This window comes from Dipteris shenzhenensis, chromosome 21 (genome assembly GCF_047967505.1).
Source record: "Dipteris shenzhenensis isolate YYH24624 ecotype China chromosome 21, Dip_SZ_1.0, whole genome shotgun sequence".
In the NCBI taxonomy this organism is placed as follows: Eukaryota; Viridiplantae; Streptophyta; class Polypodiopsida; order Gleicheniales; family Dipteridaceae; genus Dipteris; species Dipteris shenzhenensis.
Genome location: NC_141616.1, coordinates 53,563,038 through 53,635,126, shown reverse-complemented (window position 1 = coordinate 53,635,126; position 72,089 = coordinate 53,563,038). Strand labels below are relative to the sequence as shown.

The following is a 72,089-nucleotide window of genomic DNA, read 5'->3' as shown; positions in this document are numbered from 1 at the left end:
CAAGCTTTGTATAAAGAAAAAATTCTATAGGCACTTCTGGTTATAGATTTCAGAGGAGGGCTTCATTGACCCACTAGGCTATACGTATATCCACCTCCCCCATCTCTTGAGGATATCGATCGAGTAGTCCTGTGCCTACTTGGACCGACTACCAAGTGAGAGTGGCTAGGATGAGGGCATACCTAGAGAGCACCGCATATGTATTCTATGATATCCAGTCATAGACACTTTACTTTCAGGTACCCCATGACCTATGAGATCCGAGGTCATTATCATTATCTCTTCAAGGCCGATTTCAACCCCTTTCCAGTTTCATGTCCTACCTAGATCAATTATGACTACTGCTTTCATTCATGATAGAGAGCATTTGGTCAAGACACATGGATGAGATGAGGAGGATTTTATCCCTCTTAGAGTAGTAGAGTTCAATTTTTGAATGACACTCAAGGCAACATGTGCCTCATTCTAGGATTAATAAAATCATTGGTATTGGATATAGCACCGGCATTGTAAGACAATGAGGAAGTAGTTTGATAGTAGATAAAAGAAGCCCAAAAGAAGATGTAGGAACTGAAAGAAAATAAAGAAGCTCAAACACACCAACAAGAATTGAAAGCATTGATCCAAAGCTACATTAGGGTAGAAGAAGAAAAGACAAACAAAAATGCATGTCCTTGACACTGCTTTTATCGGATGCTTCAAGTGTCAATAACTATAGTCTGGTTTTAGTTTAGTACACTATTTGTCAAGAATGAGGAGTGATCATTGACGAAAGAAGAAATTCATGTGGGAAAAAGGTTGGAGGAGCCACAAGATAATCTTGATCAACATATGAATCATATTGATAACCGACCTTACAAAATGAAATTTTCCTAGTGCCCTAAAGATACACAAAGATATAGGTGACCAAGTCCCCATCACCCTATTCAAAATTTGATCAAGAATATCATTCTCCAACCATCCTGATGTACAACTATTAACACTCCCCTCAAATGCAAATGAGAAGAGTATTGCACTATCATGGGGTGATATAATCTAAGGGAGAATCCTTTATCAGTAAGCTTATTATAAGGTTTTGGGATTTCACAACACACTACATATATAAAGTAGTGGTTGATTAATGTATATGACTATGTAAAGTTGCTTGATCTCGTTGAACTCCATCTACATTATACCTTGGCCATCCTCACATAATGACCAAGTGATTTCCACATGTATATAATCGGCTTCCACAAACATGCTTAGGGTTTCTCTATGTATTGTACCTCTTCTAGTCCAGGAGAAGAGCAACATTTCCTCCAAATGGCAATGAAGGCATTCCTCTTGAGTGATGGAAGATTATAGAAGGAAGGAGGGTTATTACCCCTTGCCTTAAACAAAGGTCAAGGGCAGTATCTACTCAATTACATGTCACATCCGAATGCCCCATAACAATGACGATATAAGCATAAAGGAAGTTAAAAGAAATACATCACTATAATTATGACCTCTCCAAAACATGCAACAAATACTTTGTTGATGAGACCTCACCAAAATAATGGGCTACTCTATGAAGAAAATCATGAATGTGAGCTCCCTGATCTTCCTCTGAAACAAATGCACTCTCAAGAAATGAAAGGTTCTCCCATAAATAGGGGATAAATATATGGCAACAATGAGCTCTTTATTATCAAGAGGTAAAAAAATGTTTATCACCATTGTGAAGCACCTCTTTGACTAGTTAGCAAGGCTTTAGCTTAGTCAACTCATTGATTGACCACCTAATAACCAGGTCAACAATAAGTTTGACAAACCCTATAACTTTGTAAAAGAACATAGCCAAGGTATGCCACAAAAGAAATTTTTTATTTGCCATGTATCTGCCAATAAGGGGGCTTGCAACCTTAGCCCAAAAAGAAGGTTTGTAATAGAGGGGAAATTGTGTAAAATAGTCCGACTAGAATAGAGATAGTTGGCTAGAATAGAGACAAGTGGTTGGAATGAGATACATTATAGAAAGACTTGAGATGAAGCCCCAAATCTTTGCACTAGAGTTATACAAAACAATAAAAATTAATAGAATTCCAAAATGATTTGCTTCTACTGAGAGAAGACAATCGACCGAACAACTCTAGCAACAAAACCCTTGTAGAATATATTGATAAAAGGCAATCAGCTCCAATTTAAATAGCTACATAAAAACCTCTTGGAAATTAAGTCAGTGAACAAAATCAAAGGAAACCTTATGATAACAGAGTAGCAATACAATCACCCTTTCAAGAAAGCCTTCAAATACACGTCACTCTAAACAAAATACTTGTAAACCATTTAAAGCTTTGGTAAGCAAATGCATCTTTAATCAAGCCCTCCAACTACGTTTTTTTTTAATAGTCTTCTATGACTCAACTTCTATGAACCATGACAAAAGATAACTTTTTGTGGATTTTGACTTGATACAAGTGCTAGACTATAGCTTCTCTGTGTTAATATACATCCCCTTGCTCCCCCCTGTCCCCCCCTCCCCTCTCTCTCTCTTTGTCTATATGTATATATATATATATTCTCTATCTATCTATTGGCCTCTAGTTAACTAGGCCAACTCGAGTCCAAGTCCCAATAATGAAGCAAATGTAACCTAGGTCGGTCCACTAATGGGGCAAGCAGCACAACCTCGAGTGGCAAGGACAAGCCAAAGAGGGCTATGCAGGTGCCAATTAGTAGTGGTGGTTTTGAGAAGCTCCAAGGCCAAGTACAAAAGGTGATTCCAAGAACCATCTAGTGAGTCATAGGGTTATTTAGGTAGGGAGCCCAAAGTAGAATGGGTTCGACTGAGTGTCTAGTCTTGATTCGAGTAGCTCTAGCTAAGGTTGATGAGCCATGTTGCTCTTGGTGATAGTTGTGCGTTGAGGGCCAAGGCGAGTGTTTGCGAGGTTTGCACCCAACATCTATTTCACAAGCACCCTTACAGCTACTATAGTTGTTTGTAATAGGCTGAAGCCTCTTCTTTATATTACAACTATTTGTCTTGTATCTTGGTTTTGCAACTTCATTTTCCTGCAATGCTTGTATTCATTTGTTCATGCTCATCCACCCATATTCCTACATTTCACCCATGCTTTCATGATAATACGATGTTTAATCTCCTGCAACTAAGCATCGAGTAATCTCTATATATTAAGCATAACTCGAAGAGCAAGAAGTATCTACTATCAAGTATTGTGCACACTCCAAGAACTAGGTTCACTACTGGTTAAGTGAGGGGTGAAGCAAAAATATTATCAACAATCAATCGGCAATCCTCTTGGGGAGTTTAGTGCTAGAAAAAACATGTTGGAGATTGAGTGATTGAGCATTGCAATTGATAGGAATGAGTGCACTATCATTGCAAGCAACAGTTCATGCTAACAAGCACATCTACCATGGGAATTGCTTTTGCTTTTGTTATCTTTGGCTACTAAGATGTTTCAGTTTGTCAAGTTGTTTCTTGTCTAGCTATGGATTATGGATTAAAATGAACCTAAAACTAATAGCAATGGGCAAAAGCCTTATTAGCTTTTGCCACCTTATGAGTCTCCTCCTCCTACCATATACCACACTGTGACAAGAAGATTGAAATCAAGAATTATAGAAAGATGCTACAATACATGGCTCAACCACTCTCTCCTTTGTTAGTTTAATTATTTGCTTGCTATGGATTTAATTTACAAGTGAGCAACCATAGAAGAAGATTGAAATCTTGAATTGCCTTTCCATCAATCAAATTCATAGATTCCTAGTTCCAGAACATAATCATTTGTGTCGATGTTATTAGCGAAATATATATTTGAGTTAGCTTTTAGCCATGTGTGAGCACTCGTCGGTGCTCCAAGCATGTGCCCTATTGTAAACTTTAAAGAACTTCACTCTCAATGGATGTACAGAGCACAACAAGAGATTCAAGATCATCGAAATTGCTAAAAAGAAGCATCACTTTACCAACCTAAAATGCAAGTCTGTGCAACTGCAAAACTTTGCAAGCTCTTAATAGTATTAGCAAGAATCCTAGCTATCAGGGAGTAGATGCATCAAGGAGAAGTTGAAGGGGCTATGGAGGAATAGAGCTTATTTTGAAGGAGAGCTACATGGGATGGAAGAGGAAGAAAGAGCTAGTTGATGTGAAGAAACAACTCTAAAGGAGAATATGATCCAAAAGTGAGAGAAAAGGAGTTTGAAGATGTGCAAGAGGGCTATGGCAAAATGGACTAAAGGGAATATGGAGGAACAGAGCTTGTTTTTGTGAAGGAGAGCTGAGTGGGCTGCAAGAGGAAGAAAGAGTTGGTTGATGTGAAGAAACGAGAATACGATCAAAATGCAAGAGCAAAAGAAAAAAGATGACAAATTGCCACAAAACAAAACCATTACTACTGAAATTGAAAAGAAACCCTAAGTCCTAAAACAAATATCTTGAAACACTTAAACCCCTAAATTAACCATTACAACACACTAAGCTAACACTCACAAAAGTCAACATGACTATTTCAACTAGTTTTCCAACATCCGTATGCTTTAGCAAACCACTAACACAAAGTTTCATGGGACTCTTTGCAGGGCCAAAAATGTAAGCATCTGACATGAGTAATGTGAAGGCAAGGCTTTTTGTAAGTTTTTGCCTGATTGCATAAGTTCTCTCTCATTTCTCTATTCTGTATTGGATGAAAAAATGAAAAGAGTAGAAACTAAACCGAATAGAATTAGTATGTAGGAAGGGAATATACAAATGCAGCTGATCATTAAAGATGAAAGTAGGAAGCCTTGGTGAGCCGAGGATGTAGAACAAAAAATTTAAAGGATGTAAGCAACCCTGGGCAACTATAGTTCTTGGACGTTTTTAACAATGCATTTCAAGTGCTCTACACTTGTAGGCTTTTGGCTTCTTTGATTTCCATGTTGTTCAAGAATAATCAACTCATTGTGTGCTCTTGAAGGATGATTTCAACATTGTTCCAATGCATGGCAAGCTAATTGATAGTTGGCTCAATGGATGCATCTTTGTTTGAGTAGCCCACACTCCATTAACTCAATCTCTCCAACACTACGTTCATCGCAATCAGCATGACCCATCCATGTGGCTGTGTTGCCTATATCTCACCTGGTGGAAGTTGATCCTAGGTGCAATCATATTTTTGGCAAGCAATTGGGCTCCTTGGAGTTGATCCACAATTCTTATCGTTACCACTTTTACCTTCTAGATTAGACCTTTCAATTGATTAACATAGATTTGATGACAATCATTAGCTTCTCCTCCCTTGAATTAAGCATTAGCTTCTCCTCTCTTGAATTAGGATGCACTTATGTTTTTCTTCACTGTTTGAACAATTCTCTCTACTTATACATGTTGCCGACCTTGCATTAAAGGCTTAACCAGTGATGCATCTTGAACTACAATACATGCTTAGTGTAAATTCTTAGTCACATAGAGATCATCTTTTGTAACCTCTAGCATTTTGATGCCCCCATAACCTTTGGCATTTTGATGCAGACCAAATCTTGCGGTAAAAATGTGCAGTTGGATGTTGCTTTACCTCAACACCTACCTTGTAGGCGTTACTTGAAACATGTAGCAAGGCAAGGATGGGTATAACCTACTCATGAACCAAGCTAAAGTTTCTTTCTTGTGCCTACTTCGAGTTTGAGGTAACGAATGTCTATTGATTGCTTTTCCATGTAATTCTGGTGTGTCACATCAACTACATCAGATGAATATAATAAAATAGCATTTTTAAATGTATCAGCCCATATGTCATTGTCTGCCATTGTAGCCATTCCATCTATTTGGTTCTCAAAATTTTGCCAATCATCATTGTTTTGATTTTTTGAGTTTATGAGGAAGTTGAATTTCCCTTTAGTTCTTAGAAATTTGGTTTGCGGCTCTATCCCAAGCATCTTTCCAAGGTTTTAAGATTTGTTGTAAGCTCAAGAATGTAGCTCCCTTTTTTTTAATGCAATTGACTGCATCATTGTTTTCATCATTTGATTTTTTTATAATGCCATGGAATGCTTTGGTTATTGTGTTGTTTATTTTTGTAAGGTATGATGTACAGTATGCGGCTACTACGTATGGATCTAATATAGATTAAGGATTAATATTTGCAGCCCATAATGGTGCTAGTAATTTGGGAAATGGGTTTGTCCAAGCATCAGATGGTTTTCTTTTAAAAAACAACATTAGTCGTTTTAAGTTGGTCCTTAAAGATAAGATGTATTTATCTTTAGTAAGGTACAATTTCACTAACAATTGCTCTAAGATTTTTGATGGACTTGGAATTGTATCATTTATTTCTTTATATACTTGAGTAAGGTAATGCTACTGCGAAAGAGTTTTGCTCGAGAGGTTGTAGGATAGTTGTTTTATCCATTGGCGGCAATGGGAAGTGGAACCTGCATATTGCTTTTCCTTTTGTTCTACATGTACACTTGTTTGTGGCATTGTGCTACTTGTAATGATTCAGGAAGCAATGTGAGGTCACATGATATATATTGGTCAACAAAATTCGTATCAACTTCATCTGGTTCTCTATTATGAGTAGGAGCATATTTAATCCATAGTAAACCATGGTCATGCACACTCCCATGATTTTAAAATTCAACTGCAAAGTAGAAATCTTGTATTTGTCTAGAAAATTGTCTATCATTTTTTAGAAGTTTCCTTAATGCTCTGATACGGTTATCATAATAGTGTGCATATGTCACAAGATCATCACGTACAAGTTGGTGTCCTGGAATGTTGTTGTCATTAGTGCTATCCTGGAGTGGGTGTAGGTTTTTTAATGCATTTGTTAATGCCACCCAATTACTTTCTCCACTTGTGAATGTTACAAAGAATGTTGGGGGGCCTACTTGTGGGGTTAAAGGCCATTGTGCCTAAGTAACCACAATTATACACATGTACATATACTCAAACATAGAAATAAGATCATACAAAATATTAGGGTGATCTTGCACCCACCAAACTACTGGCTCCTATTTTGCTCCTTCTCTCCCTTCTCGTAGGTTTCCATTGTGTGCTCACAACTAGTATCAGAGCATGGGGAGCCCGGGTGTGTGTTTGGAGCCCGAAGTCTAGTGTTGCAGCTCTGTGGGAGGAAGGAGAAGTTGTGTTGGGTGACTTTACTTGCATCCAGGTGTGTAGAGACCTTGTAGAAACCTTTGGAATGTTCTTTGAGTGGTTTTGGAAGGTCATGGAGTGGTTTTGCAAGCCCATAGGTGGTTTTGGAAGCAAAGAAATGTTTTTTGAGCACGAAATATGAATTTCCTTTCTGTTGGCTATTTTTTCCTATGTGAACCTCGTAGGTGTTGCTACTTTGTATTTTGGACCAACCTGGCTCATTTTGTGAGCATTTTGGAGACTTTGAGGGGATTTTGAAGCTATTTTGTAGGTCCTTCTCCTGATGCTATTTTTTGTGAACCATGAGCTTGAGTCCAACTACAACTTCCAAATCTCTTCTAGGCCTTCATCTAGCTTCTGGGAAGCCCAAGAAAAGTAGCAAGAGTGAGAAAAACCCATTGGAAGCAATCATTTCACATTCTTTGAGCTCTTGTAAGCTCCCAGAAAAACGTGCTAGATGCATTGTGATCCTTGTTGGATGCGTTGATAGGCCCAAATTGCCTTGTGGGATGCTCTACTAATGGATGTTTAGCACACGGATGTTATTTTATGCTAATGGACAACTGTGACATATTGCAATGGATGCACTGGTTGTGCTATGCTCTCTTGGATGAGATATTGTTGATGCATATGCCCCTAGACGGTGTTTATGCTTGAGGCTTTTTGCTCTTATTGGCATTGGGTTTGCCATTGTTTTATCATTGCAGGTTGACATTTTCTTTTGGGCCAGATTTGCTCATATGGATGCATAGTATATGCATATGAGTCAGTTGCATTTTGATGATTTGAGCTTTTGAGGTTTGGTGATATTACCTTCCATTGTGGCATACATATTTGGGTGTACTTGGTATTTGGTGTGATTGTTTCTTACATGCACTAGCATTTGGCATTTTGCTTCATTTGCATCATGGCATCTCTTCCATGTCTAAAAAGGGGTTTTTAAGCATTGAAAAGTTTGATGGGATAAACTTTTCTTTGTGGAAAGAATAGATAAGGGATGTGCTTATTCAAAAGAAGCAGATTAAACCCTTGGAAGGGATTGCAACTAAGCCTGCAACTATGTCTGAGGATGATTGAAATGACTTGGATGCATTAGCAAAGTCTACTATTAGACTTCATCTTGCAAAGTGAGTTTATTTCACAGTAGTAAATGAATAGACTAAATGAATAGACTACAGAAGATTTGTGGAAGAAATTATGTGTCACTAGTGAGAAGGAAATTGCCTCTAATGTCCCTCTAATAAAGTTTACCTGAAGAGGTTGTTTGAGCTGCAAATGAAAGAAGGGGTCTCCATTCTTCTCAATTGAATTAATTCAATATTATTTTCAGCCAGCTTCAGGCTCAGAAGCTAAATTTTGATGTGGAGACTAAGGCAATATTCCTCTTATGTTCATTGCCATTCTCATGGGATACCTTCCATATAGGTATCGGTAACTCTACACCAGGTAGAGTACTGAAGTTTGATGATGTTGTGGGTAGCTTGTTGGTTGAGGAGATTTAATTGAAGTCTATGGATGGCAACAAGTAGGATGCAGCCTTAAATGTGTAAAGGGGCAATTCCGGGGAAGTCCCAAGAAAGAGGAAACTCTTGTAGCAAATCCAAGACATGGAACATTGAGTGGTACACATGAAAAAGGCTGGCTACAAGCTGAAAATAGAGCAAAAGGATAAGAAAAAGAATGCGAATTGGGGTGGAAATAAGAAGGAAGAGAGTCCACAGGAGGACAAAGGAAAAGTGAAGATCGAGGAGATCAATGCAGTCATGAATAATTGTAACAATGACATTCTCTTCATGTCTATTCTACCTGCAGAGTTGCTTACCAATTCAGATGATGCATAGGATTATGATGCTTCATTCCATGTTACTCATCATAGGGAATGGTTCTCCACTTATGGCAGTGGAAAGACAGGTTGTGTGCATCTTGGAAATAACTTTGCATGTGACATAGTTGGAGCAAGTGACAAAGTTTTCTTTTGCAAATGGGTCTGCATTTGTTTTGAAAAATGTGAGACAAGTGCCTAAGCTGACCAAAAGTCTCATTTCAGTAGGTCAATTAGATGATGTTGGCTTTCAGAGTTGGAAAATTCAGAAGGGCTCTATGGTTTTGGCAAGAGGTGCCAAGTGTGGGACTCTATATCCTTACATGTATCAGGGGTGTCTGATCATGTTGTTTTATTGCCGATTGGGCCATATGAGCCAAAATGGAATGAAACTCTTATGCCATTTGGATTATGTACCACATTTGAGTTTTTTCTACTTTGAAATTTGTGAGCATTATCTCTATTGGAAGCAGACTAAATCAGCCCATAAAGGAAGGGGAAAGAAAGAGTTTAAAAGGCTTGATTTGGTGTGGTCCCATTCCTACACGGTCATTAGGCAAGATTGAATACTATGTGACACTCATTGATGATGCAACTAGGAAAGTGTGGGCTTATGCTATAGCTCGGAAGAGTGATGTGTTCCATGTATTTCAGAAATGGATGGCTTTGGTTGAAAATCAGTAAAGTAGAACACTTAAATGCCTACGGACTGACAATGGTGGAGAGTATCTCTTTTATGACTTTCAACATTTTTGTGATACACGTGGGGTCAAGAGGGAGCTCATGTCCCCTCATATGCCAGAGCAAAATCCAGTGGGAGAACATATGAATTGCACCATTCAGGAAAGGTTGCAATGTCTGCTTTCTAATGCAAGTCTTTATGATAGAATTCCCATTACAATGTTGAAGTCTTATGCATGCAATCTGACACGGTAGGTCTCAAATGGGATGAGGCTTCATTCAACTCTCATTGTATGCATTGTACAATGGCTATAAGAGGTGTGCTCTATCTATGGAGGGCTCAGGATAGATCGATGCCAGGTTGATTTGTCCTATATGCCAACCTAACACATATGGACCCGAAAACCATCATTAGGTGACCTCCCGTCTCCCCATGGCAAAAATCAAGGCATGGATTATGGGGAGATTGATGGGAGGGACCCACTGGATGCACTTAATATCCAAGGAACTCCTCCTTGGAATCGGCTAGGATGTTGTCGAGCATGAAAACCAATTCATGAGTTTCACGATGGGAATTATCCTTTTGCCTACAAACGAACTTTGATGGTAGTTTATAATAAACAGGTGAAGCAATTGAATTGTCAAGCACCTGCCTTGAGGATTATCAATATGTAGCTAGTTACACATCATCTCTCAAGCTTGTTTACTAGGAGCAACATATTTTCTCACCCCTGAGCTTGATACAAATGATATTGGAGAGCATAAACTCTTCACCCATAAATATATAGAGCAACAAGAGAAAAAGCTTAACCGTTGCTCTTTATAGAGTCAGCCTGCGCAATCTCAATCTAAGCTAGGAAATAGTGATAAGGACATGGGGCGTTGCCCCTCAAAGCAACCCACACCTTGAAATCCTTGAAGGATATGAGTTCGTTCATCCAATGCTCTGTGTTGCATTGTCCTACAACAGCTAGTTGATGAGTGGATTCTCCACGGTTTCATCGTCCAACATTTTGCTACTTCCTAAGGATAGAGCAGGCGTGCCTGGCTCTAGCCTCCCCCGATGGAGACGTAGCTGTTAATGGAGATCAAATTGTACTAATGTCTATGTGCACACTATCAATAGCTACTGCCAGAATGTGCACATGACAGGGGAAATCTATTGGCAATTGTCTAGACTTGTGTGAAAATCTACTATCTGGCTACAATTGTAGCATTGCTGGTGGACCCTACAGACATTGTGATGAGATTCCGACAAGCAAACAGTCGGGGTCTAGGGCAAAAAACTCAGTGAAGGCTTGAGTGGGGTCCACATGCCACAACATGGTACATAGGACAAAACCTGAGTGTAGATCTACTATCCTGAGCTTACGAGGAGCTCTAATCTACAAATTGTTGCCTACAGTGAGCCACCATGATTGTGCACATACTTGATTAAAAAGTGATTTATCTGAAAACAAAATGTGGGAAGGACTTACCTTTCACAGTCTCCATGTGATACCACAAAATACGAGACACTAATAACTCCTGTTGCATGCATTCCTTGTGTACTCAAGGTCTACAAAATTGCAATCAACTACAGACGATGGTCTCTTTCATAGTTGTCGTGTGATACCATGAAATCCAAGACTCTAATAACTATAGTTGTGCTCAGTCCCTGTATTCTCAAGGTCTACAAAATTGCAATGTACTACAGCTGAAACTGAGGGGAATAGGTATCATTTAAGTTCTAGGTGGTGAAAGTTTGCAAGACTCCACAATGGAATAGTGTTGCAAACTCATCATGCCTCACAAAGTTCATGCAAGATTCTCGTGAGAAGCAAACACATGCAATCTCCTAGAATTGCGTAAGCACTGCCCAAAATAGCTCAAGTAAAGGTGAAAAGAAACTCCAATTCAATACTACATAAACCATTTCCAAAAATTCAGAATAATACGTGGATTTTTACACTACTTTTCTCAACCATGCCCAAATCCCATCAATTGCAAAAATACCCCAAAGCACATGGAATGCATGCTAAATCGATTCATTTAAACAATACTTTGAGTAGTGCAAATGAAATTATCACATGGACTACAGATTCACATGCATATTCCAAGGTCAAATTTGTAACAAGAAAAAAAAACCCTAGATGAAACATATGAGCTGCACGTGTGTAAATGTCAAAATTTTAAGTGCGGAAACAATGCACATTAATGAAATGCATAAAGCAACACCATTTGTGCAGCTCCTGTGTCAACATTAAATGAATCATATTCCATGTGCCATTTGAGCAAGTCCTTATAGAAATACTCCAAAGCACATGGAACATACAATCCACAAAAAACACGTTTGCACATCAGCAAACAAAAATATCTTATGAAGGAACACATGCACAACATGCACATTCCACGTACCCTTGGAGAAGACCTTTGTAGGAATACTCCAAAGCACAAGAAGAGTACATGATGGCTATGATGTTTCACAATGTATCAGCTGACCTCTCATAAGAACATATATCCAACTTATACATCATCAATGATCATTCACCCACTCACAAAAAACCTCTAGATGCAAAGTCCATGTGCCATTTGAGCAAACCCTCGTAGGGATACTCCAAAGCACAAAGAACATACACTAAACATTTTAAATGACTCCCCACTAGAATACTCGAAGGCATAGAAAATGTAAACGCAACCCCTGTATCACATGAACAAGCTCGATTTAACACCCATATGCAAATTGCATGTATAATTAAAATTCAAGTCACCCTAACAAACATGTAAAAAAATATCCTTTCTTCTCTCTTCCTCTATCTCTTTCTCTCTCCAAAATACATGATATGCACATGTAAAAATCTCAGAATTTCAATTGCACAAACAGTGCACACAAAAAACAATACTACCAAAAAGGGGGAAAAAAAAACTAAATGAAACATATGAGTTGCACATATGTAAATCTCAAAATTTCAATTGTGGAAACAATGCAGACTTCCAACATATTTAAAGCAACACTGTTTATACAATTCCTATGTCCTATTTGAACACATTCTTTTAGGACAAAGAAGATACATGGAACGTATTCCATGTGCCATTTGAGCATGTCCGAACATACAATCCATAGATCTCTCTTTCAATGTTGGGGAACTTACAACAGAAAATCTCAAAAACACGCAACAAACAAGTTTGCACACCAGTAAACAAGAATACCTAATGAATGAACACCACACAACATGCAAATTCCATGTGCCATTTAAGAAAACCCTTGTAGGAATACTCCAAAGCACAAGAAGAGTACATGATGGCTATAGGGATACTTCAAAGCACAAGAACATACACTTAACATTTTAAATGACTCCCTGCTAGAATACTCAAAGGCATAAAAAATGTAGACACAACCCTTACATCAGATGCACTCATTCGAACTAACACCTATAATTAAAATTTGATCCACCCTAACGAGCATGTAAAAGAATACATATTCCCTTCTCGCTACCCCCCGCCCCCCCCTCTCTCTCTCTCTCTCTCCCTCCCTCCATCCATCCCTTTGTTAAAGACCCATGTGGAAGTATGTTACTGATGTAAGTGAAGCTAATGCAACAATTGTGCTAGTATCATTTATTGGTGCTTCTTCTAGGAAACTATTGTCAATATTTCTTCCAAAAATTTTTTTAACGAGGCAACGCTTGGCAACTTGATGGAAACATTTTGTTTGGTAGTACTTGCAACATTTCATGACATTTCAAAAATGCCCAATAAAACGGTCTAAAGAAGCTTAGAGGGGAGCCTTGGCACTTTACAAGTGCTCACAAAGCAAACATGTAAAAGCATCGGTTGAGCATGTGTATTGTGTTTAACGATTACCGCTCTATAGCGTTGGTGAACCCTTCAAATAATGTGGATTTTTCAATGCCCTTCCATTGTGAACAAGGAGCATACCCAATAAATTTGATAATGATTACGTTACTTGTTATGTGTAATCCAGACCAACACTTTGGTGAATATCCAAGTGAGGGTCAACATAATCATTTTGTAGGTTCCCTTATGTTTGCACCCTTCTCAGTAACATGCTATGGCTCTATTACGAAATTCTGGATCCTAGCAGGATCCTTCTTGTTACTATAAGCTCCGCAGGTTATGCATTTGAAGTATTCTACTTATTGATTCTACGTATCAGTGTATCTTGTGTTTGCAGCTAAGCTCCAAAGGGTAAATTCGACATATTCAGGCTACCAGGGAAGCCTGCACAATTGTCCACAAAGAAAAGTTGGAAAGGAGGTTTGCGAGTTTCAACAATATTGCTGCAGACAAGTGTATAGTACCTGTTCGCGACGAATTATAGTAGGATAATATTAAGTCAAATTGGTGAAGTTCAATTTACAATGTATAGATAGTACGCGGCTGTCCTATGTAGTAAATGTAACTCTAAACTCACATTATCAAAACTATAAGCGCAAGTTGTGAAAAAACCATATATACAAACAAATACGAAGAATAAATTCTAGGATGGAAATAGCACACAAAGCATCATTGATATCTGGGAATGAATTCTAGGATGGGAAGGCAGCACATAACTTCCAAAGTGCACTAGGAAAATGTACATACATAAGGAAAATGAAGGGAATTGCAGAATGGGTTGAAGCTACAAAGCTCTCTAGAGCATACGTACTAACATAAATTATTTCGTTGCAAATAGATATGTACATCTGAATTAAATTGTGGAAGCAGCTGTCATCGTTTGGTTGTCACCAATAGGCCCTCCATAACTAGTTGTTGTATTCAGGTCGATATTGTTGTTGGCGCGCTTGGCATGAAGCATCATTAAGTAAGTAGTTTAGTAAAGGCAAGGATGGCTACAAAGGCGATTTAGTTAAAACCTAACCGAATAGAATTCCACATTAAGAATTGAAAAAAAACCCCAAAGCATCTATGCACAGTGCTTGCTCAATCCCAAGTATTGTAACGTGGATTTTAGAGAATGGTAGATTATGCAAAGTCATGAAGCAATCTTCCTCCACTTCTGAGGGTCTTTCTAATAGAAGCTTCTGAGCAAAGAAATTGGCTAGCAATGACCCAATTTACAAATATATAATTGGGCAGACATGTCTACACTACTTGGTGGCAAGCAAGCAGAGCAGAGGAAGCACATAAGAAAACCAAGAGAGTATTGATCGCCATCTTAGCTTACTCTGTGTTGTGCTTTATTGCAGCTATTTTCGACTGCGAATGTGTTTTCCATGGTGTCATATCGTCAATGATTAGGTTGACTTTGTTGATTTATTTTAGGTCCTCTTCTTTTCGATACCAGAACTTTTCACATTACTTATAGTAGGAGTGTTGCAATTTATATTCGTAGGAGTATATAGGAACAATGCCTACTTATCGGTTTCTTGTAATTGATGTCAACCAAATGCGTGTTGCTGTATGTTCACAATGATCATCCACAATTGTTCGTTTCATGCCATTGCAAAGTATGGAAACTGTCAAAGGTAGCAACTCTCTAGTGATCAGTATATCAGATCAAAGTCAACTTATGATATGCACAATGCTGCTTAGCGACGATTGAAGGAAAAGATGCATGAGCATCAGTGTGGGAATGAGTCTGTGATCACCGACAGTCCGAGAGCCAGTTGGAGATCGACTAAAATTCCGTTTGGGTTCTAAATAGAAGCCGCCATGTCCATTAACTAAGCAGTTCACTAAAGGAATTGCCAGGATGCACTCGAAGAAGACTGAATTCATGAATCGACAAGTGTTTGCTTATAGGTCAATCAGTTTAAAGCATCGTGTGCACTTTCAGCACAAGGATTTGCTTGTGGACAAACGAAGCGGACTTTAAACTTATAAAGTGCAGCCTTAGTCAGTTTGGTGGATGAGCACTACTTCGAATCAAGCAGACCTTTGATTAGGTGTGCAGTTTACAAACTAAGTGGATTTTAAAGGTTGTGTGAAGCGTAGCTATGCCAAAGCTCCGCTGTGAGGAAGATACGGAGGATGGTGTGGTTAAACAAGGCAACTACAATTTCTTAGTGCCATCATGTTGTACAGGGTTGCTGTTCAAACAGATGATGAAAACAGAAGAGCTTACCTCCAGCCCACGAACCTTCAAAGCTGAGTGGAGCCCACGAAGCGTAAAAGCTAAGTTACCTCCCCAGCAGAGTGCTGAGATTAATTTACAGGGGGCGTGAAAAGCACATACAAGTTGAAAAACAGGAAAAGCGAGCACCCATCGAAAAGCAGAGGTTAGTAATTTAGTAATTCCCGGAATAATCACAAACAAAACTATGCCCAACTCGATCGGGAAGCAATGTCTCGAGGAGAGCACTTGAGTGAAGAAGAAGATTAAAATGAAAATTCAAGTTAAAGCAAAAATTAACATGCAAAAATGCAAGTTAAATGTGAGATTAAGATGCGAAGTTGTTCTTGCCACCCTCTTCTTCTTCTTCTTCTTCTTCTTCTTCTGCTTCGTTTATCTTCATATCTGATTCTTGGCTTTGAGCTATGGCTACCGGCGATCTCAACGGCAACCTCGAACGCCTTCGCGTCCAGCTTCGCACCATCGGTTACCCCCACCCCCTCGACTTGCCCGGGTCTTCCTCCTCCCCCTTTTCACCTTCATCGCTCCCATCTCTTTGTTCTCATTCTCACCTTCTCCAATCCTGCAGATTGAAGGACGGCAACCCCGCCTCTATCCTTCCCCTCTTGCACTACGCTCTCCTCGCCTACTCCCGCCACGTCTCGCGGTACCTCTCCGAGAATGGCTACGCGCTGTTCGCTAAAAGTGATCTGGTAAGCAATCGCCATTCTATTCCTGTAGCGCGCGTCTTCGTGATCGGCCTTGTGACGCCTTGTGCACGTGATTTGCCCTGCCCAGCGGTTTGTCGAGTGCACGTTGAAATTCCTCAGAGAAGAGTTCGGTTACCGATGCCCTCTCACAGTGGCTCAGGTTTTCAATCTTATTCCTTTCAAGTTTCCGTCATTAGTGAGAGCCATGCAAAATGTTTCTCCCGCTATTTCGATGAGTGGGAGCAAGCATGCTTAACGTTTCTTCGGGTTTCTTGAGCATATCATATATTCAGCTTTGCACAATGAAAAATTGCTCATATATCAGTACGTCAGATTTTCTCACGAGGTTTTGCAGAGAGAAAGTTCCTTTTCGTCTACGATGTTATACAGGTGCAACTATCGAACATTACTCCCTTTTCAGATCATTAAATAAAATGTGGATCCCAATAGCGTCGAGCATTTTAGAGAAGATCTAAAGAGAAGGACGAAACCCATTTAACAGGTCTGTAAACGGAAGAACAGCGAGTTGGTGAAGTCGGCTCGTCAGGCGCTACAAGCGAGAAAGGTCAAAATTCAATTTTACAATCTTTCATATACTTGCCGAGAGGATAGAATTAGCGTTTCAAATGCAATCCAAGTCGAACAGCAGACAACATCGTCCGAGCGCAAGTATAGCGTTCATTCTTAACATGAATTGACTTGCATTCCTTCTTCGTTGAAACTTCTCTTGCAAACGTACGTTTTTTGTCCCGTTTGTCTGCAGCTATTTAGAGGGGAGGCAACATTCTCCGACGTTGTGAAAAATATCGATGCAGCAAATCTCGATTCAGTGCACATGGCAAGGCACTTTTTATTCAATGCTCATTGTCTCTCAAACAAGCACTGTCAGCCTTGCAGCTGCATTTATTAATTAAAAAAAGTACCAAATTCCACATGTGACACGTTTATGAGGTTACTTGAATTCGTTCTTTGTTTACAGGACGAGACTTTAGCACAAGCGCTGGAGAAAGTCTCCCAAGTGCAAGATCGAATTGGAAGAAATACTAGCAAAGGTGGCTTGAAGGTTTCCAGATCAGATGAACCTGTACGAATCAAGGCTGTCCCTGTATATCTCTTTTTGTAGAATTCTTAACAGCTTGAGCATTCATATCACAAGTCGAGCATGGAATCTCCATCTTGTTTCATGCTTGGGCCGCTCTATGAAGGAAACACAATTCACAGTTTATGCAGCCTATCACCATGCCCTGAAACTCGTGCTTAATCTTGTTGCTGCAGCCATAAAACACTTGCTTAACTTCGTTGTTGCAGCCATGAAACTTCTGCAGCAAATCCCCGGTTGTTGCACGTGTGAAATTCTTGCTTAATTTCGTTTCTGAGGGGTTTGACTGGTCCCTTGACAGGCGTTGCAAATGCAAGAGCAGGAAGTTGATCCTATGGAATCAGCTGCTGCAGGCAATGAGCCTACGGAGGTAGACATTATCATATTAAAAAATAAGCTTCTTGGAGGGGGAAACGTTAAATGTACAAAATATTGAGCGCCCAACTGAAAACACAGTTGCACGAAGGGAGAGTCTAGTTTCTGGTACCTGACCCACTTCCACCTTGTTTCCACATTTGCGCTTTCAGTCAAATCTGAACTTTTTCCTTCTGTTTTCAGAGTTCCAAGGCGGATAGAATGATCGAAGTGATTCGCTCTAAGAATGCCAACAACGTAGAGGTAGTTTGTTGCTGGTTCATCGTTGTCTTTCACGACTGAGGTTTTCTCTCAAAATTCTTTTGCCACTATGGAGAACTGTAGGTATCTAAGAATAATCACACAGGAGTTTTCATGACCGAATCTGGAGGAGCAGATGATAGTGAGCTTCCCAGTCTGCTTGTTAACCTTTGCAGGGCAATGAAAAACACGACAGTGCTATCTGTAAATCCTCAGACCATCCAGTTCAGTTGATGGAAAGGTCTAAGAGTGCTCAATCTCCTTATGATGTGGATGCTTCCTTGAGCACATGTTATGAGCATCTACGACAACAAATTGTAAGACACAAACTTCATTCATAAAGGAAGTTAGCAAGTCTCTATGCAACGATCTAGCCTTAGTATTCTTTGGGTTGCCAGGTGAATGTGGCAGAGAAACTGGAGAAACAGCTTCTCAGTTTGGAGGGAGATGTGCAAAGGATGACAACCAATATGCAGGTTTTTGAATATATTCCAGTGTACACTGCTTTTGTTCGAATTCAGGCATTCATAAAAATCAATTTTCAGAGAGAGATCAGAGACTAATTCTGAAGGGAAAAGAGACGTACACTTTGTATTCCACATACAGCCCATCCTTGAAACACATGTTGGCCAACCTTGTGACAATGATTATATCACTTTATGAATCGTGTGAATTGTCCTAACTACTGACATCAGACACGTGACTTCACATTTTCTAACATCTCCTCTCCCACAAGTCGAGTATCTCTACATTGTTCATCTAGTGCATTAGTCTCTATCTATCTTTCTGACTCTCTTTTCTAATTGATTGACTGGCTACTTTGCAATTCTAGAAGAATTGCAGCACTAGAAAAATTACAGCAGCACTTTTGACTTGTTTCTGCATTAACTTCAGTCCTCCCGTTCCTTATGTCCTCCATCTTTTCCTTGCAACTGTTAGATAAATGTCCAGTTTTTCCACAGTGGAAGCATTCATGTTTACATATATGAACATGCCACTGCCAGCCTTCATTACATAAACTTGAGCTTCAACTTGACTTCCGATGACCTTTCTTCTTGAATTGTTTTGTTCCTAAATAGATGTAAGATGCGGGGACTTGCTATGCGGAAATAGATAAATGTAAATGAGGAACTTAAGCATGAAAACACACCAGAGATCTTTCTAACTATTGTACACTGCTTTAGTTTTGATGCTCGTGAAAATGCCTTAACTACTGTCTGCATTTGATTGCCAAATTGGCATACAAAACTGAGCTGAAAAACTCCCCTTAACTGCGACTGTGTCTAACTATTGTCTGTACACGAGTGCCAAATCGGCATACACATTTGAGCTGAAAAAGTCCCCTTAACGGTGACTGTGGGAGAACGAGCTATGCTGTCCCAAACCTGGCTGCTTGCTCCGTGTAGATGCTGTCACCAATCGCCATCTGGATGGAGGCAATTCGCTGCTTGTCTTGGTCCTGAACTGGCGCGGCAAGGTGCTGGAACAAGGGCTGGAGGTTGGCAGAACTGTATGCCAGGGGCAGATCAGCCCCTTTTATAGGTCTGAAACAGGCCGACTTGTTGACTGACCTGCTGGTCCGGTCAACCGACTTGACTGGTTGACTCAACTGACCCAACCAGGTCAGCATTACATGCTGAAGGCAACCCAGCTGGCCCTTGGTTGGGCTGCTGGAGGGCCCTCAGAGGCACTGAATCATTGCCCATTGTTGACTCTGCAGCTAGGCGTCACTGCTACCTGTGCTTGGCATGGGCACACGTGACATTCCTCTCTACTGAACTTATTGTTGGGTGGATACCTCGGAAAGCTTTGCCCTCACCTGAACTTCCATCATGGCCATGAGCTCGTGCCTGACTCGTCCTTGGACTAGGGCTTACAAAGGGGCAATGGCATACAACAAAATCTTAGGTGTCACAACGCACCCTAGTGCAAGGATGCATGTGACATTCTTTCCTGCTCAAATTCTGGATAGTGGTAGATGCCAAGGGATCGAATGAATCTGCCAAGTGAATGTGATCATGATGACCACTAATTGCTGCTCGAAACTTGACTATCCTCCCAAAGAAATGGATGGGTCCATGATGTAAGACTGGTAGATCCATCAACTGTTGCAACACTGACTAGCAAGAAAACAAAGTTCCCCCTTTCTTTGCTGCAAGCTGTAAATGCACACATGTGAAGATGGGAGCCGACCAGACGCCCAATGAAGGAAAGGGAGGGAGAGGCTGATGGAGTATGGTAGTGCTGCTGGTCTGGGGTAAGCACAAAATGTACTGCCACTAGTCTGGGTTAGGAACAAAATGCAAAATTAGGAAATATCCCGATCATGCTGCCCCCCTTCGCCTGCAACATCCCCATTATTGTATATTTACCGTCTTTACATCTACAAGGAAATAAGTTTGGATTTGAAATACACCACTATGTGAGTTCCTTAGCATGCTACAACTGTCTGCTGCGCACTCCATGTTTTCTAACATGATATCATAGGCTTGCGAGATTCATAAGTGGTGGGAGGTCAAAGGTGAGAACCTTGGGAAGGAAGATCTCGGTTCAGCTTGTGGACATCAACTTGTACGTCCAAAGGATAGGTGCCCTTGCAAGAAGGAGGGTGACTTAGATTTGGACAAGTGTACATATACGCGTTAGCAGGTCTACTAACACCCGGTACCCTTGAAAGAAGGAGCCTCTCCTAAGATCAAGGTGGGCCCAATTTAGGAAGAAGAATTAGTGTTTGACTCAGTCGATCTTCCCTAAGCCATTCATTCATATGCCATTCATGGCTGTCTAGTATCCGATTTTAACTTTTGGATAATCTGGTAATGGAAGATTAAGGTTCGTAGTCATCTCGTGGTGAGGTTGATATGAGAGATCGCAATTGGAATAGAGGTGATGCCATTGGCTACCTCCAAAGCTGTAATGCATGATGCGGAAGCCTTGGCCATTATCAATGGTACTATTGTTGATTCAGCATTCCCTCACATTTAGCTGGCGACCACTTTATTTGTTGTGTGGACCATCTTGAGGGACGTGTATGAGGTGAACAATGATGCGAGGATTTTGAACCTTGAGATAGAGTTGTACAACTTGCAAATGGAAGAGGGGGATTCAATTGAGGAACACGTCACCAAGATAAAGATGATAAGAGACAAGCTCTTTACTATTGGTCAAGCAACAAAACGAGCTCGGATGGCTAAAATCTTGCTTGGGATGCTTCCGAGGAACTACAAAGGGTTCATCATGATGATAGCCGGGCAGCAGAACGCTTCAGTGCCTTTTGAGGAGCTCATGCCTTTGCTCTTGTAGGAGGATGCTTGAGAAAAAAGTTTGACAAATATGATTATAAGGCCTTATGTCATGTGCATATCCGTATCATCTGAAATGTGCTTTAGGTGCACAAGACTAGCTCAAGAAGCGTGGGGAGGCTTGGGGCTAGGCAGGCGATTCTCGGGTTGAATTGCAAGGGCACAGATGATTAGGTTTTGAATTAGGGTTTTCGCTATTCAAACTAGAAGATCGGCTTCCTACAACAGATCGCCCCCTTTCTGGCAAGCCGAAACCCAAATTTACTAGTGATTCAAGCTCATGCACTCCTTTCATATGATCCTTGGCTGATTTCAACTTTCTAGCTCATCCTTCCTCACAATCAGGGTAATCTTGCACTAAATCCACCTCCTCTACTCAAAGATGAAATTTCCCCCAAACTATAATAGAAAAATTCAGTTGTGCATATGGAAGAGTCAACAAATTGTGAATTTCCTAATATACCTGGAGAAAACTTTGGCCAAGGATTCCTTCTACAGAAACTCGCCTTTCAAGATTTGGCTCTGATACCAACTGACACAACCCCCAAGCATAAAGAAACAACCATAGAAACAACATAGATGGGTGCATGCTAGCTCACCACCCAACCATGACGTCCGTGAGGAAAAGACTCCAAAAGCTGGGGTGTCCCGTCCGAGCCATGAGCTGAGCTGTTGACACATCTCCCAACCGGCCTAGTGTTTCATACTACCAGGTGGCGCCCATGGGCCTTGGATGAGTTGCTGGGTCTTGGCCTACACTAGGAAGCAAGCATGGGTCCGCGACACGATCCAAGATCTAAATTGTCAAGGAATAATTGAACTGTGTCACCACAATGTAAATATACTAAGTCAAAGTACAGTTGATCATTTATTTGATCATAATTAAAGAGTTTTCATATGTGTTAAATATGGTCAAAGAGTTCTTTTAATGGTCAAAGAATTGACTACGGTCAAAGATACTTGACTCTGGTCAAGTAAGCCCGACTTCGGTCGGAGAGACTTGGTTTATTACCAAGAGGGTTAATTGCGGTTAACCAGAGAACCACAGAGCTGACTATGGTCGGAGAGTGTTGACTTCGATTAACGAGACTTGGCATGCGCCAAGAGGATTAACTACGGTTAACCAAGATGTGCCAACTTCGGTTGGAGAGTTATGCCAACTTCGGTTGGAGAGACTTTACTTTAATTAAGGTGCCTCGACCCTTGGTCAAAGCCCCTTAATTATGATCAAGAGCATTGACTTCGGTCTACCAGAGAATAAATATAGATTTTTATATTTATTATGTGTGCACATGTGTTTAGTGGGGACGTCCACCGTGACTAGAATTAGTCCACAGTGTGTTATTTGCATGCAAAGTGCTAACAATCAATGGGTGCCATGGTGGTGCGCTTTAATTAATTGTTGCAGGTACTAGGAAGAGTTATTTTCCTAAGTGCTATGGGAGCCTAACAAGCATCTAGGAGGCGGTTCGCGTGACCAAGTGCTTCGAAGACTCCAGAGTTGCCCTTAGTGGCATGTAATAGGACTTAGTCTAGATTTTAGACAAGTGGCATGTTGTTGATTTGAAATGAGCTTGAAGCTCTTGTAATATTGATTTCATGTTGGATTTTTGTATGAGGCAACTCTACGCTGAACTCTTGTAACAGATTCTCTCTTCAAGAAATAAAATACCTTCGGGGGGGTCCAGCTCGACATGTTGTCCTGGGCCCTAGCTGTGTGGAGAGAGAGAGAGAGAGAGAGAGAGAGAGAGAGAGAGAGAGCTCTTATGAGTGTTTCTGCAGTAAATTATGAGCGTGAGGTTCCATGAGAGAGCTAGCGATTGCATTGGTATCAGAGCCTAAGGCTCAACCCTTTCTCAAGGGATGACGGTCCAAGGAGAATTGAGGCACGCAATTGGCGTAGAAGATGGACGCTGAGGAATGTCCACCCTTGCTAAGTTGAACGGGTTTGTTTGAAAGCCACCCGGGACTTGCCAACAGAGGCGCACGAAGCCTTTGAAGAGGCCAGCCCAGCTAAGACGTAACAGAGTCACGTCGGCAAAGAAATTCCTTCACGTGGCAAGGTGTTTTCATGTAGGCGTAGGCTTGAAACAGCAAGGTGGCGTGGTGTTCCTCCGGGAGTATGAAACGCTTCATGGGATATTTGCGTGGAAGAGCAGTTCCACGGAAGACATAGACATTTCCCCGCTAATAGGCGCCTTCTTGTGCGTTGAAGCTTTCACGCTGGCGCTTGCTTGTGAATGGCGAAGGTAGTGAGAAAACGATGCGCTGCACGGAAGATGCGTCGAAATGTTTTGTGAACAAGGGGCGTAACGTGCGACGCGCGATGGTCTACAAAATTCCGTCGCCTGCACCCAACGTCTCTGACCTTAGGCTGATGTGGCAGCCCACCTGACGTGGCAGATCTGACACGTGGTGCTGATGTGGCAGGCAAGGCAGCCAGAGCTGACGTGGCACATACGACACGTGGCAGTGCACAGAACAGTGCTGACGTGTCATTCTGACATGTGTCAGCTGATGTGGCAGACCCACATGCAGGGATGGCGTGGCATGCACGTGTGAGATGACCTGGCATTCTGACAGGTGACATGGATGCTGACATGGCTGACCAGGGGTTAATCTAACTCAACCTTGGTTAGTGGACTGGTTAGAGGTCCATTTAGTTGACCCAACCAGTCTAGTCTGGTCACTGTAACCAGACTGTGACGAGTCCAGTTAGTCCAGTTGCAGACTAACCAGACCAGAACCAGCCAGTCTGGTTACAGTAACCAGCCGGTTACTTCATCTAGTTACTGTCAAAAAAAAAAGAAAAGACAGTTGCAGAGACAGTTCTAGCCATCAATTTTCACCTATCTGTCAGACTTTTACTGTCAGAAAAGCAGCAGAAAAGCAGGGAAATCAGAGATTTGCAGAAAAGAGAAAATGTATGCCTTTGTGCATTGGAAAGATGAATCAGATGCATTCTGAGCGCTTTTTGCAGCAGCCAGAAAAGGGGCAATACAAGTGTTGATGGTTTGGCAACTTTGTGGCTATATGCTTTGAATTGACAGCTCATTACTAGCACAAGTTGTGAATGCAAGACACCTCTTGTTGAGGTACTTTCTCTCTGAAAAAGCAAAGGCTGAGTGCATCAGTTGCTTACACAGTGTTTTTTAGAGAGTTGCAGATCTCAGACAAGTTGCAGAGATGGCTTCACAGCAGCATGCCCAATCTGACAAAGACAAAGGTAGAGGCAAAGCAAGGGCAAGCCAAGGTGATGGCAAGCCCAATAACAAGATGGGGAGTGAAAAAGAGGACTCTTCCACCTGTGGGAGTGGGAGCAAAAAGAAAAAGAAGTGCTACTGCGACCTGCCAGGACATTTTGTGAATGATTGCAGAAAGAAGGTAGATTAGAAGAGGAGGAAGGAGTCTGATCAAGATTTAGATGAGTCAACTTCGAAAGCTAATTGGTAAAGGAAGAAATTGTGTTGGTGACATTTGCATGTGTTACAGAGTTAATGTAGCAGACCATAGTGTTTCCATATGTATGTTTGATATTGAAAGGTCGTCTGGAGAGGAATCAACAACATGTGGAGGTGGAGGACAGCAAGACGTCCTCAGGTTGCTCTGTAGGGCTGGGCATCACTGACATGAGGGAAGTCTATTTGGAAGGATTTTTGTGTTCAAGATCAGATGGAAGCTGGGACACTGAAGGGAGCACTACAGGTTTACATTGAAGCTTTGTGTGCCTCCATGAGGTGCAATGTACTTTTAGGGCAAATAGACAAGTGAGAGGATTTTTTGGTATGTGCATGCACTATACGTTCATTTCAGCCTTAATAGCATGCTTTGGGAAGATTCTGTTCTTAATGTTTCTCAAGTAATCAGAGACCTTCCTGGAAGGTAGAGGGCTAAGTGTTGGTGCTTCTTCAAATCTCATGTACAGGTTGCTGGAAGGTGGTCAGAATGGGCCTATTGAAGCCTTGGTGGTGGGACAAGAACATTTACAGGTGGAAAGAGTGTACTGAAGTACTTGCTTGAGAGCTCATTGGGAGACATTCTTGGGATCGGAGATCTCTGTATCCCAGCCACTGGGATCTCATTTCTCAAGATGGTCATTTGATTGCGGACCTTGCCAGAAGGACAGGTTGAAACAGACCTCAGGAGTGCGGTGCTTGAGGACTCTAGGCTGTTCACTTCTTGGGAGGGGGACAGCTAGAGGATGTTTGCATCAGGTTTGCTTAGGATAGTGATGATACCGTGACTGAAGATGGTGTACCTGTGGTGCTACCAAGGTTGTACCTATGCACCATGATGGCTCCTTTGCACTGGGCCAGACCTGGAGGAGCAGGAGCCACTATTGTTGAAAGTCCAAGGAACAACGACTCCTAAGTGTTCCAAAGAGCTTCTCCATGGGAGCCAATGGGGCATCTGCATTGAAGGGTGAGGGTTGGCCCACGATATGTCGTCAGCTGGTAAGGGCACGTGGTTGGTTGGCTGTGGGCTGGCTGACCAAGTCGGTTGGCTGATTGGTAGGTCTGCCAGTCTTTGGGGCTTCCAGCCCCCTATAAAAAGCCCCCTTGGCTGAGGCATTTGGGCTTTCACTGGAGTTCAGGTCTTGGGCATTTCAGGTCATTTCAGGAGCAGTCCCCTACTGGTGGATGCTAAAGAGAGGCATCTTGCAGCAAGACTAGCTCTGAGGTTCTTGCAGATCTCAGGAGCACACAAAGGGGAAGATCTGCTCAGTGTAGAAGAGCTGGATCGCGGTGCAGAGGAGCATCAAAGTACACAACGAATCAGGGAGGAACTTGGGCCTCACCATTTGGCTGTCTTCAGAGCAGCAAGCAGAGCAAGCTTCCATAGCAAAGCAATGCCTTATGAGAGGCCGTCCAAGGAAGGTGTGTTTGTGAGGCACACATATGAGGCCCACATAAGCTCTAGGAGAGCGACGCATGCCAGCTGTTTTGGAAGTGCAAGGAGGAAGAAGAACAGTCTTTTGAGTATACAGGTGTCCACATCTCGTCAGCACTCCACTGATAGAGAATGGCAAAGCAAGTGGATAAATCTTTTGTGTATGATTGGGTCCATACTGGACAAATATATTGTGCTGGTTCTACATCTCTCTTGTAGATTGTATATTTACTGTCTGCGCATCTACATGGTTCACACTAAGGAAAGAAATTGGATTTGAAATACACGACTGTGTGAGTTCCTGGGAACGCTACAACTCTGTGCTGCGCACTCCGTGCTTTCTAACAGATTGGTGTTACAATCAATTTACACATCGGCCGATCTTGCAAGAACAATTCATCACTTAGTGAATCGAGTGTGCATTGTCATAAATACTAACATGAGATGCATAACACCACATTTTCTAACAGCTTTATAAGGAATGCTTGTATTTATGGCATAAAGATGGTCGCTATTGGTCATGGAAGAGTCTGATAGCATTGTAATTTTAGCTTATGATGTTTAGGTGGTTTGGATCAACTGATTGGGGCAATGTACCTCTCACCATTAACACTGTTGTGTCAGGCCAAGCTTAGCAGTCTCGAGAGACAAACCCAATTTCTCGAACAAATGCTCCCCTTTCACGTAAGTTATTGGATTTTAGTGCATAAATATATCATCTCTGTTTTCTGTGTCTTTTGTGATGTTGACTGTGGGTTTAAATTGTTTGTGTTGAGCTTGCTAAACTTGCCTTTTGTGTTTTTCTCTCACAGCATCTTAATGTTGGAATGAGAGCTCCAACAAGCTATGAACATCTACATATTTGTAAGATATCTGGAGGATTGCAATGGATTGAAATGCTTATTTCTAATTAAGGGTACTGACTCATACGAATTTTGTTTACAGATGATAGGGGCTTGCCCATTAGGAGACCAGACGAGAGTCTGCAGATACCCATCCCTCATACAATAAGGGACATCAGCAACATTCATCAGAGTAAGCATTTTACATAGCGTTTGCAAGGTTGATTGTCATGTTCTGTACTGTAGCTAATGATTACTGTGAGCATCTCACTTCCTTTCAGATCATATATGGAAGGGTGTGTTTAACAGCGGCATGATGAACGTGGAGATCCCACAATCAATCCGCAGCACAATTATGCAACAACAGGTTTGCCTAAATCTACCCTTTCTCTTACATGGGATCTTGCAAAGCAAAAAATTCCACATAGCAAGCTGTGGGATTGTGGTTTTACACGTCTTAAGTATGGGAAAACGTGTTCGGTTCCAGCAACGTCTTACCACGCAGGAGCTAATTGCTAGTGTCAAAGCTCGCTGCAATAAGACAAAGGAGGTATGTGTAAATAACATCTACTGCTGCCTAGTCTCCAAACATATTGAAGTATAGACCTCAGTTTTATCTACTGCATATTAATAGCAATCGAGACGTCTTCTAACATCAGTCAAGGTTTCAATATATCTTAATCTCAATATACACAACAAGGATTTGTCATACTTCAAAAGCAATTCATGCATGTTAAAAACCATTGCCTTTTTGCCTTAAGCTTCTTTGGCTGGGACGAGGAATCTGATTTATGGATTCTATGGCAGCTACTCATGGATAACGGCTGGAATGGAACAATATGAAATTGATCAAAATTTACACACAAGGCAGCGCATCATTAATGCCAATGTGCAACAGAATGGGATAAATGCTAGATAGTAGAATATGTAAAAGAATTGTTTCCAAATCCATTCATTATTTGTGAAAGACAGATTTAATAATTAGAAGGCATATAATATTTTTTATTTCATAATATGCCCCATGTAAGGGCGCCCACATAGCTGCTTTTGAAAGTTGACATTCCAGTAAGCATCTAACATAATTTTAATTTGCAAATAATATCCTATAAAGCTCGAGGAATGAAACCTGTAGGTGGCAGAGCATGACTTTTTTTGAAGTTTCAACAATGATTAAGCAGTACTTTAATGAACAAAACCACTACGCTTAAGGTTTTGCCCATGAGTAGCACAGGACCTTGCTTTTGCACCTTACATGGCAGGTTGTTTGACACTAAAGCGAATTGGAGCAACCATATGGAAGTGCAGTCAACAAGCACAAGCAAGCATATCATTGTAGAGGGGGGAAGGAAAGCAAGCTTTAAAATGTGAAAAAAGTGTTATTTAGAAGCAACAAAAGCAAGACATCAAGTGTTACATATGAAAAGAGAGTCGGAAAAGCTAATAATAGTCAACAGACAATAAAATTCATCAAATTAAATCATATCAACTGCTATGATTTCCCTTGCATATCTATTTTGATTAATGTAAGGTTTTTAAATGTTGGTGTGCACACCACAATAATTAAAGCACGATTAAGAACAACTTTAAGACAAGGAGCTTTGGATTTAGTTATCTCAGCAATTGCAATTTCTTTGCATATATTCAATAACCTATTATGATAGCTTTAATGTGCTTATTGCAAAAGCTTACCTAAACTTCCCAATCATGGATTATAAACTTAAATTGAATTGATGACATTCAAGATAAATGCTTACCCACATGATAGTGCGTTGCCAAGTTTCTTGTAAGAGTGCCTAGTTGAAAGGGGATAAATTTAGATGTATTGTTTTGGCATGAAAACATCTATGAAAATGTACACGAACATGTAATTATCTCTATCTTGTCTCCATGTTTATGTATGTAATTGTTTATATCTTGTCTCCACTTTGTCTCATTCTCTTTATTTGTGATTCATGCCCTTGTGTAGCAAGAATTTGCCTCCTTGCATGTTTAGGTACTAAAAATACCTATGTTATAGTAGTTCTATAAACACATATGGCTCTTTCACAAGAGTTAAGTCAAACTTGACCTTAATGGATGAGATGTTTGTTCTAGGCATGTTCTAACAACAAACAATATGCAATAGACAAAGAAAATAAAGTATATAGTAACTTCAACTTTCATAATACTCTTCTACAAGTTTCAATCACCCAAAGCTACACGACATAGTGTAGGGTTTAATACCACAATTGATAAGAGTAGGAGATGTGGGTAGGTCTAAAGTATTGTACAAGTACATTAGGAAATTATATATATATAGTCTCTTAAAGCCTTCTTATAGCATTATCTTATATATGCCTTCCACCTAATGGCTCTCACAACGCCTTGGGTTGTGTGTGCGCCCTTGGCAGCCCCCTAGCTTGGCTAGGCTAAGTTGGGCTACCATTGTAGCCTCGGCCTCATCTAAAGGCCCCAAGAGGAGACCTCTACCATCGATTTCCCCCCCCTTCTTCTTTCACCTCTGTTGTGATTTTGGAGGAGACACCCACTTGCAACAAACCAAGAAAACAACAAGAACAAAACAGTGCTTTCAAATGCAAATTTCGATCCACAAAAAAGAGTGGGAAAGATCTTGAGGTGAGCATTCATAATTTCAGAACTTTAGCACAATATTCAAAAAGGGATAATGTAGGGCCAAGTGTCCAGTATGGACTGTTCACCTGATAGGAAAACAAGGGGAGAAAAAGAAAGAAAGTATAGTGCCATTTGGGCATGTACAGAGAAGATAAGTGGGGAGCATGTTGAAACATGCATAAATACCATGAGAGACATGTCCAAAATGCATGATGGTGATACAAAAATTTACAAAAAATGCTTGGGGGCAGCAAAGAGGTAGATATTGATGCCGTCAAACAGGGAATGCGTGCTTCTTTGGAAGAAGAAATCAATAAATGGAGATCAGAGATGCAATTACAAATGGGGATCCAAATTGGTAAGATGCGAGAGGAAATGACCTGCTTCATTGATGCCAAAACTAGCCACCACGCATTGATGATCAAGGAACTAGAAACGCAAATCGCCAAGCTCAAGGATGAGAATGAACTATTGAAAGCCCGTACTCCACTTGAAGAAGGAGAGATCCAACCACTTCTTAACAAGGAGCTAAATATGCTAAAAACATAAAGTAAAAAGCTAAAGAAAGAGATGCGTAGCTATCCTCTTTAAAACACACTTGAGAACACTCATATTTGTAGTACGAAGAGAGGAGCATGCGTGTCATATGCGGATATGAGTCTACTACGAGATTCCTAACCGATCTTCATTGCGGTATGTTTATTCCTGCCAAACTTGTCATCATATGCCCATGAGGTCACCATAGAGGGGCACATCCCATTTGAGACGATACATAACGACATTGTAGAGTTCTCTAGATAGGGAGACACCCTCCTTCTGGGAGACTTCAATGCAAGGATAGGAGACAAACAAGTGGGCCTATTAGACTTTGCATATAAGAGAGACCCCAACATGGTTACGGAGATAGATGCAATAGAGCTCGGGATCTTGAGACATTCTGCAAATGCCTTACATGTGACAGCATACGGGCAATTTTTACTTGAATTGAGGATAGTCCATGATCTCATCGTCTCCAATGGCCTTCAGAGATGGCAGTCATCTGGGAGGTTCACTTGTTTCCCACATGGTGGTGAAGAAGCACAGTGGATTACCTAGTGGGCCCATTGGCTCTTGCTTCCCAAATACATGACCTCACAATACCCCCTCCCCCACTCGGAGCTAACCACTCATATCTAGCCTTATGCATCTCTGCTACTATGCCAGTCATAGAGAGATCTCCTACCATGCTTGCTTGCACCCAGATCCACTTTGACCATGCCCTTGACCTAGTATATGTGAGTCACTTAGCTAGATAACTCCCGAACCTACTAGTAGATGATATAGACCTCGCCTACGCCTCGGACACCCTTGCCTCAATAGTACAAGATACCGCCGCTAGATCCTTTCCTACGACATGATCCACATAGGTCCGAGATGGGAAGATGCCTCAAAAACCTTGGTTTGATGATACCTCGCTACCACATGGGTAGCAAAGCAGACACAACCATGCATCCTAGAAGAAGGCAAGGATTTTCAAAAATGCAAGAGAAATGTAAAGAAAGAAGAGCAAACATGGATGAATGAGAAGTGGAATGAGATGATTATATTTGGTGTTTGTAAAGAATGAAAGTATGAAAAAGTAAGAGAAAAATACATGAATTAAAAGTGGAGCTAGGTGATTTTGAAAGAGGTGGTAAGAGGAAGACTACAACAAGCATTAGATTTGTGTAAGGGATGAAAAGTTTTAAACTATGGGAGAACTTTGGGAGATTGGTTAAGGGAGACACAATGATGTCAATGGAAGAGATCTATTATGTAGAACCAATCAAGATTTCTTACACCTAATTTCCCCTATAATTGGAAAGCTATTCTAGACGTCTCCACCTACCTATATCTTCTTTAAGGATATCATACTACCTCACTTAACTCAACTATGCCATATGTTTCTACAAGGTACTTTTTTGGGTTCATATATGTATACATGTGTGTGCATTTTGGGATTTAGGATGGGAAAACAAATTTATTATAATTAAGTAAATTATTATTTTGAGAACCTAACCATCTTCTCTAGAGAAATTCTATCATGAAGGATGTGAGGCTAAAGGTCGACATTATCACTTATGAGTTTAAGTGAGCAATGTCTTATCATGTATTTGAGGCTTGACTTCAGAAAAACTGCCAGTCTTTGATCATCACTAACTCATAATACTAAGCACCATCCCTAGGGCGCCATCCCTAGGGCGAGGTCATAACGGACCAGAAGTCATGTCTCATGTTTACAATTTCATGTATTTAAGTCTGTCCTTTTACAAATTACAAAAGGAGGAAGTGCTTGAGTTTAGAGCTGACTCCCATCAAAAGAGAGAATAAAAGATCGGGCGAAACATTAAATGATTGCAATGTAATACAAATATATAAATTACTACTCTACTCAACATGAGAACTTCCAATGCTATGTTTGCTGAAGTGTATTTGATGGAGAGACTATGGTGTATGATACAGAACGTGAGCTCAGATGAGGAGTAGACAGTAGGTTCAAGGAAGCTCTGTGAGATACTGAAAGAAGGCTTCCAAGTTGGCTTTAGAAGAACCGCCCTCTTGGGTAGCCTTGATGGTCATCCCCCTCATCTCCAACACTCTGCTCTTGGCATGTGAACGCTGAGGCCCCTGCATAAGAGCTCTCACTGCCTTTTCAATGGCAGCTCTGCCCACTCCACCAGCTTCATCCTTCTCCACAGAGATGCCCATCTGCCAGTCCTCCTCGATCATCTTCTTGTTGATCCCCTGATCTGCTCGCTGAGGCCAAGCTACAATGGGAACGCCATACCACACCGCCTCCAAGGTCGAATTCCAGCCGCAATGGCTCAGAAACCCCCCCACCGCACCATGTTCCAGCACTGCTGCCTGCGGTGCCCACGACACTATCAGCCCCCTCCCCTCCGTCCTCTCCCTGAACCCCTCCGGCAATGCCTCCCCCTCTTCGCTCTGTCCCACCACTGACCCCGGCCTTATCACCCACAGAAAGCCTTGCTCGCTCGCTTCCAGCCCCATCGCCAGCTCTTGTATGTCTGTTTTCGACATCTTCGAATCGCTTCCGAAGGCTACATATAGAGTAGAACCTGCCGCCCTGCCGTCCAGCCATCCCAAACACTCGTGGTCCTCCTTGTACATGCTTGCCTTTGCTGCTTTCAGAGTGGGTTTTGCGTCTGTGTCGCTGTTGAGGTTCTGAAGGAACAAGGGTCCGACTGCATAGGCCCGGACGTGGTCGGCTTGTAGAGCATCGAACGCGCTACTCTCCAGCTCGTAGATGCTATTCACAAGGACTCTGTCTGCATACGTTGCGTTGCCATAATATTCTTTCATGAGTTTACAGGCTGTCTCTGGTTCAGACTCTGGGAGGAGTTCTCTGGGGAAATCTGAAGCACGCATTGGAGGGATTCCAGGAATGCAAGTGATCCAGGTCTCTTCTCGCCGCCCTTGAAGACAAGAAAAGGTGTGACGGTCAGTTCAAATGACAATTTACTCGAATTGCAATCCTCCCTAGGTTTCACGCAAGCTTTGAAATAAAGCAAGAGATAAGTTCACCTTTAAAAGGTATCAAACCCTCTTCGACCAGGCGATGATGATAAAAACCGACGTTGTAAATGATCGCCAAGCTTGACCACATTTCGACTCTAGCGATCTTGAATTTGTCTGTCACTGGACGGGTCCAAGGGCAGAATGTGCCGGAGATGAGGCAAGTGACGGGGCGGTCTCCTGCCATGAATCCTCGCACGAGCTGTTCGAGCCCAGTTTGCATGACTGGGTGGGAGGCCATGGCGTCTTGGAAGGAAGGGGAGTAGGAAGGGTCGGAAGGGAGGCCATCGGGGATGATTTCGATGCTGATGCGGTGTGGTGAGAGGTCGGGGGAGGAAGCCCGAACTAAGCGACTGTGGGTGCGGGAACTGTAGACGATGGTGGTGAGGAAGCCGGCCGATGCGAGCAGCTGGGCGAGCTGCACCATGGGGGTGATATGGCCTTGCGCAGCCCATGGCACAAGCACAACGTGCACTCCCCTCTCTTGGGCTTTCTCCTCACAAGCCATAGCTCTGTTACTAGTACTACACACACCTCAATACTCTTACTCGCATCCTAAAATTCTCGTCACGTTTTTGTAAATTGCCGGCCACACGCGTCATTGAACAAAAGAACCCAAGACATCACCACCATCATCATCTCTCAAACCATTAGAATCTAATGAGCGATGGTGAGATGGCCAATGATCAAAGTTTGGCTGTGGTTAGCTGGCATATATACCAAGTTAGAAGTGGGGAGTAAATCCCTCTCTCTCTCTCTCTCTCCACACGTCACATCTTCCCTTCTTCTCCACTTTGTCTCTCCCTCGCCCTGCCTCGTTTTGGCTACACCTCTCCCCTCCTTCCTCTTGCATGTGCTTACTCTCCCCATTTTTCCTATCATCTGTCTTCATTGTGTATGTGTGTGTGTGTGTGTGTGTGTGTGTTTGAGGGCCAGTAAGATTATGTTTAGCTTCAAGTTAGGTTAAGTCTATAAAGTCTTTAAAGGTAAGGTGTGGGGTGCATGGGTGTGTAGATGTTAGGGGAGCAAGATGTACATCACTAACTTTTTTAGTGGGTCTATGCTTACGTTAGGGTGTGTTTTGTGGGTCAGGAGTGACGAGTGCAACCCATTTGATTGCAATCCATTTGGCATTAAATAAAGTAGTCCCATAAAATGTATCGTTGCCTACTAATTTGAAAGTATATGTGGCCTCCAAACAAATGTTTTGTGATAACTAAAAGCATGATCCCAATACTTTGGGCACCATTATGGAGAGCAATAGAGATCGGTTAAGGTTGGATTCAGATAAATAAAATTATGAAAATCACACAAGAGCCCAACTTTGGAAAATGCTAGAGATCGACTGAGGTTGGGTTTAGAGGACTATGAAAATCACACATGAGCCAATTATGCAGAAAGTAGTTGTTTCAGTTTGTGGACTTGTACCTAGAAAGTAGCTATCCCATTCTAATATCACGAGCATACATTATTTGCCTTTATTGCAAAAGCGCACAAGAAGGATAAAGAGGACCACGTGACATAGTTAATCACGATTGACACATGTATGGTACCCATAGAAAATATTTGTGCCGAAAGGCAAAAATTGGGGGACCCTTGTAGGCCAAAGTATGGCAGACCTCCTTTTATGCTAGTTTTTAGCACTCAATTCGTAAATCATCTCATATCTTTCATGATAGTTTACAATTTATATTTCACGTACAAGTTGGTGTCCTGGAATGTTGTACAGGATCATCACGTACAAGTTGGTGTCCTGGAATGTTGTTGCCATTAGTGCTGTCCTGGAGTGGGTGTAGGTTTTTTAATGCATTTGTTAATGCCACCCAATTACTTTCTCCGCTTGTGAATGTTACAAGAATGTTGGGGGGCCTACTTCTAAGGCCGCTGTGCCTAGGTAACCACGATTATACACATGTACATATACTCAAACATAGAAATAAGACCATAAAAAAGATTAGGGTGATCTTGCACCCACCAAACTACTCGCTCCTATTTTGCTCCTTCTCTCTCTTCTCGTAGGTTTCCATTGTGTGCTCACAATTGGTATCAGAGCACGGGTGTTCTAGCTGAGCCCGGGTGTGTGTTTGGAGCCCGAAGTCTAGTGCTGCAGCTCTGTGGGAGGAAGGAGAAGTTAGTTGGGTGACTTTACTTGCATCCAGGTGTGTAGAGACCTTGTAGAAACCTTTGGAATGTTCTTTGAGTGGTTTTGGAAGGTCATGGAGTGGTTTTGCAAGCCCATAGGTGGTCTTGGAAGCAAAGAAATGTTTTTTGAGCACGAAAGATGAATTTCCTTTCTGTTGACCGTTTTTTCCTGTGTGAACCTCGTAGGTGTTGCTACTTTGTATTTTGGACCAACTTGGCTCATTTTGTGAGCATTTTGGAGACTTTGAGGGGATTTTGAAGCTATTTCGTAAGTCCTCCTGATGCTATTTTTTGTGAACCATGAGCTTGAGTCCAACTACCACTTCCAAATCTCTTCTAGGCCTTCATTTAGCTTCTGGGAAGCCCAAGAAAAGTAGCAAGAGTGAGAAAAACTCGTTGGAAGCAATCATTTCATATTCTTTGAGCTCTTGTAAGCTCCGAGAGAAGTAGCAAGAGCAAGAAAAACCTGCTGGATGCATTGTGATCCTTGTTGGATGCGTTGATAGGCCCAAATTGCCTTGTGGGATGCTCTACTGATGGGATCAACTTCCACCAAGTGAGATATAGGCAACACAGCCACATGGATGGGGTCATGCTGATTGCGATGAACATATCGTTGGAGAGATTGAGTTAATGGAGTGTGGGCTACTCAAACAAAGATGCATCCACTGAGCCAGCTGTCGATTAGCTTGCCATGCATTGGAACGGTGTTGAAATCACCCTTCAAGAGCACACAATGAGTTGATTATTCTTGAACAACATGGAAATCAAAGAAGCCAAAAGCCTACAAGTGTAGAGCACTTGAAATGCATTGTTAAAAACGTCCAAGAACTATAGTTTCCCAAGGTTGCTTACATCCTTTAAATTTTTTGTTCTACATCCTCGGCTCACCAAGGCTTCCTACTTTCATCTTTAATGATCAGCTGCATTTGTATATTCCCTTCCTACACACTAATTCTATTCAGTTTAGTTTCTACTCTTTTCATTTTTTCATCCAATACAGGATAGAGAAATGAGAGAGAACTTATGCAATCAAGAAAAAACTTACAAAAAGCCTTGCCTTCACATTACTCATGTCAGATGCTTACATTTTTAGCCCTGCAAAGAGTCCCATGAAACTTTGGGTTAGTGGTTTGCTAAAGCATACGGATGTTGGAAAACTAGTTGAAAAAGTCATGTTGACTTTTGTGAGTGTTAGCTTAGTGTGTTGTAATGGTTAATTTAGGGGTTTAAGTGTTTCAAGGTATTTGTTTTAGGATTTAGGGTTTCTTTTCAATTTCAGTAGTAATTGTTTTGTTTTGTGGCAATTTGTCATCTTTCTTCTTTTGCTCTTGCATTTTGATCGTATTCTCGTTTCTTCACATCAACCAACTCTTTCTTCCTCTTGCAGCCCACTCAGCTCTCCTTCACAAAAACAAGCTCTGTTCCTCCATATTCCCTTTAGTCCTATTTTGCCATAGCCCTCTTCCACATCTTCAAACTCCTTTTCTCTCACTTTTGGATCATATTCTCCTTTAGAGTTGTTTCTTCACATCAACTAGCTCTTTCTTCCTCTTCCATCCCATGTAGCTCTCCTTCACAACAAGCTCTATTCCTCCATAGCCCCTTCAACTTCTCCTTGATGCATCTACTCCCTGATAGCTAGGATTCTTGCTAATACTATTAAGAGCTTGCAAAGTTTTGCAGTTGCACAGACTTGCATTTTAGGTTGGTAAAGTGATGCTTCTTTTCAGCAATTTCAATGATCTTAAATCTCTTGTTGTGCTCTGTACATCTATTGAGAGTGAAGTTCTTCAAAGTTTACAATACGGCACATGCTTGGAGCACCGACGAGTGCTCACACATGGCTAAAAGCTAACTCAAATATATATTTCGCTAATAACATCGACACAAACGATTATGTTCTGGAACTAGGAATCTATGAATTTGATCGATGGAAAGGCAATTCAAGATTTCAATCTTCTTCTCATGGTTGCTCACTTGTAAATTAAATCCATAGCAAGCAAATAATTAAACTAACAAAGGAGAGAGTGATTGAGCCATGTATTGTAGCATCTTTCTATAATTCTTGATTTCAATCCTCTTGTCACAGTTTGGTATATGGTAGAAGGAGGAGACTCATAAGGTGGCAAAAGCTAATAAGGCTTTTGCCCATTGCTGTTAGTTTCAGGCTCATTTTAATCCATAATCCATAGGTAGACAAGAAACAACCTGACAAACTGAAACATCTTAGTAGCCAAAGATAACAAAAGCAAAAGCAATTCCCATAGTAGATGTGCTTGTCAGCATGAACTGTTGCTCCCAATGATAGTGCACTCATTCCTATCAATTGCAATGCTCAATCACTCAATCTCCAACGTGTTTTTTCTAGCACTACACTCCCCAATAGGATCACCAATTGTTGATAATATTTTTGCTTCACCCCTCGCTTAACCAGTAGTGAACCTAGTTCTTGGAGTGTGCACAATACTCGATAGTAGATACAGTTCCTAGTATGGAAGATGCCCTTTCTTGCTGTTCGAGTTATGCTTGATATACAGAGATTACTCGATGCTTAGTTGCAGGAGATTAAACATCGTATTATCATGAAAGCGTGGGTGAAACTATAGGAATATGGGTGGATGAGCATGAACAAATGAATACAAGCATTGCAGGAAAATGAAGTTGCAAAACCAAGATACAAGACAAATAGTTGTAATATAAAGAAGAGGCTTCAGCCTATTACAAACAACTGTAGTAGCTTTAAGGGTGCTTGTGAAATAGATGTTGGGTGCAAACATCGCAAACACTCGCCTCGGCCCTCAACGTACAACTATCACCAAGGGCAACATGGCTCATCAACCTTAGCTAGAGCTACTCGAATTAAGACTAGACACTCGGTGGAACCCATTCTACTTTGGGCTCCCTACCTAAATAACCCTATGACTCACTGTTAATAGGCAAGCAAATTACTAGTGCTAGTTTATAGTTTATAGTTTATATTTCATGCTATGATTTGACAACCAAATTACAAGTGCTAGTTAGTTGCCTTAGAAATTGCTACGTGGTTTAGGCTCAACCTACATTCACCCCTTAATGAAAAGTTTGAGTACTCAATGTACTAAGAAGTCAACCACAAGAGCATGATCAATAGCCGATTTGTTATGGTCTCATTTGTTGATGCAAATGCATACATAAGTTAGTGTGTGGGTAGAGTAGTTAATGTAGTGGTCATTCCTAATCCTCATTGTTTATAAGTTTACTTTTCTTTGAATAGATGTACAATGTTTGTATGTGGTGTCTATCTCATGAGCGCATTTGTTGTCCAATCTACCCTGTCTTCTAACTTGGTATCAAAGGAAAGCAGAGCCTGAGCCTGGGCTTGAGAGTCAAGATCCCCATCCTTCTCTTTTATTTTTCATTAGCCTTGGCTATGAAGAGCTTATGAGGGAGTTGAGTAGAGGGGAAGGTTGCCAAAGCCTTGAAATAGTGTGACATCTAATTCGAGAACTGTAGCCTCAAAATGGGAAATCTAGGGGAGTCTTTGAAAGATTCCATTTTTTCATACGAATTTTATACATTTTGCAAAAAGATGCTCATTTTGTGTAATGAAGTTTGACAAAAGGCAAAAAACCATGATTTATGAAAATAGTGATCAATTGTATTTCAAAAAAGAGGCATGAAATCCTTACCTTACAAGTGGAAAACTGTCAAAAATAAAATAATTTTCAAAACCCTTATAACATAGCCCTACGCATACAATCATGACATAGCAGATATATCTTAATTCAAACAAGCTACAAATTGCATTGCTTCACAAATTATTCATGTAGTGATCCTACAAAGAATAATACCAATCCTACACCTTCAAATGTAATAGATCCAAAACTTTATGGGGTCAAGTTATAGAGCATTCTTCTTCCAAGCTATCCACTAGAAACATTCTTTGAGTCAACCTAGGTAAGTTAAATTGCCACCCTCTTTCTTGCTTGACAAGTCCTAGCTTCAAGTTCTGAGCTTGAGGTTTTGTCGTGCATTTGCTGATCATTTTTTTGGGAATCTTTTGGCATATTATGTCTTGTGTCCCTTTGGCAAATGTCCTAGATTGAACCTTGTTTGAATCTAAATTTCACATGTGAAAATTCTAGTTTCTACGATTTTTAATGGCTTATTGCCATCATTTTGGACTCCATAAGTCATTTAAATTTAGGCACTAATTTCAAGCAATAAGGTCCACAACCATTATGCAATTCAAGATGATCTTGACGTGATGGCTCCTACAACTTTGAAAAAATGAAGGTCGAGATTAAGGAGGTTCCACTTCACAGGAGGCTAGTAAGCAATACTTGGCACCATTTATGCACTTAAATTAGGAAGAAGGCTAGAACTTGCCTATTTTTAGGAACCTTCTTGTACCCTCAATGCCCTCCAACAATATAGCCTCTCTCCCTCTACTAGCAACATGATGGACGCGATGAAGGAGACATACGTGGGGTGCAGATTTCAACATTCTCTTCATTTGACAATGCAATTATGCCAACACAATGGGAGAAGCCATCTGGCAAACTCAAATGCAAAAATACAATGGACAATGCAACAGTGCCAATGACAATGGGAGAAGACATTTGCCAAAACTCAAAATGCCAAAATACAATGGGCGAGGAGATCTTGAAAGATTCCTCCAACTCCTTGACATAACATGTCAAGGTGGTAGGGACCAATCTGATGAAACAAAAGTAGCCTAGTTTTCTAAGGCCTTGATCAGCGAGGACTCTAACTAGTATTTTGACCTTCTTGTGGAGGACATAGCCACATGGAATCTCCTTTATGACCAAGTCTAAAGGATATTTTAAATACAAAGGTTACAAGATGACCCCGCCTTACAACCCGAAGTGGTTGACATCGAAATGTCATCCTTGGGGGTCTTCAAGATAAATATCTAATCGCATGGTCTATTTTTTCATTGAAAATCCCATTTATAAAGAGATTAAGAAATTCAACAACAATTGTGAGCATTATAACGATGCTCATGAAGTCGCAAGTCGCTCGAGGACAAGAGGATTAATTCAGACAATGGTAGTGATGATAACAAATCTAGTCGTGATTGACAATGAGTCTTCCAAGAGGGGAATTACTTCAAATAAGGATCATGCCATTGACTAATTGAGTGGAAGCCATGGCCACAATAGTAAAAGAATAAATTATGTAGCTCATAGAGCAAAATCTGTGAGTATCTCAACCTAAGCATGCCAATATACCCAAGAAGGGAAATGTGTGTTGGGTTGTATGACCAACGTAGCACAAATGAGTTCCCATTCTTGAGGAGTAGACTTAGCCTAGAAGGGATCAACTGCTAAGGTTATGGTGTCCCATTATGTAAATATCTACTTTTACAATATGAGGGTTGCACAACCCAAGCCTTAACAATATCAACAAGCACAATCCAAGCCCTGACAATATGAGGGTTGCACAACCTAAGCCCTTACAATATCAACAAGCACCAATCCCGATGTATAGGCAACTAACATTTGTTCCCCTTGTATAGATTCCAAGGATCAATACCATCCCTCTATGAGAACATAAGTACATTAATTCTTAAGGAATTCTAATCCTCAATACTATCCTCAAGCGCCCAATCCCATTTCAGGAGTTGTGCCAATTCACAAAATCCAGGTCAAGCCAAAGAAGATTTTGCCAAGACCCCCATTGCTAACAACTTTTTTGAAATTTGTTTTTACAAGGTTTTCCTATGTGGCTAAATACATGTACCTAAAAAGTATCTACAAAACTACTTGACTAAGATATTATCAAACAAAAAGGGGCAGGTTTGACGTTCTATTGGCAATTCACTCCATATATTTGGTAGAGGGTCTACAAAAAGAAAAAGAAAATTGTTTGGAGATATTTGTCATCCCAATCTTCCTAACCAAGTACAATATTTTAAAGAAGTTCCATAGGTTTCTCACATTGTACCTTTGCAACAACCACAAATCTAAAATAGTCATATCATACATGACTCTAGAAGCTCTACTAGTGTGCTAGAAAAATATGCCAATTGCGTGATCTATGGGACCTGTACTGAGTGTCAACTCGTCATCTTCCTTGGCTCCATTGTAGGGTTGAGGTGATATACATGTATGTACAAGGTTGCACAACACTTTTTACCAAGTATCATCTACTAGTAGTGTTTGTTGGGGATCATAGATGCATCCAATTTGATCGAAGGTAGGAAATGGTTTTAGGATCTAGAGCTCTGAACTACACTTTGGATGGTAGCTTCCTTCCTTTTAAATATAGAGGGACTAAACATGTGAAAGTGAAAGTTTAATGTAATTTCCACCATTTGGGATTCATTGTGGATGAGGTGAACAAGCAGTGCATCGTTATTCTCCATGGCCAATGACGAGGTTCTCACATGAAAGTGTTTCTATAGCTCACAAAGTGTACTCTAGCCATCCAGGCCTTTGGGACACAGTGTGTTGCCCCACTCTATGCAATGGACCCTTCTACGAAATCGGTGTGTCATTGTGGAACCAAAATTTCAAAAGGATACCATTAAGGCCATGCTACAACATAGGTCAATGGATCTTTTTCATTAGCCTTGTCACTATACCAATATTTCTATTTTTGCAACTAGTGGCAAACAAAGTATCAAGTGGCAGGTCATTAGTGGAAACTCCTAGTGGAAGCGTGGTTGTCTCAATGTCAAAAATAAACTCCCCTATTTGGTTGCCATATAAAAACTCTATTTCTCCACTACCCATCACTTATTTCTCACTGCTCCCCTACTCGCCATGCCTACTATTACCAACATACTATTGTTAGTGACATGTCTAGAATTACCAACATACATCGTTCCTATTCTATTTTCTTCTTCCTACAAGATGGTCACATTGCATTGCATGCATATTCTAATCCTATGTGTTGTGCTTAGTCTTTGTGTCCTTCAGTGGCTCTTGAGAGGCCTCAAGGTTGATGACTTGCCCCAGATGCATGGACCTTCCTTGTATTTAGTTATTTTCCATGGAGCCCATTTAGATATTAATCTAGGAGTTAGTGTTTTAATGGAAGAGTTTGCTCGTTTTGCCACTTTTGCTCACTAGTGGCCCTATTTTGTTTATGTATGACTTGCTTCAAAGGCTAGCATGGCAGGAGAATATTACTTTCAAAGTGGAGCTATAATGGTGGCCTTGTTTATTTCCAACCTCCTTCAAAGGCTTGCATGGTAGGTCAGTACTCCTTTGGAAGTGGAGGTGCCCTATTTATGTTCGACCTCCTTCGAGATGCACGTTAGGATGCAAATGATCAATTCTAGGGCCCAAGGTTGATAAAATAGTTAATATTCTCTTGCCAAATTTTGTAATACAAATTTTGTAATAATAGAACACAGATCTCTTTTCTCATTTTCTCTTGTAAAATTGTGCATCTACTTGGAATCTTACAATAAAAAAATTGTTAGACTGTGATTTTGTACTACTATATGGGGTGACAAATTTTAAAGTTGAGAGTAGATTGTTTGGGCTAGTGTTGGGGTGCTAATGGATTTCTACTATACACCTTGAATGCACTTGATACTCTAGTTTTTAACAAAATATGAGTGTCTCTATGCAATCATGACCATGCTCTAAAATTGCTAAAAAGTATCCAAAAAGTGCTCAGACAGCAGTGCTAAACATTTCCCAAAAAGTGCATTCCAGCCACGGGCGTGGTTTGGATGCTAAAGGATTTCTAATATACCCCCTGAATGCATGTGATACTTTGGTTTTTGATATTGTTGATAGATCTAGAAAAAGCTCTTAAATCTAATATATGAGTGTCTCTTTGTGACCATGAGCCATTGCAGTGATTGGGGTGCTAAGGGATTCTTAATATACTCCTTGAACACACGTGGCAGTGTAGTTTTCAATAGTCAAGAGGTCTAAAAAAGCCTCTTAAATCCTAAAGTATTAGTGTCTCTCGAATCATGAGCATGCACTATAAGAGCTCTAAATTTCTAAAAAAATATGTTATTGTAATCATAATATACCTTTGAAAAAATAGTGGTTGCTTTACTTAAACCTAAAATAGCTCCCTAGATCTCCAAGAACCAGCATTGAGGGCAAGTGTGACCACTGCCTAGCTTTAAAGAGCCCTAAAAATGCTAATATCTCTCTTGTTGAACAAGTGCGAGTGGTGGTGTCATGAGATGGATGTTGTCTGCTATATGCCCATCAATGGAGTAAAGGCCTAGAGTGTCACGTGTTAAGCTTTCCACAATGTCCATAACAATTATGCCACAAAGTCCTAATAGATTGTGTCTCATCATTACACTAATGTGGTAATCAATATGCTAGGAAAAAATTCAACGAGACTGTGAGCTTGCCCGAATTTGACATCTCACCTGCCAGCACATTGGAGCGTGATGTACCTTAAAAAATACCCCAAATTCGACATCTCACCCACTAGCACATTGGAGCGTGCCATACCCTAAAAATGCCCCAAAAATAGTTCTGCAATTGGCTACACTTGATGATGCATCAACCCAAAAGTTTTGAACTATGGAAAAGAGTGCCAACTCCCGCGACTTGCTGCCCTACTCACATAGCCCCTGCTATCCTACGCACGCATGGTGTGATCCTAATCTTACACACAATTGGCACCTGGCTAGATGGTGTGAGATGTTGAGGGTGCAGGCGCAGCCCCCTGCCATACTAGTGGCAATGCCTTGAGATGTGCGCCTGCCACCCTTGCCAACCCCCTAGCTTGGCTAGGATGAGGGGCTGCCATTGCAGCCTTGGCCTCATCTAAAGGCCCCAAGAGGAGACCTCTACCATCGACTTCCCTCCCCTTCTTCTTCCACCTCTACTGCGATTTTGGAGGCACCCACCTACAACAAACCAAGAAAATAGCAAGAACAAAACACCACTTTCAAATTCAAAATTTGAAATTTTGAATCCACAAAAAAGAGTAGGAAATATCTTTAGGTAAGATTCAAATTTTCATATTTTTAGCACAATATTTAAGAAGGGATAATGCAAGGCCAAGTGTCCAATAGGAACTGCTCACCTAACAAGAAAACAAGGGGAGAAAAAGAAACAAAGTATATTGCCATTTGGGCAAGTGCACTGAAGATAAGTGGGGATCATGTCAAAACATGGATAAATACATGAGAGACATCTCCGAAATGTATGATGGTGATATTAAAAAGTTATAGAGAGTGCTTGGGGGCAGCAAAGATGTAGATATTAATGCCATCAAATAGGAAATGCATGCTTCTTTGGGAGAAGAAATGAATAAATGGAGATTAGAAATGGAATTACAAATGGGGATCAATGACTTGCTTGGTTGATTCCCAAACCAGCCACCACACATTGATGATCAAGGAATTAGAAACACAAATTGCCAAGCTCAAGGATGAGAACGAACTATTAAAAGCCTACACTCCACTTGAAGAAGGAGAGATTCAACAACCTCTTAACGAGGAGCTAAATATAGTGAAAACAGAAAATGAAAAGCTTAAGAAAGAGATGGATGTCCTACATATGACAATCCAGGGGAACAATGAGGAGTTTTCTAAACAAATAGACTGAGGGAATGTTGAGATGAAAGAATGGAAAGAAGTGGTTAGTGGGCAAAGTAGCCCCAACAAAGAAAGTGTTTAAATCCGATGCCTTAGAGGAAGAGACGAGAAGAAATAGTAAAGCACTAAATGTTCTCGTTTGAGGCCTCATAGTTGTGGACACAGCAATGGTGATGTTGAAGCTTTAATCACTAAGATGGGGGTCAATCTTACCTTCAAGGAAGCTTGGAAGGTAGGAAAGCATGATGCAACAACAAAACCTATGATTGTGAGATTTCAAACAATAGCAGACCGGTTTGCCTTCATGAGTATGGGGCAGCTCTGAAGGGGACTAGAACCTAATAAGAGGATGTCATGCTCTTACACAAGAGCATAGAAGGGAGGGGGTGATTTGAGTGATGGCTGCGAGACAGGAAGGGAAATGGGATGTATAATGAGATGGCAAAGTAACTATTTAAGAAAGGGCAGAAAGAGGTGGAGGAGACACAGGTAGTGCATGACGGTGTCAAGCCTCTAAGACAAAGGCACATGCCAAATTGAATTTGGCTGTTTGGAACTATAATGGTATTGTCTAGTCTGATCCAAGTGGCTTTTCAGAGACAGATACAAATAGAGACATTATCTTCTACACCGAGACACATTAGAGCCCAGAGAAAGGGTTGCCCACAATGACAGGATATACATGGGAATCAACTCATAGAAGAGAATTGAGGAGAGATAGTGGGGTAAGAGGCTCTTGAGGCATAGCTGTCCTCTTTAAAACACACTTGAGACCACTTATATCTATAGTACGGAGAGGGGAGCATGCATATCATATGTGGATACGAGATCAACTACCAGATGCCTGACCATTCTTCAATGTAGTATGCTACTTCCCCCCAAACACATCATCATATGCCCATGAGGTCACCACAGAGGGACGCAGCTCATTTGGGACGATACATGATGACATTGTAGAGTTCTCTAGACAAGGAGACACCCTCCTTCTGGGAGACTTCAATGCAAGGACAAGAGACAGACAAGTGGGCCTACTAGACTTTGCATACGAGAGAGACCCCCACATGGTTCCGGAGCTAGATGAAGCAGAGCTTGGGATCCTGAGACATTCTGCATATGCCTTACATGTGACAACATACGGGTGATTTTTACTTGAATTGGGGGCAATCCATGATCTCATGTTCTACAATGGCCTTCAGAGATCTGGGGGGTTCACTACTTTCCCACATGGTGGCGGGAAAAGCATAGTGGACTGCCTACTAGGCCCATTTGCTCTTGCTTCACAAATACATGACCCTCACAGCACTCCCTCCCCCACTCGGAGCCGACCACTCATATCTAGCCTTCTGCATCTCTGCTACTATGCCAGTCCACAAAGACAACTCTTGCCATGCCTGCTTGCACCCAGATCAACTTTGACCATTCCATTGACCCAGTATATGTGAGTCGCTTAGCCAAAGAGCTACCTACCCTACTGAGAGATGATATAGACGTCGCCCATGCCTCGAACAACCTTGCCTCATAGTATAGGACACTGCCGCCACCTCCTTTCATACGATGCGATCCACACGAGGAAGATGCCTCAAAACCCTTGGTTTGATGATGAGTGTAGAGAGGCACGAGCCCATCTCACACAAGAGCAAGTGCTAGGTCAATTGACATCATCCGAGGCACATCATATCTTTTGATGGTTGACGTGCCACAAAAGACGAGCCTTCCTCACACACATGATGGATGAGATCATTAGATCTTTTCGAGGAGATGGGGGTTCCTTTCAGAGGGGGAAGCCACCCATTCCCATCACTGAACTGGGATTGTGGCACACTTATGCATGCTCCTTGTATGATGTTCTAATGCAGGCACCACCGGACATGTCCTCTATGCCCAGGCCCACTACATGTCAATTATTCCCAACACAGAATGTGCCTGCACTCTACCACTACATAACTAGAAAACATAGGATCATGAGGTCTATGGACTGAGCATTTCACACATGGGCAGGAGGTCCTAGCCTTGGTTCTAGCACAAATGTTCAACCATGTTGTATGCCACGGCTTTCCACCAGCATGGAGCACCACCGCTATTGTACCAATTCACAAAGCAGGAGACCCCATGGATAATGGGAACTACCAAACCCTCATGATTGGCCACACATTGGCCAAGATTTATGGATCGGTACTAGAGAGAGAGATCAGTACTCATATAGAGGTAGCAAGCACTAGGGTAGGCATGATTAAAGAGACAACACTCTACTCTAGATCACATCTTTACTATGAGGGCTATTATTAAGAACGTGAGGTCCAGACACCAAAAAGTCTACACATGTTTCGTAGACTTTCGAAAGGCCTTTGACATGGTCTCGTGATCCTGCATGATCTAGAGACTACAGAAGATGCAGATTCCAGAGACACTGATTTGGGGTGTGGTGAGCCTACATGAGTTAGTTAGAGAAAGAGTTTGTGCCCTGGGTGGTATTTCGGATTAGGTTGAGAGCACGATTGGGGTGAAGCAAGGCTGCTCCCTCTCACCAACTCTCTTCGGACTTTACATCAATGAGATCATGCCCTTCATGGGAGGTGAGGGATCTCCACTGGCTAACCTCATGATATAGATTGTGCTATACGCAGATGACATAGTCCTTATATCATCCTCAGTAGAAGGATTGCACAGACATCTGGAGGCTATAGAGATGTTCTATAGATCTCTCTCTCCACGTGCGTTGGGCTAAAGCACTTCTTTTGGTGGTGGATGACTCTCAGTGTGCCTCATCTACCATTTGGTTCTTCATAACTATGATGGCAAGTACCTTTCTTTACTTTCTCACCAAACACTAGATCATGAGAAGCAAACACCACATTAAATGATTTGCTAGGTACATGATTGTATCACTAATTTACTTCTCGCTCTTGGAATCAACTTGCCTCTCTTTTCCTTTGAACATGAGCATACAAGATCTTGAGATGCTACCCTATAATTCCTCCTTTTGTCCATTGTTTCTTTTAAGGCAAATGACATTTAAGAATTTTAAGTCCATGTTATTTTTGTTGCATTATGCATTTTCTTAAAATTTCTAGATGATTTGTTGTTTTAGATTTTTAAGTTTGCTTTTGGCCTTTGCTTTAATAATTCATAATCTAATAAGATCCATTATTTATGATAAATCACATTATATTCAAACAAATAATGTACTTTGAAACTTCTTTTACATTGCGAAACTGGGCAATGCTATTCAAAAAAATCCCATCATATTAATAATAATAATAGCATGATCAATAATTCTAAATTAAGATTCCCATTATGTAATTGCTTACAAGAATTATGCATTGATAATGTATTTCAAGAATTGGGCCTATAAGCTACTACATCTTTATTTCATCAAAGGTTTCCTCCTTTATCAACATTCTAAGATCTCTAATGTATGTAGAAGACCAATGTACTTATAGTCTCTAACCTACAGAATTAGAATAGAAATGTTAGAATGTAAAAATAAAGAAGTAAAAGAGAAAAGTGAGCATGCTATGAGATTGTCCTTTTTTGGCATTCATTTCAAAGTCAAAAATTGAACCTACACATGATTTAAATCATATTCTTGCACATGTTAAACCAAATTGAACCAAATATTGAAATGTTAAAAAAAATCTAAGAATAATAACTATCCAAACCTATGAAAAAGCATTGCATTGCCTTATAAATGATGATTTTACAGGATTTATAATCACATGTACCTCTCATGCCAGTAAAATTGATGTCCTTATTTTAAGAAATCCATTAAAAAGCAAAGCAAAATAGTTATATAGCTTATAACAAGTAACTACTACAACTCAAAACCTTATTCTAGAAAAAGAGTAAAAGCAAACTAGTTATGGTAGCCCATACTAAGAGTTGAGCATTCTATGGGTGTATTTTGTGCACTCTTTCTTAAAATATGAATTAAATGTCTTATTCTAGAGACAAAGAAACAAGTTCAAAGTGAAATAAAATGCAAGAGATATCTCCCCCCCCCTTCTCTCTCTCTCTCACTTGTGACAAGAATCAATCCTACGATAGTTGTGATTTTGCATATTCACCTATAGTGTAAAGGTAATATAACTAAAAACCTTATTATAACTAGTACAGAAACAAGTTCAACACAAATTCACTCCAGAGTCCATAAATTATAAAACCCTGCTATTTGCACTTTCTTGTATTGTTGATTCTATATGCTCCTCTTCATTGTATGAGGGAATGATGAGTGGTTATAGCCCCATCTCTAGATAGAGATATCAATAGAGAATGGATGCAGGGTGGTAAAAGCTTAGAAAAAGGAAATGCTTGCATAGAACTTGAATACATGTTTTCCTCCAAATATTTTCAAAAATGCAAGAGACATGTAAAGAAAGAAGAGCAAACATCGATGAATGAAAAGTGGAATGAGATGATTACATTCGGTGTTTGAAAAGAATGAAAGTATGAAAAAGTAAGAGAAAAATACATGAATTAGTAGACGTGGAGTGGGGTGATTTTGAAAGAGGTTGTAAGAGCAAGACAATAACAAGCATTAGATTTGTGTAAGAGATGAAAAGTTTTAAACTATAAGGAAACTTGGGGAGATTGGTTGGATATCACAAAAGGGAAACATAAGCATGTCAATGGAAAATCTCTATTATGTAAAACCAATCAAGATTTTTTACATCTAATATTCCCTATAAGTGGAAAGCCCTTCTAGACGTCTCCACCTGCCTAAAGCTTCTTTAAGGATATCCTATCACCTCATTTAACTCAACTATGCCATATGTTTCTAGAAGACAATTTTTTGGGTTCAAATATGTATATGTGTGTGGATTTTAGGATTTAGGATGGGAAAACACATTTATTATAATTAAGTAAATTGTTATTTTGAGAAGCTAACTATCTTCTCTAGAGAAATTTGATCATGAAGGATGTGAGACTAAAGGTCTACATTATCACTTATGAGCAATGTCTTGTCATGTATTTATGAGGCTTCTCTTCAGAAAAACTACTAGTCTCTTGATTATCACTAACTCATAATAAAATTACCATCCATAACATTTGTGAGGAGGGCTAGGTCACAATGGACCCTAGGTCACATCTCATGTTTACAATTTCATGTATTTGTGTCTGTCCTTTTTTTTTTGTTCGCAAGGGAATTTCAAAATTGTATTAAAGGAAAAAAGAACTGTACATGAAAGAAAAAGGCGACTCCCTTAAAGAAAAGGCAAGATCAACACAGGACATTTACATCCAAACTGAACTTATAGTTCTGAATGTCTCGTTCTTATGTCCAAAATGTTGAAGAGTCCACTTGACATCCTGAACTACTTCAGGCGTTATTTGTCTTCCAGGTCCAACTCTTTTGTAGACTAAGTCAATCCAATACTTCCAACCATTAGTAAGGAATATAGCTATCATCAACTCCAAATGGAATATAAACTTTCATTTGGTCCCTGAGAGTCCCTAAAAGGGCCATCTTCCACCTTAACTTGATGTAAATCTGGACTAAACTCAGACTTTTACTAATTTCCTTCCAAACTTTCCTGCAAGGGCCTTCTGCAAGGGGATGGTGACGAACTAGTCCAAACCCTCCTCCTCCTCCATGAACACAAGAGACATCAGAAGAACCTTGCCAAGAATGTGGGAATGTGGTACCTTCCAATAGTGGTAGTAGAAAGGTTGAGTGGATCGAGTGTGATGATAGTAAATTGTGGCCCTCATTTTGATTGTGTGAAGCCGACAAAAGAACAAGTGGAGTCATCTTTTATCTGCCATGTTTGCAATTTAACCGAGTTGTGAAAGGAGGTGTGACTCTGTGGTTTTTGGTATCATTTTGATTGCGTGAAGTTGACGAAAGAGCAACTATAGGGGTCTTTGAGCTGCCATGTCTACAGCTTAAACAGGTTGTGAAAGAGAGTAAATGCACGGGGAGGGGATGGGGGGAGAGAGAGAGAGAGAGAGAGAGAGAGAGAGAGAGATGCAGCTATTCTTATTTTGAACTTGTTGTGTGTTAGGCAGAGGGAAGTTTCACGTGCCAGGGAAGGGAAGAGGAAGCTCGAGCTAATGGGTGGATATGGTGATGGTGCACCTCCCCAATCTGCTCACTCCTCCCTTCTACACATTCAACACCTCTCCATCTTGATTGCCCTCACCTCCCTTCTCCCCTCCCCCCCTTGGCTCTTTCTCCTCCTCTCACCCCTTCCTTCCTTGGATAGAGCTGCTTTTGTTGCCTCTAGAGCCCCCTCTTGCAATGTAATTGGCCTCTCTTTCCCATTGGTTGTGTCAATGATTGCCTCACCAAGCCGGAGCCTGCTTTTTTAAGTGGGATGTATTGTATTTTATACAATTTTGGATATTTTGCAGTTGGGCTTACGGTCAATTCAACAATGCATGGATGCTTCTAGAGCTTTTTCAATCAATCGACATGACAACTACATGTAATGATGTTCAAAGGATCCAGCTGTGTGGGATGAAAAAGAAATTTGTGTATTAGTAGCATGTTGTTATGAAATCATGGTCGCACATTGCATCATTGAGAATTTAGATAAGTGATGTGCAAAATGGATAGAAATTTGTTTCTCAACTCATGAGCATAATTTTTGTCATTGTAGTAAACACTGATCACTTCAAGACAAAGTGACAAAAATTTGTTCATCCACCACAAGTCATTGAGTCACGAACATAATTGTTCCTATTGTAATGAAATTGTGACCATGCATTAAAATGTTGGGAATTTAGACAATCGATGCACAAAGTGAGAAGAAGTTTATCAATTGTGTTGTCGAGACTAAGGCATATTGTTGCTTGATGCTATTGTAGACTATTAGCTGCATAGGCATTACTGATAAGGCTCAAGTCCAAAACGCAACAACCATAGATCATTGAAAACACTTGGGGTGGCTAATACTCTAGGGTGTAGCGGGTATGGAAAAAGATAAGGATGCCTAGAGAGTCTCTAGAGTTGAGCAAGAGAGCACCTTCTTGCGCAATGAAAGCCAAACTGAGAACGTGTGGAGGAAGCTTGAAGTTCAAGAAAGGGCCGAGGGTATTCTATCATGGTAAAGGGTATATATATGAATCTTTGTCGAAGGGGGCAATCGAGAGGGGAAAGTAGTAATAGAAGTCGAATGGAAGGAAGAAGATAAGGATAATTGAAGTTCAAGAAAGGGACGAGGGTATTCTATCACGGTAAAGGGTATATATATATGAATCTTTGTCCAAGGGGGCAATCGAGAGTAGAGGGGAAAGTAGTAATAGAAGCCGAATGGAAGAAAGAAGATAAGGAGAGATTCTAGGAGGAAGACATGACGAGGGGAGGAGTTTAGGAAGGGAGAAAAATATAAGACAATGATGCACTAGAGACATTAGTGTTGCGAAAGGTAAAATCACATAAAAATGGTTGAACATGAAGACCTAGAGATGAGGTGCTTCAAGCAAAGTGAAAGCTTAAAAGAAGCAAAAAGTGGTGGCATAGATTACATAAGTTGAGATGTTGAGGAAGGTGGTGATGATGAAGAGGATCAAGATGAAGGACAACGATAACATCTCTCTATCTCTCTTTCTAAATTTTTTGGACTTTTCCTTTGTGATTTTGTCTCTGGCCTTATGAGAGAGAGAGAGTATAAACTATATATAACAGTTGGCAGGCGAGAGGGCCTGAAAATTGAGGTGGCATAGTTATACATACACACACACACATATAAATATATAAATAATTTAGATAATTTATATTGAACTAAAAAATTGAATATAGTTTATATGCTTATATATTTATATATTTATACCAATAAAAATATGTATATTTATATATAAATATAAATTTTAATATGTTTATATTTTTATATATAGATATAAACAACTATATATACACATATATTTTTATATTTTACATTTATAATTATATTTACCTTTATATGTATATATATAATATTTATATATTTATGTTTATTTAGATAAACCAAAAAAAAACACACACACATACGTAGCAACAGCCATGCGATAAACGGTCTGGCATACTCAGCACTATCCAACTGTTGGATGTACCAAAATCTAACGGTTGGCAGGCAAGAGGGCCTGACAACCAATGTGGCGTAGTATACACACACAGACACACACACATATAAATATTTATATTTATGTTTATATATCTTATATATAGATTTGGAAAGGAGAAAATGCACGAAAGAGGTTTGGGGAACTTCAAAGGAGGGTTGTGAAAGTTCAGAGCAAGAGGGAGGCTATACTAGATGGTGGTCATGGGGGATACAAGAGCTCAAATTGTGATCACTTGGCAGTGTGGATAGACACACACACACACACACACACACACTCTCAGAGAGAGAGAGAGAGAGAGAGATTGTGTTTTGTGTGTGTGTGTGTGTTTTTAAAAGTTTGGATTAATGAAAGACAACTCCGTGTTGATATGTATGTATATGTTTTTCGCAATTTTTTTAAAAATTCCTCAAAGTTTGATATTTATAAATAAAACCTAAAATTTTATTAAAGGCAATCTTTGAGACCTCTAACCCATGGTAGATGGGTCAAGTTACTCGTTTTACAACAGGAGAAACTCCTTGAGTTTTGAGGTGTCTCCAATCAAAAGAGACAACAGAAGATTGGGCGAAACATCAAATGATTGTAATGAAACATAAATATATAAGCAATGCACCTGCGACATTGCAATTATTGCAGTAGGGTCACTCTCAAATCTCTCAAAATCAAACTTCCAATCATCAATGCTATGTTTGCTATAGTGAATCTTGATGGAGAGTCTATAATTGATGATATGTTTGCTGTCGTGAATGTTGATGGAGAGTCTATAACCGATCTAGTTACTTGGCCAGCACTAGGACGTTTTTTCAAATTCTGAAATCCTGTGCTTCCACATGGCACAATATATACCCTTAGATTTTTTAAATTCTGAAAGCCCAAAAGCTTTTGAAAAGCTGCGTAAAAAGCCAACTGCGTAAAAAGCCAAGGCAAAACCTTTAAATATAGGCGAAACATAAAAAAACATTGTAATTTCAAGTGTGTTGCTGTTTGTTCATCATCACCATCAGGTTTGCTTCTACTTCCTTACTTGCCTTCAACTCATTTATTAGATCATCAATCGTTGTTTGTTTGAAAGAGAGGTTGAATTACGTGACGGAGACGCTAGATGGAGGACGTTCTACAGTGGCATTGCCATGCGGGGGGGGGGGGGGGGGGGGGCAGCAGGGGGTGCGGATCTTTGTAGTAGAGTACAAAGGTAATCCGGCGTTGGGAGCCATGAAATTCCTATTCCAATGCCCTTGCTGCTCCTGCTTTTGCTTCTTCAGGCGCAAGAAAAAGCAGGATCCTCCTCACGAAGTCCCGCCCAGCAATCCGCCCGCTCGGCCTCCAAACCCACATGACGCAGGCTAAGCTAGGAGAAGGTCGCAGCTGCTGCTCTTTTATCTCTAACTTTAAAGACGCGCCCCAGGTACCCAGCAATACCAGCACCAGCACCAGCAACGCGCGGCCATCCACAACCGCAGTGCGATCTATTTTCGGGTGTGATGCACGATGGCACGCTGCATTTAGAATCTGCTTTAACAAGCCTATTTTAGTTGCGCCGTTTCCCGCCCTCGGATGACAGGCATTCTTCGTCGCTGCGTTCACGATCTTGTTCTCCCAGATACTCTCCACTGTGTATTCTATAGTTTCAGCATCAAATAAATTCAATTGCAGATTCTCTTTAGGCATCTCCATGGTTTGAGAGAGAGAGAGAGAGTGACTGACGCCGAACCAATGTACCTGCGCGTGTGAGAGAGAGAGAGAGAGAAAGAACAGACAGAATCTGCTCCAAAAAGGTGATGAATCAGCAAGAGGGGGAGGCGAAACCAAGCAAGGAGAAAAAAGAAAGAGTGAAGAAACGGAGGAAGAAGAGGAAGGACTGGAGTGGAAATCGACCCGAATGCGAGAGGATGAGTTTGCATTGCACAAGAGACCGAAGATATTATCTATGTCAATCTTGACCATATCAGCATTCGCTTGCTTGACTGCTTTGTTACAGCTTGCGTTAGATTTGATGAGGGGCCAGTCAGGATGAAAGTCACAACTTTTGAATACGTTTGATCAGAGATGGGGAAGGTGAGCCATCCCTCGGAAACACAGAGAAGAGAAAGCATGTGAGGCAAGCAAGTTCTTTGGAGGGGACGATGACAAAAAGTAGCCGTTATATGAGAGCGAGCTCAGGAAAAGCTCACCCACACCAATGTGCATGAAAAGTGCGTGGAAATAAATGCATGCAGCAAAGGGAGGAAGATATCGAATGAAAGGGTGAAGAGGAAGACGAGCATGAGTAGAATGCGGATAGGTTTGTGGAGGTGGTCCGCCATAGCCACCATGGTGGAGAAGTGTACTTAGTGAAGGAAGTTCTCCCTTACCTTCTAGTTTGGAAAGAGTGAGGATCGTCTTCGAAAACTCTCCCTAGCTAACATCTTTTACTCAAGATTTTGAACACTTGCATTTTCTTGGTTCCCATATTGAAAAGTTTGCCTTTGTCTTGGTCCTCTTTCTTCACCTCTTCTCTAAGCCTTGGCTTTATGTCTTTTGTGCCTCCCTCATTTAGGTTGAGTTGTGGCGGCATGGGAATGGTCTAGCTTTATAATGTCATCAATGCCTTTATGTAAACCTGGGCATGCTAAGTGACCTCACCATCATTAAATGATTGTAATCTTGCAAAGGCAAAAATTGTAACTACAACTGCTCGAAGATGTGTGAAGATGATTACCTTGATGGTTTGAACATCTTTGATCGTTGGATTGTGTATAGCTTTTCTGCTTGAATTTTTCATCTTTAGGAAATTGCACATATGCTAACCAACATATCCAAACATGCAGAACATGAGGAATGCATATTGACTAATCATGATTGTTTTTCAGATTCCAACATTCCAGCAAAGAAATAGGCAACTTCTCGTCGAGCCGTGGACGTCACAAAGGATACTCCACGTAAGTAGAATGTACGGTCATTTCAATTCTGAAATGTTTCTGCACCGTCTGTTGCTCTGGTCTGCATTAATGCGCTACACCTCCAACACTGGAGGTGACTATTCGAAACGGGGGGATGGCACGTTCCCCTATGATATATAATTTTTGGAGAGACATGTGCCGGCTCTCCACCATACATTACGTATGGTTTTTTTTTTTAAACACCTCATCTTGAGCACGCACACTTCTTCGCACATTCTGTTTTCGCAAGGGAACATTACACTTGCTTGGTTCGACCAACATACTAATCATGTCTGCACCACTTCTGTTTTCGAGATGTTTGCAGCCTCCAAACGAGTGTCTTCTCCTAAAGGTATGCACAACAAAATGTATTTGCTTGATTCAAGTTATTTTATCAATTCTTTCACCTTCTAAAGATAGAGGTTCAGTCCATTTTGTTTTTCCTGTTGCGTTTAGACAAAACCACGTGAGTGAAATTGTAGCAAAGTTTCGGACGGTTTTTATTATAATCCCTGTAGGTGTTTAAACCCGAACATAAGACATCGATTCATGTCACGATGTAGAAATGACCACCGGAAACTCCTTCGAACATGACCATTCGTCAATGCTCAGAGCAGCCAGAGGTCGAGCTATTCAACTTGATATAACATCAAGAAAGATGTCCTTGAGGCCAGCTACGTCATCGTGGTTGACCATCGCAGATAGATACAAGCAATGGGTTAGTAATTGCGCGGTTATTTTCTCTAGCCTTCAAATCTGCGGTGTCTGTGGCATAACCACGCTATTATCTGCAAACCAAAGGATCGTTTCTTCGCAAGGCATAGGCATCTCGAGCCACAGCGCCGCACTCGGAAACATGATACTTTTGGATGCCTGCGAGAATATGGGCATGCAAGTGACTTACTGGAAATGCCAAAGCTGCACACGAGATGCCCAGCGGAGCAGATACATTGTGCGGTTGATGCCACAGTACTCTCGGCAGTTGCTTAAAACAAACCACCTCCACACGCAACTGCTAAGCATCATAGATGTATCCATTTTAGTTACCACGACTGCAAATGCGATTGCTCGTGGCACACTCGATCGAAGGCCACTTCTAGACAATCCTCTGATATCTTGGCGAAACGTCCCACTAAGCTCGGCTCAAGAAATCGTGACGAACGAGCTGTCAGCTGTGCTCGCATACAACATCGAGAACAATCCAATATTGTGCAAGTACAATTCTTTAGCAGAGCGTGCAGACATCAAGATGGGTATGTGCATCTTGAGTCCTCAAACCATTGCAGGTATCTTGGAACTACACGATGAGACAGCTCCCTTCGAGTTAATGTCAATAGCGGAATCTCAGCCTGAGCTCCTGCTTTTGCAAAACATGGTGGAACCCGTGAACCGTCGCGCCTTTGATGTAAGGGACAAGCATGAGTTTGCCTCCATACAGCTACGGGGTACAGAAATGCTTTCAGAGAGGGTCGCTTCATTCCACGTCGACGGAGTAGCAGCATCTGGCAGTGCATGCGTTGACATAACCATGGAGTCAGCAGTGTTCCCCTTCCTGTTCCCTTTCGGACGGGGCTACTATGATGGCTGCATACAGTTCAGCAACTATGTGAAAATGAGAATATGCACTTATTCTCTATCTACACGCTCTACAAGCCGTACTTGTTGATCATGTTCCAGTTAAAACAGGCAGTGATGATTGCCAATTCAAGCAACTCTACATGCTTGCAACGAGACATCGACCAATATAGGAAAGCCAACCCTGCCACGACCGATGAAGACGCAATGAGACACGTGCTTCGCTACAGCATGCCATCAACAATGCCGGGGTCCCCATCGTGGCATCGACGGCAACTGAAGGACCTCATAACGATGGTCGATGCTTGGGGCCTCCCAGATTTCTTTCTGACATTCACTGCAGACGAGGTCACCGATACACAGTGGCAAGAAATTAATGTGATCGAGAGCATCGCAACACATTATAATGTGCAATTCACTTGGAAGGACTGTCCTGTTGAATGCGTGGCACTTTTCCACGCACGCTTCCACATGTTCATGCGCAAGCATTTGCTTTCATCCGACGGTCTGCTTGGCCGAATACAACACCATGTCGTTCGTTATGAGATACAAAACAGGGGCTCCCTACATGCCCATGTCATATTGTGGGTCCACCATGATGACCGTCAACGAATTGCAAATGAGATTGCGGCTTACGTCCCCAGGGACGAGGCCCTGGATCCTCGAAACACAAGGCTGCGAGAACTAGTTCTCAGGAAGCAGTTGCACGTATGCAGAAAAGCGTGCTACGTCGGACCGTCACACCACAGTTGCAAGCACGGCTTCCCTTTCGCAACACAGCCAGAATATGAACCCATCCTCGACCCTGTGACGCAACGTTGGTTGTATTACCGGCCGAGACATGAGCACCGAAACATCGTCCCTTACCACCCTTCCGTGTTACTGTTGTGGGGTGCACACATGAACATACAGCGGGTGACAAACTCTTCAATCTCTCACTACCTCCTCAAGTACACGATGAAATCTGAACCAATGGGCAAACTGAACATCCGTTTAGAAGACGCCTCGCGTTTGGGGTTGCAACATCTCGACGAAGTAAAGCTGAAACTCATCGCCACGAGCCTCTTATCAAAACCAACCTCTCCAACAGAGGCCGCGCTAAACTGCATGCAGATACCAACAATCACAAGGAGCGAGACCGTCCACTATGTCGACTCCTCGCCACCATCTCTAAGACAACGCATCATCTCGCGAAACAACAACGTCACCCTGCACCCGGTGGACATATACTGCGGGAGACCGAGCGCCATCGAGGATAGCACGTTCTACGATTACCATAGGCAATATGTGATCCGAAAGCCCAAGGAAACGCAACGCGGAACGGTCGGTCTTGACCTCTTCGGCAACAGGATCGCAAAATGTGAGCAAGTAGTCAGATTCACTGACTACCACCCTGGACATCAACCAGAGGGGTACTTCTACAACGTGCTCTTGCGAAAACTCAGCTTCAGGAATGAAACGGAGCTCATATCACCTGCCAACACAGCTTGATCGTACTTTGTTGAATGCCAAATGCGCGGCCTCATATTGAGCAACGAGGACCTCGAGATGTATGTGACCGAATACACGCAAAGGAACTTGCTAGCGACTGACCACACAGATCAGTTGATCAATATGATATTGCAAAAGGTTGCGATCATCCGAGACTGCCCGATGGAAGCGCCTAACATCGACCAACAAACCGTCGAAGGGCCAACACGCGCGAGGATGTTGGAAAAAATGGCCGAGTTTCGCACCGTCGCCAATGCCGCATTGACAGTAGAACAACAAAGAGTCTTCGAAAGCCTAGCTTCAACAAGATCGGGGCTGCACGTTGTCTGTGGAACACCAGGTAGCGGCAAAAGCTTCTTGATACGGTACTATGTTTCGCATCTGGTAGCGCAAAACAAAACGGCAATACTCTGTGCATCAACAGGGGCGGCTGCGACGCGGCTGAGCGGGATTGCAACCACTGTACACTACCAAATCAAGATCCCTGTGCGCAGCAGTCAGTACCCACTGAACATCCATGAGACAGATGAGCGACACCTCGCAATCAAGGAAGCCAACGCGATCATCATTGACGAGATGTCCATGCTAACAAGGATGACTTTCGATCTCGTGGTAAGACAAATCGTCAATGTCACTAATGGCACATTGCATGAGCCATTCAGACACAAAATGCTCATAATTTTTGGTGACCTGGCGCAATTACCGCCAGTCTGCAAACACCGCGAGGATCTCTGCGAGCCGTGCCACATCACGTCCTCCGCGCACTGGGCTCAAGCGAAAATGTACCACATGCAATTCTCGGTGCGACATGCACGAGACATGTCGTTCCTGGCATTCTTGCATACCATAAGACTCAGGACGCCCACAACTGACGAGATTTCCAACTGTTTGGGGCAGTGCATTGTCGACAAGGAAGGTGCATGCCACTTCATCGATGCCGAAACAACCATCATTTGCACGCACAGAGTCGATGTCGCTAACTTCAACGATGAGCTTGTGGAGAAATTCAACACTCCCGAGATGATTGTGCATGTTCAAATACACAGTAACGCCGCGAGCGAACCAGCTCTCAAAGAATGGTTGGAGGACAAAAGCTTCAACGAGATAGGAAAAATTTGCGTGGGGGCGAAGGCAATGATAACGGAAAACATCAACCTCGCAATAGGTGCCGCAAATGGAGCAATGTGCAAAATCAAGAGCATCAATGCAACTAGCAGGGGAGAAATCAACGGTATCACTGTCGTCGTGGACACAACAGCGGCCGTGCTCACATTACGACGCTCGAAGCATCAGCGAAAGGCAATAAATGGAAAATGGTTCCACAAGTCCACATTTCCACTAACCCTAGCATACGCTATCATGGGACACAAATCCCAAGGCGCAACCATATCCAACAAAGCGCTGCTCATATTTCGAGTGTTTGCCCCTGGCCTAGCATACGTGATGTTGTCCAGAGTGACTGAGAGAACGAGGCTGCGCATACTACATTGCCCACATCCAGACATATTCAGACCAATTCCACGAGAGTTCTCACAGCCGACAACACAACCACGTGCATAAAGGTATTCACTACCAGAGATTGAAAAAGGTAGAGGCAAGTCATGAATATGTTACGTCAAACATGCGTGCAAGGAAAATGGTTTTAATATCTTGTCTGTTGTCGAGAACAGGTGCAGAGAATCAGAAAGCTCGGGACATTGCAACATAAGACATGGACGCAGACAAGGTAAATTCCACCAGCATGAAAGAATCTTTTTTTCTTGAAGATTTAAAAAGACGGCTCATTTGAAAAGACGGTGTACTAAGTCGTGCCTGCAAGCAGCTATTTGAGCTATACAAAAGCAACGCGAAGGCAACAAAACCTCCACCAGCAAAGAGGAGGTTCTTCCTAACCACAAAGCAATTCCGGCTAGCAAACAATGCAGGAGAACGTCCGGGAGCTTACATCAACGGCTTCAACACGTATGCGAAACTACGCGACTTCATTGACAATTGCAATAGGCGTTTGCCAGCTAAAAGAGAGCTGGGAGGCTTGAGATTCGCAAATGGTACGTAATGCTTCCGAAAATTAAAAAAAACCGCAACAATTGAGAAAAAGAATTAACGAGTTGCAAGAACAACAAACTCATCATGGATTGCACTTCTCCTGCAGGACTCCTCAAAGAGATCCTTGTCGAGCTTGACATTGAGTTCGATGAGACCGATAGGATGATGGAAAGTTTGGAGGGGCAAAAGCTACTAGACACGAAGATGAAAGGGATCACAGCGTATGCGTGCGAGCTGCTGCATTACGGGTACAACGTATCCTTGGAGTTGCTGAGGGACACGACGCGCAATTAAGGAACGGCTATACGTGAACAATTCATGGAACAATTTGGAGGGACGCACGACGCGACGCACCCGGTGACGACAATGGAGAAGCTTACAATGGACTTATACGAGGAGCACTTCGGTATTGGAAACGATCCTTTCACGCCAACAGAGAAAAACCAAGGCAACTAAATAAATGCATTCTATTATGGACCTCAAACGAAAAAAAAAAGACCAAAAACCTCGATGACTAACGTAATTGTCAATGTTTACGCAGGTACGACATTGAAAGACGCGAGCCTCCAGATGAAGAAGGAGCCTCCACTGAAGCGCCCGCGCAAGGGAATCGTGCGAGCCTCATCGTCTACTGCATCACGTGCAAGCCCAACAACAGAAAATACATAGGGAGCACGACGGACCTAGCGCGGAGGATCAAACAGCACAATAAAAAACCACCAGCGAAAATGAAAGAGGACTTGCAGCGTTACAAGCCCTTCGAAGAAAATTTCGAAATCAAAGTTTTGGAAACAACAGACACTGTAGACAAAGCACGAACTTTAGAGCAGTACTACATAAGGAGCCACAACACAGTAGGTCCATTACGTTACAACACGCTCGAGGGCCATCCGACTAGAGCATGATAGTACTATTTCCTAAAGCGCAGGAACATAATTTGACCCAAAAAATAAACATTTGTGCCTTCGAAAAAAGGGATTCAATGAAGTTGCAAATGGTGCTGGAACTTTTGTCGTCCATGCAATGCAGCTTTGGGTTTGGATTTTTCCTGTCACAGTTGCATGCTTCTGACTCAATTTGGTTTTGATTTATTATTTATACATTTCTGAAATACATCTCCCCGTCGTTCGCTCGAAGTGGAATGACAATAGATTTGCTTACAGTGCAAAGAATAGGAATTAGTCTTCCTTCGAAAAAAAGAAAAACTACGTTTTACTGTCGACATGAACAACATCAAGTGCAAGCAGGACTGGATGATAACGAAATCTCTAGAAAAGGTTGCATGCAATTGAACATCAATCTTCTGCATCATTTCTGACAACATCACTCATGTGAACCTCAACAAGATAGCAAAAGAGAGAAGTATTCATCAAGAGCCCAGCTGGCCAAGCACTCTAGTTGTATGATACAGGTAACAGGGTTCAAGGAAGCTCTCTGAGGTACTGAAAGAAGGCTTCCAAGTGAGCTTTAGAAGAACCGCCCTCTTGGGTAGCCTTGATGGTCATCTTCCTCATCTCCAACACTCTGCTCTTGGCGTGTGAACCCTCAGGCCCCTGCATAAGCGCTCTCACTGCCTTTTCGATGGCAGCTCTGCCCACTTCACCAGCTTCATCCTTCTCCACAGAGATGCCTATCTGCCAGTCCTTCTCGATCATCTTCTTGTTGATCCCCTGATCTGCTCGCTGAGGCCAAGCTACAATGGGAACGCCATACCACACCGCCTCCAAGGTCGAATTCCAGCCGCAATGGCTCAAGAACCCCCCCACCGCACCATGTCCCAGCACTGCTGCCTGCGGTGCCCACGACACTATCAGCCCCCTCCCCTCCGTCCTCTCCCTGAACCCCTCCGGCAATGCCTCCCACTCCTCGCTCTCTCCCACCACTGACCCCGGCCTTATCACCCACAGAAAGCCTTGCTCGCTCGCTTCCAGCCCCATCGCCAGCTCTTGTATGTCCGTTTTCGACATCTTCGAATCGCTTCCGAAGGCTACATATAGAGTAGAAACTGCCGCCCTGCCGTCCAGCCATTCCAAACACCCGTGGTCCTCCTTGTACATGCTTGCCTTTGCTGCTTTCAGAGTGGCTTTTGCGTCTGTATCGCTGTTGGTGTTCTGAAGGAAAAAGGGTCCGACTGCATAGGCCCGGACGTGGTCGGCTTGTAGAGCATCAAACGCGCTACTCTCCAGCTCGTAGATGCTATTCACAAGGACTCTGTCTGCATACGTTGCGTTGCCAAAATATTCTTTCATGAGTTTACAGGCTGTCTCTGGTTCAGACTCTGGGAGGAGTTCTCTGGGGAAATCTGAAGCACGCATTGGAGGGATTCCAGGAATGCAAGTGATCCAGGTCTCTTCTCGCCGCCCTTGAAGACAAGAAAAGGCGTGACAGTCAGTTCAAATGGCAATTTACTCGAAGTGCAATCCTGCCAAGGCTTCCATTTCCAAGGATTCACGCAAGCAGCAAGAGATAAGTTTACCTTTAAAAGGTATCAAACCCTCTTCGAGCAGGCGATGATGATAAAAACCGAGGTTGTAAATGATCGCCAAGCTTGACCACATTTCGACTCTAGGGATCTTGAATTTGTCTGTCACTGGACGCGTCCAAGGGCAGAATGTGCCGGAGATGAGGCAAGTGACGGGACGGTCCCCTTCCATGAATCCGCCCACGAGCTGTTCGAGCCCAGTTTGCATGACTGGGTGCGAGGCCATGGCGTCTTGAAAGGAAGGGATGTAGGAAGGGTCGGAAGGAAGGCCATCTGGGATGATTTCGACGCGGATTCCGGCTCGTGAGAGGTCGGGGGAGGAAGCCCGAACTAAGCGACTGTGGGTGCGGGCACTGTAGACGATGGTGGTGAGGAAGCCGGCGGGAGCAAGCAGCTGGGCGAGCTGGACCATGGGAGTGATATGGCCTTGAGCAGCCCATGGCACAAGCAGAGCGTGCACTTGGGTTTTCTCACAAGTCATAGCCGCTGTTTCTCTCGTCTGTAGTCGGATAAGAGTCTCATTGAACAAGAAAGAAACCAAGACATCTCATCACTATCACGTCCTTGGGAATCGGGACCAAGTGATGACATAAGAGATTCCCCAATCAACAGTCGGGTCTATTCAGACACAGTTTTGTTGTCGTCTAACGCTATATATTATTGAAATCTGAAAATCGAGGATTTTTCAACAATGGGCTAAGTGGTTAGAACTTAGATCTATCCCTATGTAGAGGAAGCCACGAGTTCACTCCTTGGGTGTGAGTAATTTACAAGTCCAATGATTAAAATTACCCCCCCCTCCCCTTTCAAAGCTGTGCGACCACAATCAACTGCTCCAAATCCCCGACATCGATAGGCCATTGATTCGGGAATCTCGTATGTCATCACTTGGGCATACCCTTCCATCAGCATAGGCTATTGATTAGGGAGTCTCGTATATCATCCCTTAGTCCCTAGGGTATGCCCTCTTAGGCAAAAAAAAATCTGGTGAGATCAAAGTTAGCGATGGTGCGGTATATATACCAAATTTAGAAGTGGGGAGTCAACGTGGGTGCAAAAGATGTTTAACATAGCATCTCCCTCGAGTCCTTGGCTTCCGGAGTCCCCCACTTTTCCCTCCGCACATGTCACATCTTTCCCTTCTTCACCACAACTGCCCCCTCTTCTATCCTTTGTCTTTCCCTCTACCCCTTAAACCCACCCTGGTGCACCTCTCCCTCCTTCCTCTTGCCTATTCTTACTATACCCATATTTCTTGTCATCCTAGCTTAGCTATCTTCATTGTGTGTGTGTGTGTGTGTGTGCGTGAGAGGGCCAATAAGATTAAGCTTAGCTTCAAGTTAGGTTAAGTCTATGGCTAATATTAGGGTTAGGACAAATTTTTTAAAGATAAGTGGTGGGATGCATGGATGTGTAGATGTCCAAGGAGAAAGATGTACATCACTAATTTTCTTGGTGGGTCTAGGTGCAAAAGGACCCATTAAGATTTTGTATGCAAATCAAGTGAGACCTTCTACATAGAAAAACACCTATGAGTGCTTCAGATGTGGGTAAAACCAATGCCATGGTGGAGTTGCCCACATAGAGGCAGCAATCCAATACATTTCAACCTATATGTAGTAGGTACAATAGCCTCAATTGGAAGGCAACTTAATTAGATGCCTAGTCACGATCCCAATTGGAACCCTACTGAGAAACTTCCCTATAATGTGGAAAATCTTCAAGGGATGGATTGAATCTAAACAAGGTTCCTCACTGCTAGAAGAATAAGATGGATTGAATCTACACAAGGTTCCTCGCCACTAGAAGAATAAGATGGATTGAATCTACACAAGGTTCCTCGCCACTAGACGAATAAGATGATTGGAAAAGTTTCAAGGGATGGATTGAAGCTCCACAAGGTTCCTCAACACTCGAAGAAGAAGATAAGGATACTTTAGTGAATTTGGTGATAGGGATGGCATAAAAAATGTAACCATTCCACTTGATCATTAATCCTTTGGCCAATATCTTGCAATAGTGGAGGGTGGAGCAAAAGTGAACATCCTAGCGAAGGATACCTATGAGGAATGGTGACTATGATTGGTGAGGTATCCCACATTCAACAAGCCGATCGTGCCAAAACAAATCGTTTAGGAATTATCGATAGTATAGTAACAAAACATGTTGGAGCCGAGTTCACCAATAAAATCCAGTACATTGGATCTTCCCAAAGGATCGACAACATACCAAATATTGTTGGGAAGACCATGGTTAAAAGAAGCATGAGTAGTCTAGGTTTGGGGCATGGAAAAGATCAAGGGAAGGCAATAATAGAACAATGCCATAGATGTCATTAGTTGACGAGGCACATAAGGAGGAAATATTGAGGCACATAAGTAAGAGTCATGTGGACCTTGATTGATGTGAGGAAGACAAGTTACATTGCAATCTTGGCTACACTTCAAAGAGTGAACTCATATGTAGCAAATCCTATTTACAATATTTATACAATAAGAGACATGTGGACCTTGATTGGTATATGCTTCTGCCGTATTAGCAGTCAGACATGCAAATTTCACCTTATGAAGTTTTCATCCATGTTGCGGCTTGCTAGTATTGCGATAATTCTTTCTATCTTAAATGGTGCATTGCCCTATTAGCTAGATTTAGATGCTCATTTGGGAGCGACCAAAATGAAATCATTTAGACTTCACAAGCAGTTGTGGCTTGAATGCAGGGATTTGGGACTTCTTTTTTATTAGCCTTCTCCTTTAGTGCTAGCCTTCACCTCCAGAGTGCTAACAGAAACTCCATAACTCCATATGAAGAATTCGTATAAATGGATGCTCAAGTATGTGTGGGTGTGTGGATTTGTATGTGTGAGAGCACATTTTTATACTATGGTGTACGCCCATTGTTGGGCGCTGATGATGTCAGTGGGGATGTCATAATAGCTAGTACTTGCTATGCATGATGGAGTTTATGGTTTTCAACCTTATGACTGACTATCATGAGATTGAAATTGCACTATGTTGTGTTTTAAGAGGATGAATTTGGGAATGTTCTTGGATTCATCTAGGTATATGTGACCTTGATTGATCTGCGAAAGACAAGATTGCAATCTTGGCTAGACTTCAAAGAGTGAACTGGTATGTAGCAAATCCTATTTACAATATGTCTACAGTAAAAGGTAATAAATTGGTTAATTTTGAGTTGCTTTTTCCTTGGAGATTTAACGAATATTCTATCATCAAGCCAACCTTGAGGGACACTCTTATCAATGCTAATAACATATGCAAGTGTGACCCTAAAATTCTTTTGAGCTCCTTATCTCGTGGGGAGTCCAACAAAGTAGAAAAGTGGAGAGAAAAAAAAGAGGAAGGGAAAAAGTTATCATGTCCCTTGTCTAGGAGCTACTTGGCCGGTATTGTGTTCAAGGTGAAATATTCCTTATTTCATTAATTCATTACATGAAATCCAATTGGTTGCATTGATTTCTATTTCCTTTGTGTTCTTAAAAGATAAAGTACAACACAAAATTGAAGAAAAAAATGGACAATGTGAAGTAAGATGCCCTTGAGACTCAAGGAAGAAGATGAAAGGAAGAAAAGGTGGCTATTTTAAATAGTTTGCCAAGATATTTTTGTGCAAAGACTTAGTGATATGTGGAAATCTAGATTGTTTGCCCTCCGATTTCATGGTCATAATACAACAGTGACACTAGAGAAAATTAAGCTCATAGCCCTAGTACAATTGAGGATGATGTTCGTGTCATTACATAGTAATGAAGGACATGTATCATATGCCTAATGGATACTTAGAGTATTAAGTGTGGTTTTACTCCACGGTGATGCAATCATTTGTTTCTCACATGTAGAAAAGTTGTCTCTAACATCGAAGTGTCTAGCAAAGATGGCTTGCAAGAGAGAGATTTTCTAGAAAAGGTTGAGACTTACTCATTGGTAGTTTTAGAGGACGTGTGTACAATATCAAGCATGCTTCATCTAATAACTATAACTCAACATTGTACATTGCAAACCATACCTCAACATTGAAGTCATTTTTGTGTTGAGTAGATGAGTTGCAAGAGAGAGATTTCTAGAAGAGTTTGAGATTTACTCATTTGTAGTTTAGAGGATGTGTGTATTGTATTAGCATGCTTGATCCAATAGTTATACCTTAGCATTGTACATTGCAATCATACTTAAAAGATAACAAATTTAAGAAGAGAAAGCACATGTTCTCCACATTGTGTGCTTGGGATGGTAAAGGAGATCTCAAGGTTGGAAGAAGAGGAGATGTCCCCCTCAAAAGTTGCCAGAGCTTGACCTCACAGCACGTATTGTGGTCTTTAGGTAAGCATAGTCCTTGTTCTTAATGTGTCTACGTAGTAGGGCTGTCCATTGATTCAAAAAATGCACATGGTTTTGCACTTCTTTTTCCATTGATTTGATGATCGATTGTAATGTTGTTTACATTACTTTTCTTGAGGTATCTCTTTCATTTGGTGAAACTGAAGAGGCCTATTCAAGATGCCAAAACAATGCAAGGGGTGGAAAAATTTGCAAATCCAACATTTTGCAAGTGTCCACTTCCCATGCATTCACTCACACAAGGGGAGCTTGGCCATTGTTCATGGTGGATAGACTTCACAAGTGGACAAGTGCTGATAGGAGACAAAAATTCATCTCCAAGGGTTGACAAGAGAGGGAAATCCATGTGAAATTCATGTGGACAAGTGCTGACAAGAGAGGGAAATTCATGTGGAATTTCCCTCCAAGAATGATTGAGACTAACACTAACAAACCAAAGCATGAAATATGTACATTACAAGAAAAGGCATTGAGTGGATGAGTAGGTAAGACATGTTTTTTTTCCATGGCAATTATGTACTTTGCTTAAAGGTTTACGGTTTTTAATGCTAATTTCTACTTCATTTTTTAATTATAGAGCTTGTTTTTATTTCTTGGTAATCTATTTGAAATAGATAATGTTTTGGATAGTTCTACACCATAGTAGATGGACATCTTACAAGATGATCCAAATATGTTTGATGGTCATATATACACTTTGGTGCCATGTTTCAAATTTTCTTTGATTTGTTTTTTATAGCATAGTCTTACATTATTTTTTGGTTATGGTAGTAATTCTATGTGCAGATCTCTAATTGGAGATTATATGTCCATGCGAGTTGACTTTGCATCTAGCAATAAGTCTTTATGGTTTTGGAATTTTCCATAATAGATTGGAAGTAGAGAATGATGTTGAAGTTTGTGCCCACTGCCTAGAATACATTAACTAAAGAGTACATAAAGCATGGGTTGGCTATAGCAACTACTACCGTAGTCGATAGTAAATGGGTAACTCTATCTTGCAAGTACCAAAATTGCATTACTAGGTTAAGTGCTACTTCATGATGGTATGTTATTGATGGACTTTTATTGTGAATAGTGAGGGAAAAACCAATAGCTTTTTTATTAAATTAAATGTCAGTTTTGTTTACTTGGAATGGATGCTCTTTGACTGACATGGATTATCTTGCGGGTACCAAAATTGCATTACTAGGTTAAGTGCTACTTCATGATGGTATATTATTGATGGACTTTTATTGTGAATAGTGAGGAAAAAACTGATAGCTTTTTTATTAAATTAAATGTTGTTTTTGTTTACTTGGAATGGAGGCTCTTTGACTCACATGGATGGAGCACTATGTTCGCTTCCACGGGTTGGAGATTGTAAGACATGTTGCCATTCATAATAAGCTGCCTTATGGAATTGTTTACGAGGATGGAGAGAAATTTCCTATAAGTGCTTCCACATCAAGATTTACCTATAAGTTACTTCCACTTCAACATGTAGCATGTGGATTTGCATAGTAGTTATCTAAACTATTAAAATAACTTGCAGGGACAATCCTCTATGTTGGTGCTTGTTCACTGAGTGTGCAAAAAACCAACCATCTATTACAAAGAGAAAGGCTCTCTTTGATATGCTTTGGATTGACATGACCAATGACTTGTAGGCTCGTCCACAAGACATTGGTCCCTATCTTTGCATGTCTTGTTTGAGGAGAAACTGAGAGATGTGATAGTTTTCTTGCTTGTGTTTTGAGCTCTATGTCCATATACTCCTTATTCCACATAGGAATTCTAGAAGGATTCCTCTTGACTCCACACTCCTCCACATGCCTTCCACATGCTTGGCATGTGATCTCTTATATTTCTGGAACACATGGACATAAGCCCACCTCTTTATATGACTCACTCTTCCTATTTTCTAAAAGCCCCATAATATCCCATGCACAAATAACTCTCACCCCATACCGAGGTATTTATCATTCATACACATGGTATTTACAATGATCCATTCCACTCATCCTCTTAATCCCATATAATATCTCAGAAAATAGAAATAAGTGAGAGCCGCTAGGCTATCACTTGATACTCAAACTCTTATCAAACATAGAGAAAAATAATACCAATGCCAAATTAAAAATATCAATTTTTGGCGTCACATCTTTCCCCCCCCAACAGATCCTCTCTAGTGAGATAGAGAGGGTCTGTTGGCCCTCAAGGTGGTTGAGCATAGAAGAATTTAAGGCGATACTCATTAATGCATCCGGGTATCACCATGCCATCAACATCCTCAAGCTGATAGTTTCCATTGGTGAACTTCTTCTTGACTCGATATGGTCCCTCCCATCGGCTAATAAACTTTTTGTCTAGCTGCTTGTCCAAACGGCTATCAAATCTCATGACCAAATCTCCTCTTTCTTCTTGCATAATTTGGTATCAAAACGGGCCTTGTGCCTTTTTTGAGAAGCTTCCAAGTTTTGTAAGGCATGTAATCTGCATTCATCCAAGGCTTCTAGCTATACCAAGCGTTGAGCGTAGGCATCCTCCTGTCCTTCTTTTCTTGCAACAACAGTGCGAAGACTATGTATCTCCAATTCAATGGGCAAAATGGCTTCTATTCCATACACTAGTTGGAATGGTGTAAACCCAATGGCTAGCTTGTGTGTGGTTCTGTAAGCCCATAAAACTTTTGCCAAGTGCCTATCCCAATGCCTTTTCTTGGTGTCTACAAGCTTTCCCATTGATTTGCACAACGATCCATTTGTTTTCTTAGCCAAGCCATTACATTGGGGATAGTATGGCATGGACATGCTATGATTTATCTTTAGCTTATGCAGTACATCTTCAATTAGTTCATTTCTAAAAGAGGTTCCTCCATCAATCAGAATTTCCAAAGGACAACCAAAGCCTGAACAAATTTGATCAAAGAGAAATTTTGCAACTCTGCTTGCCTTGCTATTGTCTGTGGCCTTAGCCTCTGCCCACCAAGTCGCATAATTTGTGGCCACCAATAAATAATGCTTGCCTTGAGATGTGCGAGGGAGTGGTCCCACAAAGTCCAACCCCCACCTCTCAAGTGGTCCATATGCTAGAATAGGCTTCAAGGGCCAAGGAATCAACTATCACCTTCGAAACTTCGGGCATACTTTACAACTTTGACACCATCCGTATACATCCTTATGGAGGCATGGCCAAAAGTAACTTGCATTAAGAATTCTCCTAACTATGCTTGCTAAAGCAAAATGACCAGAGCATTCATGACACATTTCTAGGATTCTCCTAGTCTCCATGGATGGACAACTCGACAAAGCACCTTATCTTTTCCCAATTTTTAAAGAATGTCATAAAGAATAGTATAGGAACAAGCCTTCCTTACCATTCTCTGCTTCTGTTGTGGAGTTAACCCTCGAGCAAACATGCCTTGTTTCACATATTGCTGAACATCTTGCAGTTCTGGCCATCCATGTCTACCTGGCATCTCCACCAAAAGATGTGACATGAAGTTGGGGGTAATAAACTTCATGCACCGCTTCATTTCTTACTGCTTTTCAATTGAGTGACAAAGATATTTATCACTGAGAAAGGGACATTAAAAAGAAGCTTTTATGCCAAGATACCACACCATACTTTCATCCCTTAGATGAGAATGAAGATGGTAACATCCCAAGTGATGTTGTACTCAAGCATAGGGAGAAGGAAAGGATCAGTAGAGGCCATAATCTCAACAAGCTAGTCTGCGCCGTAATTCAGTGTCTACCTGGCGTCTCCACCAAAAGATGTGACATGAAGTTGGGGGTAATAAACTTCATGCACCGCTTCATTTCTTACTGCTTTTGAACTGAGTGACAAAGATATTTATCATTGAGAAAGGGACATTAAAAAGAAGCTTTTATGCCAAGATACCACACCATACTTTCATCCCTTAGATGAGAATGAAGATGGTAACATCCCAAGTGATGTTGTACTCAAGCATAGGGAGAAGGAAAGGATCAGTAGAGGCCATAATCTCAGCAAGCTAGTCTGTGCCAAAGAGAAGAGTGATATGTTGTTGAAAGAAGATCTTGCGGCTCAACATGACATGAATTGATATATATCAAGGAGTTTGAAGGGGCTGATTGGGTCAGATGGGTAGGTTTCGAGGAAACATTGCACCTCCTTCATAGATACCTTTACAAGTAGCTCAAAACACTCTGCTAACTGTCCTTAGACA

General features: G+C 41.5%; 3 protein-coding genes across 3 annotated transcripts; 1 reads left to right on the top strand and 2 right to left on the bottom strand.

Annotated features, from left to right (window-relative positions):
* The first annotated feature begins 16,079 nt into the window (after positions 1-16,079).
* On the top strand, positions 16,080-28,055 carry LOC147889073 (uncharacterized). The gene is made up of 17 exons (XM_087393016.1): positions 16,080-16,195; positions 16,271-16,394; positions 16,480-16,551; positions 16,725-16,781; positions 16,894-16,956; positions 17,155-17,229; positions 17,371-17,475; positions 17,792-17,860; positions 18,049-18,108; positions 18,282-18,422; positions 18,504-18,581; positions 26,922-26,981; positions 27,110-27,161; positions 27,243-27,332; positions 27,421-27,506; positions 27,627-27,689; positions 27,947-28,055. The coding sequence occupies exons 1-17, from the start codon at positions 16,107-16,109 to the stop codon at positions 27,980-27,982; spliced, it is 1,320 nt and encodes a 439-aa protein (XP_087249142.1). The 5' UTR covers positions 16,080-16,106; the 3' UTR covers positions 27,983-28,055.
* A 4,032-nt stretch (positions 28,056-32,087) lies between these two features.
* Positions 32,088-33,896, bottom strand: LOC147889072 (7-deoxyloganetin glucosyltransferase-like). The gene is made up of 2 exons (XM_087392185.1): positions 33,317-33,896; positions 32,088-33,207 (listed from the first exon to the last, which is right to left on the bottom strand). Exons 1-2 carry the CDS (start codon positions 33,813-33,815, stop codon positions 32,267-32,269), a joined length of 1,440 nt encoding a protein of 479 aa, XP_087248311.1. The 5' UTR covers positions 33,816-33,896; the 3' UTR covers positions 32,088-32,266.
* A 28,563-nt stretch (positions 33,897-62,459) lies between these two features.
* Positions 62,460-64,074, bottom strand: LOC147889071 ((R)-mandelonitrile beta-glucosyltransferase-like). Its single transcript, XM_087392796.1, has 2 exons — positions 63,537-64,074; positions 62,460-63,422 (listed from the first exon to the last, which is right to left on the bottom strand). The coding sequence occupies exons 1-2, from the start codon at positions 64,021-64,023 to the stop codon at positions 62,482-62,484; spliced, it is 1,428 nt and encodes a 475-aa protein (XP_087248922.1). The 5' UTR covers positions 64,024-64,074; the 3' UTR covers positions 62,460-62,481.
* Between the last annotated feature and the right edge of the window lie 8,015 nt (positions 64,075-72,089).

Excerpts from the sequence above, each read along its gene's own strand:
- LOC147889073 (XM_087393016.1), top strand. The coding sequence starts at position 16,107 with ATGGCTACCGGCGATCTCAACGGCAACCTCGAACGCCTTCGCGTCCAG. Across the intron at positions 17,230-17,370 it reads ATCTCGATTCAGTGCACATG|GACGAGACTTTAGCACAAGC; the intron begins GCAAGGCACTTT and ends CTTTGTTTACAG. Across the intron at positions 26,982-27,109 it reads AACAAATGCTCCCCTTTCAC|CATCTTAATGTTGGAATGAG; the intron begins GTAAGTTATTGG and ends TTTCTCTCACAG.
- LOC147889072 (XM_087392185.1), bottom strand. The coding sequence starts at position 33,815 with ATGGCTTGTGAGGAGAAAGCCCAAGAGAGGGGAGTGCACGTTGTGCTT. Across the intron at positions 33,208-33,316 it reads GGGTTTGATACCTTTTAAAG|GGCGGCGAGAAGAGACCTGG; the intron begins GTGAACTTATCT and ends CTTGTCTTCAAG.
- LOC147889071 (XM_087392796.1), bottom strand. The coding sequence starts at position 64,023 with ATGACTTGTGAGAAAACCCAAGTGCACGCTCTGCTTGTGCCATGGGCT. Across the intron at positions 63,423-63,536 it reads GGGTTTGATACCTTTTAAAG|GGCGGCGAGAAGAGACCTGG; the intron begins GTAAACTTATCT and ends CTTGTCTTCAAG.